The sequence below is a fragment of the Ranitomeya imitator genome, chromosome 10, assembly GCF_032444005.1.
Source record: "Ranitomeya imitator isolate aRanImi1 chromosome 10, aRanImi1.pri, whole genome shotgun sequence".
Taxonomy (NCBI): Eukaryota; Metazoa; Chordata; class Amphibia; order Anura; family Dendrobatidae; genus Ranitomeya; species Ranitomeya imitator.
In genome coordinates this window covers 133,551,784-133,623,872 of record NC_091291.1, presented here as the reverse complement: position 1 = coordinate 133,623,872, position 72,089 = coordinate 133,551,784, and the positions used below count along the sequence as shown (strand labels likewise).

Below are 72,089 nucleotides of genomic sequence, written 5' to 3'. Positions count from 1 at the left end.
GATGCATAAAAAAAGTGTGGTTGGAATCAATAGGTAAATATTAAATGCAATATATATACTCCATTTTTTGGAAGCATTCTATTTTTTTTAAATTTACATTCTTTTTTCAATTTCTATTTATGTCCTCTTTGTAATGATGTTCTCCCACAGACTTTCATTTATTTTTTTACTGAACAAAACTCTTCTTACTGTAGCAGAAGTTTTTGGTGGAATTTTCTTGTGTTTTTGACAGTAGAACTCATGATTCTAAGACTACGCGCCCACAATGAGTTTTTGATGGTGATTGATTTTCAGCACCATTTCTGCACCCTTTTAGTAAAAAATAGGTTGCTTGTATTTTTTTAAAAAAATATGCAGCGTGCAAAACTCAACGAAAACTCACCACTATTCCATCCGGTTTGCGTTTAGTTGGACCATCATTTATTTTTCAACAGGACAATGACCCCAAACACACCTCCAGGCTGTGTAAGGACTATTTGACCAAGAAGGAGAGTGATGGGGTGCTACACCAGATGACCTGGCCTCCACAGTCACCAGACCTGAACCCAATCCAGATGGTTTGGGGTGAGCTGGACCACAGAGTGAAGGCAAAAGGGCAACAAGTGCTAAGCATCTCTGGGAACTCCTTCAAGATTGTTGGAAGACCATTCCCGGTGACTACCTCTTGAAGCTCATCAAGAGAATGCCAAGAGTGTGCAAAGCAGTCATCAAAGCAAAAGGTGGCTACTTTGAAGAACCTACAATATAAGACATATTTTCAGTTGTTTCACACTTTTTTGTTAAGTATATAATTCCACATGTGTTAATTCATAGTTTTGATGCCTTCAGTGTGAATGTACAATTTTCATAGTCATGAAAATACAGAAAAATCTTTAAATGAGAAGGTGTGTCCAAACTTTTGGTCTGTACTATAAATCAGATCAAAATAATCCGCCCGTTTTTATCGGCAGTGGAAAATACTGACAGGTGAATGAGGCGTTACTCACGCCACTTAATTTTTTGGGCACCATTTTTTACAATTATTTCTGTGATGCAAATCTTGAAACTCAGAAGTGATTTCTTGCTATAATTTATGCCTTTTTTCTGGCATAAAATGCAGTAAATTTGTTGGTCCACGGGTGACCACTACCCCCCTCATGTAGTCTCCACCCACTTAGAAGAACAATGCCATCAGTAGCAAAAAAAAAAATGGAAAATTAATTTGAGAATTCTTACACTAAAAAGCTGACATGGAGGCAAAGATAAATTCATATCTTACCGGGGTGTGTGTGTGTGTTTTTTTTACAGTGTTTTTACTCTTTTTTCAAAATGTTTTTTTTTTTTTTACCATAGTTTGTATACAGGGCTCAAAACTACGGCTATTTTGAGCCCTATAGAGACCTGGCGTCTATGAGATCTTTTTCTGTGGATACATCGTAGTTTTTAGGGCATTACTTTTTGGGCACAAATTATAAGGTAAAAACAATATTGCTATTTTTTCACTTTTTTACTACTTTGAGATTTTTGCCTTTTTTTAATGATTTCTTATAACTATAGTGTTAATCTTGCAGTACAACATTACTTTACTACCTGTCTGTATACAATCGACGTATATTGCAGCAACCTGGATTTTCGGACACATCTGAGATTCATAGTTGTGCCCCATTTGCTGGTTTTTGATTGCCGACCCTAGAAAATAAAAAGCGCACTTCAAAGTCTGCTACCGAAAATGGCAATAAAAGAGTTAAAGGTAGTCTCTCAAGGCAAAAATGATGTCCAAGGTAAGTACATCCCCATGTAGGGAAGGTTTGGCTAAGAATATTCATGCCCTTAGGGATTTAGATGTCCAGAAAACTTGTAGGCAAATTAGGCGCTTGTTGGATCATGGGTGGGGCTTCCTACTGCTCCCTCCCCCCAAGTCCTTGATTGACAGTGCTGTCTGTATATGCGCCAAAACTATGCGGAAGTTCACGTGCTCAAGATTCCATGCAAAGCACCAGTGGACTGAATGAAATCAAGTACAATGAGAATGGATCTGTCCAACCTGACTGACCCTGCGGGACGGTGCTCTGGGTTGCAGATGTGCATACATCTTTAAAAAAGTTTCCCTGGACATCCAGACCGCAAATTTGGAAATAAAGGGTAAGAATATTCTCATGGCAAGCTGCCCTACATGGAAACATCCCGATGTGAGGACATCATTTTGCCCTGATAGTCTCCCTTTAAGAGACCCAACCCTTGCCACGAGACAGTGGCTGCTTACGTCTCCCACGGCTGTGCTTATTGGCACAAATTCTCTTTGGGTGTTTGCTTTTTCTCCTCGGGGGCCAGCCAATCTAAACATGGCCACGCCCACAGAGAAGTTCTGTGGGACACGCCCAGTTGGACGGAGGAAAAACTTTCTCCACTATTTCCGTTGGGCATAACTTTGGAACAGAGGGGCGCAAAAGAAAAAGAAAACCTGTTCCAGAATCAGTGGTGCGGTGTCAATTTGAGGACAGGTCCTCCTATGAAATAAAAAAAAAATCTATTGAAAGGTTCTGTTTAAATTTCCCTTAGTCAGTAGACTTCTTGGCTCGCTCTTTGAAGTTGGGTTTCTCAGCCTCGTCGATCAAAAGTTTTAGCGTGTTCTAAAAGTTTGTAAAAGCTTAGTTACCCTTTAAGGATGACACTATGGTTCATTCTCCCGAATCTTAGAGATGGATAACGAGTTCACGCTTACTGACAGAAAACAGACCGACGGTGGCGGGCTTACATGACTCATATATGGCTTTACATGAGTCTCCTTTTATCTGTGGCTGGTTTAAAGACGCGCTGACAAAAATAAACATAGGGACCATTGTGTATTCACTGCGGAAAGTTCAGAGTATACTGCGTCTGCCCGACCGGTGAATAGAGCTTGTATTCATGCCGTGTGACAAGGACATCTCATTTGCCTTTAGTTATTTGCATGGCACTTCCCAGATGCCAAATGGCTTGACATGGTATCATATTTTGGGAGAATGCTGTTGAATAATAAGCTGAAGATAATGGCGTTCTGTGGAATTGTGGGTTATTATAAGCTAGGACGCTTCACCGGTATTATACCGTGCCGAATATTCCAAAAGCGTCTCTTAACCCTTGTATTTTTGGAACTTCAGCAGTTTTCATTATGATCTGGTTTAGGCCTCATTCATCTTTAACGTACCTGTTTTTCGCAGATAGAGCACATACCTATTATACAGGGGTGTGACTGCCACTGTCGGAGAGGTCGCCACCACCACAACCGGGCCTGGCTGGTGAGGAGCCGCAGATGCCACCAAATACTTCAGCTGGATGTGCACATCAGGTCCGTGCGCGGCAATACATACTGCCGGCCAATCATAGGCCAGCAGCCGATGTCAACGTGCATGTGACTGGGGGGCGCATGGCAGTGACCTCATGCGCTCCTGTCGCTTGCATACTGAAGTCAGCTGCCGGCTTCAGGCGAGGAAGGAAAGGGGAGTGGTTTATTTTTTTATACATTATAGAGCAGTGGCAGAATGGAGGACATATGCCAGGATGGGGGACATATATACCAGGATGAGAGACATATATATACCAGGATGGGGGATATATATACCAGGATGAGAGACATATACAGTCATGGCCAAAAGTATTGACACCTCTGCAATTCTGTCAGATAATACTCATTTTCTTCCTGAAAATGATTGCAAACACAAATTCTTTGGTATTACTATCTTCTTTTAATTTGTCATAAATGAAAAAACACAAAAGAGAATGAAGCAAAAAGCAAAACATTGATCATTTCACGCAAAACTCCAAAAATGGGCCAGACAAAAGTATTGGCACCCTCAGCCTAATACTTGGTTGCACAACCTTTAGCCAAAATAACTGCGACCAACCGCTTCCGGTAACCATCAATGAGTTTCTTACAATGCTCTGCTGGAATTTTAGACCATTCTTCTTTGGCAAACTGCTCCAGGTCCCTGATATTTGAACGGTGCCTTCTCCAAACTGCCATTTTTAGATCTCTCCACAGGTGTTCTATGGGATTCAGGTCTGGACTCATTGCTGGCCACCTTAGAAGTCTCCAGTACTATCTCTCAAACCATTTCTAGTGCTTTTTGAAGTGTGTTTTGGGTCATTGTCCTGCTGGAAGACCCATGACCTCTGAGGAAGACCCAGCTTTCTCACACTGGGCCCTACATTATGCTGCCAAATTTGTTGGTAGTCTTCAGACTTCATAATGCCATGCACACGGTCAAGCAGTCCAGTGCCAGAGGCAGCAAAGCAACCCCAAAACATCAGGGAACCTCCGCCATGTTTGACTGTAGGGACCGTGTTCTTTTCTTTGAATGCCTCTTTTTTTTCTCCTGTAAACTCTATGTTGATGCCTTTGCCCCAAAAGCTCTACTTTTGTCTCATCTGACCAGAGAACAGTCATCCAAAACGTTTTAGGCTTTTTCAGGTAAGTTTTGGCAAACTCCAGCCTGGCTTTTTTATGTCTCTGGGTAAGAAGTGGGGTCTTCCTGGGTCTCCTACCATACAGTCCCTTTTCATTCAGACGCCGACGGATAGTACGGGGTGACACTGTTGTACCCTCGGACTGCAGGGCAGCTTGAACTTGTTTGGATGTTAGTCGAGCTTCTTAATCCACCATCCGCACAATCTTGCGTTGAAATCTCTTGTCAGTTTTTCTTTTCCGTCCACATCTAGGGAGGTTAGCCACAGTGCCATGGGCTGTAAACTTCTTGATGACACTGCACACGGTAGACACAGGAACATTCAGGTCTTTGGAGATGGACTTGTAGCCTTGATATTGCTCATGCTTCCTCACAATTTGGTTTCTCAAGTCCTCAGACAGTTCTTTGGTCTTCTTTCTTTTCTCCATGCTCAATGTGGTGCACACAAGGACACAGGACAGAGGTTGAGTCAACTTTAATCCATGTCAACTGGCTGCAAGTGTGATTTAGTTATTGCCAACACCTGTTAGGTGCCACAGGTAAGTTACAGGTGTTGTTAATTACACAAATTAGAGAAGCATTACATGATTTTTCGAAAGGTGCCAATACTTTTGTCCACCCTTTTTTATGTTTGGTGTGGAATTATATCCAATTTGACTTTAGGACAATTCTTTTTGTGTTTTTTCATTTAAGACAAATTAAATGAAGATAATAATAACAAAGAATTTGTGTTTGCAATAATTTTCAGGAAGAAACTGAGAATTATCTGACAGAATTGCAGGGGTGTCAATACTTTTGGCCATGACTGTATATACCAGGATGGGGGATATATATACCAGGATGGGGGATATATATAACATAATTGGGGATATATATAACAGGATGGGGGGCATGCATACTAGGATGGGGGATATACAGTATATATAGCAGGATGAGGGACATATCCTAGGATGGGGGACATATACAGGATGGGGGCTATATATACCAGGATGGGGGACATATATACCAGGATGGGGGACATATACAGGATGGAGGATATATATACCAGGATGGAGGATATGTATACCAGGATGAGGTCCAGGATAAGGGACATATATACAAGGATGGGGGAAATATATACCAGGATGAGGGACATATATATACCAGGATGGGGGACATGTACCAGGATGGGGATATATATACCAGGATGAGGGACATATATACCAGGATGAGGGACATATATACTAGGATGAGGGACATATACAGTGGGGCAAAAAAGTATTTAGTCAGTCAGCAATAGTGCAAGTTCCACCACTTAAAAAGATGAGAGGCGTCTGTAATTTACATCATAGGTAGACCTCAACTATAGGAGACAAACTGAGAAAAAAAAATCCAGAAAATCACATTGTCTTTTTTTTATCATTTTTTTTTGCATTTTATGGTGGAAAATAAGTATTTGGTCAGAAACAAACAATCAAGATTTCTGGCTCTCACAGACCTGTAACTTCTTCTTTAAGAGTCTCCTCTTTCCTCCACTCATTACCTGTAGTAATGGCACCTGTTTAAACTTGTTATCAGTATAAAAAGACACCTGTGCACACCCTCAAACAGTCTGACTCCAAACTCCACTATGGTGAAGACTAAAGAGCTGTCAAAGGACACCAGAAACAAAATTGTAGCCCTGCACCAGGCTGGGAAGACTGAATCTGCAATAGCCAACCAGCTTGGAGTGAAGAAATCAACAGTGGGAGCAATAATTAGAAAATGGAAGACATACAAGACCACTGATAATCTCCCTCGATCTGGGGCTCCACGCAAAATCCCACCCCGTGGGGTCAGAATGATCACAAGAACGGTGAGCAAAAATCCCAGAACCATGCGGGGGGACCTAGTGAATGAACTGCAGAGAGCTGGGACCAATGTAACAAAGCCTACCATAAGTAACACACTACGCCACCATGGACTCAGATCCTGCAGTGCCAGACATGTCCCACTGCTTAAGCCAGTACATGTCCGGGCCTGTCTGAAGTTTGCTAGAGAGCATTTGGATGATCCAGAGGAGTGTTGGGAGAATGTCCTATGGTCTGATGAAACCAAACTGGAACTGTTTGGTAGAAACACAACTTGTCGTGTTTGGAGGAAAAAGAATACTGAGTTGCATCCATCAAACACCATACCTACTGTAAAGCATGGTGGTGGAAACATCATGCTTTGGGGCTGTTTCTCTGCAAAGGGGCCAGGACGACTGATCCGGGTACATGAAAGAATGAATGGGGCCATGTATCGTGAGATTTTGAGTGCAAACCTCCTTCCATCAGCAAGGGCATTGAAGATGAAACGTGGCTGGATCTTTCAACATGACAATGATCCAAAGCACACCGCCAGGGCAACGAAGGAGTGGCTTCGTAAGAAGCATTTCAAGGTCCTGGAGTGGCCTAGCCAGTCTCCAGATCTCAACCCTATAGAAAATCTTTGGAGGGAGTTGAAAGTCCGTGTTGCCAAGCGAAAAGCCAAAAACATCACTGCTCTAGAGGAGATCTGCATGGAGGAATGGGCCAACATACCAACAACAGTGTGTGGCAACCCTGTGAAGACTTACAGAAAACGTTTGACCTCTGTCATTGCCAACAAAGGATATATTACAAAGTTTTGAGATGAAATTTTGTTTCTGACCAAATACTTATTTTCCACCATAATATGCAAATAAAATGTTAAAAAAAACAGACAATGTGATTTTCTGGATTTTTTTTTCTCAGTTTGTCTCCCATAGTTGAGGTCTACCTATGATGTAAATTACAGACGCCTCTCATCTTTTTAAGTGGTGGAACTTGCACTATTGCTGACTGACTAAATACTTTTTTGCCCCACTGTATACTAGGATGAGGGACATATATACTAGGATGAGGGACATATATATACGAGAAAGAAGGATATATATACCAAGATGAGGGACATATACCAGGATGGGACACATATATACGTACTATGCTATTTTTAGGCTGGGGGTAATATCTATGGCCCGTTACCAGCCTGAGAATACTGGCCCCCAGCTATTTGCTTTAGCTTGGCTGGTTGTCAAAAATGAGGGGGACCCCACACAGTTTTTTAAATTATTCAAATAATTAAAAAATATGTTGTGGGGTCACATCTATTCTTGATAACCAACCTTGCTGAAGCTTATGGCTGGGGGTTGCAGCCCGCAGCTGTCATTTTTGCCTGACTGGTTATAGAAAATACAGGGGAACTCCATGTCATTTAAAAAAAAATTATTATTTATAGCACAGGTGGTGGCTGATAAATGCTTCCATAAGCTGCCAACTGCTCTTGCTGTTATCAGTTGAATACAACTCTCAGCATTGTCCCCTCCTAGCACTGATCACAGTGAGAGCAGGGGACAGTGATGTGAGCTGTCTTTAGCACCCGGCGCAGGGGAACAGCGCTAACAGTACCACTGATTCCCAGGTGCCAGTGCGTGTCATACTGATCACACACGGATGACATTTGTGTGTCGTCAGTGTGCCCATGTGTGGGATGTTTTGCAGGCAGTGCTGCGGTAAAAAGACATGTCAGCGTGTTTTGCCAACAGACACGGTTCGTGGAAACACACTGACATGCACAGAGAATGGGTCTACGCGTGTAAGTGTGAAAACTGTCACCACATGTACAAGAGATACAGACGTGTGAAAGAGGCCTTAGTGAGCACTTTTCCTTTGCCAACACAGTTTGTTTATTGCACAGGATTGCCTTAGGATGGCCACAATAAAAGGCCACTCTAGGTTTTACAGTATTGGTGGTCCGGGGAGGTCAGAAAACCAGTCAGTATCTGGTGTGACTACCATTTGCCTCACGCAGCAGCAGAGCAACACATCTCCTCTGTGTAGAGTTGATCAGTTGCTGAATGTGACCTTTGTTGGTCCATTCCTTCTGTCGTATACGCCGATCCAGAGCATCCCAAACATGCTCAATGGGTGATACGGCACCGGACATATGCTGCCACACAAGAACTGGGATGTTTTCAGCTTCCAGGAATTCTGTACAGATCCTTGCAACATGGTGCTGTGTATTATCATGCTGCAACAGGGGGCTGTGCATTATCCTGCTGCAACATGGGGTTGTGCACTATCCTGCTGCAACAAGGGGCCGTGCATTATCATACTACAACATAGGGCTGTACGTTATCCTGCTACAACATGGGGCTGTGCATTATCATACTACAACATAGGGCTGTACGTTATCCTGCTACAACATGGGGCTGTGCACTATCCTGCTGCAACATGCGGCTGTGCATTATCCTGCTACAGCATGGCACTGTGCTTTATCTTGCTACAACATGGGTGTTACGTGTTACGGAACCACTCAGCACCCAGAATATGTTGTGCAGTTATATGTATGTATAATAGGTTCCATGTGAGATGCATGCCCCTAATCCATCAGCCCTCAGGCTGCGACCCTGGGCAGAGGGGACACAATATTCCCCTTTTGTCCGCCCCCCACCTTTGAAATTCCCACAGTAAATATCGGCAGGCTCCGGCCACCTACGGCTATTGTAATGTATCTGTATCTGTGTGATATATTCTGTGTCCTGTGAGTAAAGTTTTGTCAGACTGGAAATACGTGGAGAAGCAGTGATCTTTTATATGCGCCCATGTAACCAAGCAATTCCAGCCAGCCTCCAGCCAAAGCAGAGTGGACCTCCTGAAACACGGGGTGGTACTGAAAGAGGTACCCCAGCTTGGTAGACCCCGTTACAATGGGGCCATGTGTTATTCTGCTGCAACATGGGGCTGTGCACTATCCTGCTGCAACATGAGGCCGTGCATTATTCTGCTACAACATGGCGCTGTGCATTATCCTGCTGCAAAGTGGGGCTGTGCACTATCCAGCTGCAACATGGGGCCGTGCATTATCATACTACAACATTGGGCTGTACGTTATCCTGCTACAACATGGGGCTGTGCACTATCTTGCTGCAACATGGGGCCCTGCATTATCATGCTGCAACATGAGGCCGTGCATTATCCTGCTACAACATGGCGCTGTTCATATTCCTGCTGCAAAGTGGGGCTGTGCACTATCCAGCTGCAACATGGGGCTGTGCATTATCATACTACAACATAGGGCTGTACGTTATCCTGCTACAACATGGGGCTGTGCACTATCCTTCTGCAACATGGGGCCCTGCATTATGCTGTAACATGAGGCCGTGCATTATCCTGCTACAACATGGGGCCCTGCATTATCATGCTGCAACATGGGGCCCTGCATTATCATGCTGCAACATGAGGCTGTGCATTTTCCTGCTGCAATGTGGGTCTGTGCACTATCCTGCTGCAACATGGGGCTGTGCATTATCCTGCTACAACATGGGGCTGTGCACTATCCTGCTGCAACATGGGGCTGTGCATTATCCTGCTACAACATGGGGCTGTGCTTTGTCTTGCTACAACATGTTGCCATGCGTTATTCTGCTACAACGTGGGGCTGTGCACTATCCTGCTGCAACATGGGGTCATGCATTATCCTGCTGCAACATTGGGCCGCGCATTATCATGCTTGAACAGGAGGCGATGTCTGTGGATGAATGGCACAACAGTGGCTTCAGGAACCCATAATGGTAACTCTGCGCATTCACAATGGCATCAATAAAATGCCCCTGTGTTCGTTGTTCATGACACGCACCTGCCCATACTGTAACCCCACCGCCACCATAGGCCTTTCGATTCACAACGTTAACATCATCAAACCGCTCACCCACATGACGCCATACACACACTCTGCCATCTTCCCTGTACAGGGAAAACCGTTATTCATCCATGAAGAGAACGCCTCTGCAATGTGTCAGACGCCATCGAATGTGAGTATTTGCCCACTCAAGTTGGTTACGATGACAAACTGCAGTCAGGTGGAGACCCCGATGAGGATCACGAGCTACAGATGAGCGTCTCTGAGACAGTTTGTGCAGAATTTTTTTGGTTATGTAAACCAATTGTTGCAACAGCTGTCTGGGCGGGTGGTCTTAAACGATCTTGGAGGTGAGGATGCTGGATGTTGAGGTCCTGGGCTGGTGTGGTCACACGTGGTCTGCAGTTGTGAGGCGAGTTGGACATACTGCCAAATTCTCTGAAACGCCTGTGGTAGAGAAATGAACATTATAGAGCGGCCTTTAATTAGGGAATAATCCCGCTGTTTAATCAGCTCCTGGATATGCCATACCTGTCAGGTGGATGGATGATCTCGGCAGAGAAGAGCTCACCGATACAGATCTAGACACTAGAATAGAGCGAAACGGGTCGGCCAGATTCAGAAGTCACCGACTTTTGGCAAAGTCGGGTTTCATGAAACCCGACCCGACCCCTGTGTGGGGTCGGCCATGAGGTCGGCGATCTTCTGATCTGGAATCGGAATTCCGATACCGATTCCCGATATGTTTAAGATATCGGGAATCGGTATCGGAATTCATATTTAAGTGTAAAATAAAGAATAAAAATAAAAAGATATTGCTATACTCACCCTCGGACGCGCCCTGGTTCTCACCGGCAGCCTTCCTTCCTAAGAATGAGTGCCTGAAGGGCCTTCGATGACGTCGCGGCTTGTGATTGGTCGCGTGCGCGGTCACATGGGCGGTCATGCGGCCAATCACAAGCCACGACGTCATCTAAGGTCCTTCAGGCGCTAATTCTTAGGAAGGAAGCGTCCGAGGGCGCGTCCGAGGGTGAGTATATTCCTAATAGGTATATACTCACCCTCGGACGCGCCCTGGTTCTAACCCGCAGCCTTCCTTCCTAAGAATCAGCGCCTGAAGGACCTTAGATGACGTCGCGGCTTGTGATTGGTCGCGTGACGCCCATGTGACCGCTCACGCGACCAATCACAAGCCGCAACGTCATCGAAGGTCCTTCAGGCGCTCATTCTTAGGAAGGAATGCTGCCGGTAAGAACCAGGGCGCGTCCGAGGGTGAGTATAGCAATATTTTTTATTTTGATTCTTTATTTTACACTTAAATATGGATCCCAGGGCCTGAAAGAGCGTTTCCTCTCCTTCAGACTCTGGGAACCATTAGAAACCCATTGCACTGCATTGGGTTTTGTGTTTCGGCCGACCCCGACTTTTCTATAGGATCGGCCGATTTCACTCGACCCGACTTTTGAAAAAGTCGGGTTTCGTGAAATCCGACCCGATCCTATAAAAAGAAAAGTCGCTCAACCCTACTAGACACATTTGTGAACAATATCGGAGAGAACAAAGGCCTCGGTGTCCATAGAAAATGTCTTAGATCTTGAGCTTAGCTCATGAAAAATGGGAGCAAAAACAAAAGTGTTGTGTTTGTGTTTTTGGTCCATATATTACTAACATTTTTTTCTGTTCTTGCTTTTTTTTCTTTCATAATTGTAACACATTCTATGAATACTGTTCTTTAATCCACTTTGAGGCTTTTTCTCCCATGCTCCAGTATCACTTTTATTTCTTTGTGAAAAAAACCACACAAGTTCATTTGTATTGCATTTTTGGTAACTTTATTATTGCTTTTCTTTTACATTACAAATTATAAAACACTAAAAAAAATATCTAAAAAGATATAGATTAAAAGATTAGGGGAAATTTATCAAGCTAATGGACCAGCCACTGCCGACGATATGCTGATTGACTGCTTACTCCCTGCAGTTAGGTAGCGGGGAGCCGGCTGTCAATCAGCATGATGTCGGCAGTTATGGCCCCTAAACACAATAGAGCCAACGAGAAGAAGCTTCTTGGTTGACATGACCGGAAGCCACAGAATCGCTGTCAGGAGTGGTCTGTGACCGCTCAGAGCTGGCAGAGATTAATGCCAGGCACAACAAGCAGCTAGCCAGCTACTCCCTGACTATAAGTGCTTAGTCCCATATGCACAAATAATAAAAGTCCCTATAAATAGCACACAAAAGGGCATAAAATAGGAAAACAAAACAGATATATATTGTCTCCATAGAATCAAATAATTTATTGTGATATATAAAATATAGGTACATGGTATGGCAGATTCCTATCCAGCATATTCGGAGCAGTATAGACACCACAAAATCAAATCATTAGGGTTAATGCATTAGGTAAAATTTTCCAAATAAAGTGCAGATGAAATGTAACACAACATAAATAAACCACTATGGTGCTTACATTTTCTGTTGCTGGTGGCCATATGTCCCTCAGCCACATCCCTGCTTCACCATCAGATCCCTGCTCCACCATCGGATCCCTGCTCCACCATCAGATACTTGCTCCACCATCAGATCCCTGCTCCACCACCAGATCCTTGCTCCACCACCACAGATCCCTGCTCCACCATCGGATCCCTGCCCCACCATCGGATCCCTGCTCCACCAACAGATACCTGCTCCACGACCAGATCCCTGCTCCACCATCGGATCCCTGCTCCACCATCAGATACCTGCTCCACCACCAGATCCCTGCTCCACCACCAGATCCCTGCTCCACCATCGGATCCCTGCTCCACCATCAGATACCTGCTCCACCATCAGATCCCTGCTCCACCACCAGATCCCTGCTCCACCATCGGATCCCTGCTCCACCACTTATTCTCACCAGCTGCATTAGGCCTGCAGCATCTAGAGGTGGAGATCACGCAGGGGATGTCATGAAATGTGATGATATCACTACAGATCACTGCCTGTGTAGGGCCGCAGAAAGACACAGAGGTTGGGGTAGGGGTAAATATACCATTGGTGAAGCTGCACAGTGGCCCAAGAGGTAAGGGGGCCACTACCACTTCTGAAGCAGCCATTAATGGGATGCATCACAATGAGCTATTGGACTGGAAAGGCCCACATGTTTTATTTGCACAGAGATCTTCTTTCTCTGTCCGCCCCTGTTTGGGGGGGGGGGAGAATGTCTTAAACTGTATTGAGGTACAATGGTGGAGGCATAAAGGGGGGGTCAAGAAAAATGTGTGGGGTCACAAAGAAGTCAATACTGTGTAGGGTCAAAAAAGGTCAATATCACTGTGTAGAGGCACAGACCGGATTCTATTACTGTGTGAAGGCAAAGAGGTGATACTATTATTGTAGAGTTACAAAGGGGTCAGTATTATTGTGTAGGGTCATAAAGGGATCAATATTACTGTGTAGAGGCACGGATGGGGAACTATTACTAGTTGGAGGCACAGAGGGGCACTATTATGTGGAAGTACAGAGGGGGCACTATTACTATGTGGAGGCACAGAGGGGGCACCGTTACTATGTGGAGGCACAGATGGGGCACTATTACTAGTTGGAGGCACAGAGGGGCATTATTACTATATGGAAGCACAGAGATGGCAGTATTACTATGTGGAGGCACAGAGGGGGCACTATTACTATGTGGAGGCACAGAGGGGGAACTATTACTATATGGAGGCACAGAGGGGGCACTATTACTATGTGGAGGCACAGAGGGGGCACTATTACTATGTGGAGGCACAGAGGGGGCACTATTACTATGTGGAGGCACAGAGGGGGCACTATTACTATGTGGAGGCACAGAGGGGGCACTAATACTATGTGGAGGCACAGAGGGGGCACTATTACTATGTGGAGGCACAGAGGGGCACTATTACTATGTGGAGGCACAGAGGGTACTATTATGTGGAAGCACAGAGGGGACACCGTTACTATGTGGAGGCACAGAGGTGGCAGTATTACTATGTGGAGGCACAGAGGGGCACTATTACTATGTGGAGACACAGATGAGCACTATTACTATGTGGAGACACAGAGGGGCACTATTACTATGTGGAGGCTCATAGGGGCATTATTACTACGTGGAGACACAGAGGGGCACTATTACTACGTGGAGGCACAGAGGGGCACTATTACTGTGTGGAGACACAGAGGGGCACTATTACTATGTGGAGGCAGAGAGGGGCATTATTACTACGTGGAGACACAGAGGGGCACTATTACTACGTGGAGGCACAGAGGGGCACTATTACTGTGTGGAGACACAGAGGTGGCACTATTACTATGTGGAGGCACAGAGGGGCACTATTACTGTGTGGAGACACAGATGAGCACTATTACTATGTGGAGACACAGAGGGGCACTATTACTATGTGGAGGCACAGAGGGGCATTATTACTACGTGGAGACACAGAGGGGCAATATTACTACGTGGAGGCACAGAGGGGCACTATTACTGTGTGGAGACACAGAGGGGCACTATTACTATGTGGAGGCAGAGAGGGGCATTATTACTACGTGGAGACACAGAGGGGCACTATTACTACGTGGAGGCACAGAGGGGCACTATTACTGTGTGGAGACACAGAGGGGCACTATTACTATGTGGAGGCACAGAGGGGCATTATTACTATGTGGAGGCACAGAGGGGGAACTATTACTATGGGGAGGCACAGAGGGGGCACTGTTACTATGTAACATAGAACAGTTACAAAGAAAGGATTCCTCTAGGAGGAAAAGCAAACAGATGTGCTGCGGATGCAGCTGAAGGAAATCTGTCCCTATAGAGCAAGAAGACAGGTCAGCACGGTCACTACACACAAGATGTGGCAGATCTTTGCCTGGGCGGCAGTACTAAGAATCGGGGCAAAACGGTATAGGACTCCCCCATGTGAGGCAAGAATTCCGGATGGAATCGATTCTGCGGGACTGACAGAAGCGGTCCAACCTGGGGCTGAATGCAAAGAAGGAAAGGACACAGCAGGGACAGAGACGAATGTGTTGTATGCGTTACCCGAAGTGCCTGTAATTGATCAAGCTGTGTTAAATAAAGAAGTTATCGTCCCCATAGCGGGCAAGTTCAGATGATGCAGAAAGCCAGCACAGAGGTGACGAATGGGAAGAATTGTGAACTTGTATGGAGAAGGGACCAGGGAGTCATACAAGGATTACTGTTGGCCTTGGCTATCACACTAGCACCCCCTGGCACTGTTACTATGTGGTGGCACAGAGGGGCACTATTACATTCTGCAGAGAAGAGTCCTAGATAAAAGAAGTGGTCATGGTGGTCTGGGCCTAACAGAGATGAACGCAGAGCGTATTTGCAGAAATGGCACCATATGGTCACTGTACTGTGGTAATATTGGTCTCAGCACAGCGGTTTTTGTTAGTGATCAGTATGTTGGCAATATTCAGTCACTACAGTATATACTGGTAAAAAATAGCCAACTACTGGTGTAAAAAACCTCCATATACAGTGCATTGCGAAAGTATTCGACCCCCTGGAACTTTTCAAACTTTTCCCACATATCATGCTTCATACATAAAGATATCAAATGTAAATTTTTGGTGAAGAATCAACAACAAGTGGAACACAATTGTGAAGTTGAACGAAATTTATTGGTTAGTTTAAATTTTTGTGGAAATTGAAAACCTGAAAAGTGGGGCGTGCAATATTATTCGGCCCCTTTACTTTCAGTGCAGAAACTCACTCCAGAAGTTCATTGTGGATCTCTGAATGATCCAATGTTGTCCTAAATGCCTAATGATGATAAATATAATCCACCTGTGTGTAATCAAGTCTCCGTATAAATGCACCTGCTCTGTGATAGTCTCAGGGTTCTGTGTGAAGCACAGAGAGCATCATGAAGACCAAGGAACACAACAGGCAGGTCCGTGATACTGTTGTGGAGAAGTTTAAAGCCAGATTTGGATACAAAATGATTTCCAAAACTCTAAACATCCCAAGGAGCACTGTGCAAGCGATCATATTGAAATGGAAGGAGAATAATACCACTGCAAATCTACCAAGACCCGGCCGTCCCTCTAAACTTCCATCTCAAACAAGGAGAAGACTGATCAGAGATGCAGCCAAGAGGCCCATGATCACTCTGGATGAACTGCAGAGATCTACAGCTGAGGTGGGACAGTCTGTCCATAGGACAACAGTCAGTTGTACACTGCACAAATCTGGCCTTTATGGAAGAGGGGCAAGAAGAAAACCATTTCTCAAAGATATCCATAAAAAGTGTAATTTAAAGTTTGCAACAAGCCCCTGGGAGACACCAAATATGTGGAACAAGGTGCTCTGGTCAGATGAATCGAAAATCAAACTTTTTGGCAACAATGCCAAACGATATGTTTGGTGTAAAGGCAGCACAGCTCATCACCCTGAACACACCATCCCCACTGTCAAACATGGTGGTGGCAGCATCATGGTTTGGGCCTGCTTTTCTTCAACAGGGCCAGGGAAGATGGTTAAAATTGATGGGAAGATGGATGGAGCCAAATACAGAAAACCTGTTGGAGTCTGCAAAAGACCTGAGAATGGGACGGAGATTTGTCTTCCAACAAGACAATGATCCCAAAGATAAAGCAAAATCTACAATGGAATGGTTCACAAATAAACGTATCCGGGTGATAGAATGGCCAAGTCACAGTCCAGACCTCAATCCAATCGAGAATCTGTGGAAAGAGCTGAAAACTGCTATTCACAAACGATCTCCATCAAACCTCACTGAGCTCGAGCTGTTTGCCAAGGAAGAATGGGCAAGAATTTCAGTCTCTCGATGTACAAAATTGATAGACACATACCCCAAGCGACTTGTAATCGCAGCAAAAGGTGGCGCAACAAAGTATTACGTTAAAGGGGCCATATAATATTGCATGCCCCACTTTTCAGTTTTTGCCCTGTACAGCTGCAGGAACCTTTCCTTCCAATCAGAAAAAATGTAAAACCTGTCCATTTATAATGACCACGGACAAGATAAAGATCCCCAATTCACATTAGGACGACAAGATACCAGGAACTTTCAGCTGCGTCACTTCTAATGTGGTGTACCTAATTATTTGTACTAAATGTCCAACTGGGGGTCTGTATGTAGGGGAGACAGGGCAAAAGCTTAGAACAAGAATTCTCATTGCCACACAATAAGAGAAAAAAGAATGGATCTACCTGTGGCAATACATTTCTGTCTCCCAAATCATAACATTATGGACATGAAATTACTTGTGTTAAAAGGTAACTTCAAATCTAAGAGAGACAGAAGAGTCTGGGAATATAAACTGATGACGACCTTTGACAGTCTTAGTGCAGGAATGAATGTGTCGCATGGATTTGTCTTTTTACATCAACTAAGGAACTTGCCCCTCAGACTATGAGGGGTCATCGCAACAGAACCAGACCCCAATCAGAGGACAATAAAACAATCCTTATCTAAGAACTGGCGCAAGATATATATATTTCCTGAATTTCCACAAAAATGTAAAATAACCAATAAATTTCGTTCAACTTCACAATTTGTGTTTCACTTGTTGTTGATTCTTCACCAAAAATTTACATTTGGTATCTTTATGTTTGAAGCCTGATGTGTGGGAAAAAGTTGAAAAGTTCCAGGGGGCCGAATACTTTCGGAAGGCACTGTAGTGCGAGTAATGCTGCGGGACACAAGGGTCCTCATTTTAGAGTCCACTGTGATACCCTGAAAGCCAGAATTCTCTCCGTGGCTTCACCCTAAGAGCCACGCGGCAGATGGTAATGATTTCAAACAAGCGCTGCACTCTGCAGAATTTGGAGCAAAGTGTTCGCATATGAATATTTAGCGCTCATCATACAGACTCCACAAGAGATTTCCTATATTAGAATCTACTTTACATTAAAAAACTTTAAAAAAAAATGGAAGAAAAAAGAAAAGGTAAAGATATTTAGCAAATAATTAAGCACTGAAATTGATTGATTCTAATAAAGTGATTGTTTATAGCACCAGGACCCCCACGAGGTGTCGTATTTGGGGTTTCTTCATTATCGCAGAAGCTACAGTTTTGCATCTTCTCCCTTGTGGGAATGATCCCCACTATTGCCCTATACATTAGCTGAATATAGAAAAACTAAATGCATGTTGTAGACCACAGCGCATTGTATCTTTTATTCTACTTACTGAGATATTACATTCTTATTGTTATTATCTATAGATATATTATACTTTAGTCTTCACTGGGTTCTAAGGATTACATTTAGTGCAGTGTAGGAGCGCCCTCTAGTGTTGAAACTGGTAATTGCATGATGGGGGCTTTATGAAATAAAAGTTTCTCTTCATATGATAAAACATGATTTTATTACTTTCATATGATATTCTAATATACTTTCTGTAACAATTTAGCACAGTTTTTGCTTGTAGTTATTTAATAGGAGCCTAAATCAGTTACGTCCAATAGATAAAATCGGTCACACGGAAGGACATGCTCATTACGAGACAGACCGGAGCTTTAATCCAAATGATCTGGACAGATTTTTTTTTTTTAAATCTGATAGAATTAAAAATTTAAGGTTATTATTTTATGACAGCAAGCAAAGTTCTGGAAAATTGCGGGAAATGATATAGAAAGAATATTGGAAAACAGATACTTTTTTTCGGTTTACAACATTTAACCTTTACCTGCTAAAATAATAATAATATCCCTTTAATCAAGGCGAGTTGTAGTTTGACGTGGGACCTTGGACGAACAGGTAACAGTTCACACAAGCTTCTTGCATCTTCCCAGTGGACCATGACGTGTTGCCATTTTTTCTTTACCTTTTTTTTTATACTTTTTTGTGATTTTTGACTACAGGTGGCATATGCATATTTGGCAAAAAAAAAAAAAAAGTTTTGAAAATGAGTTACAAACCTTAAAAAAGTCGAAACAGCGAATTTGCTATTTAACCCTTGCAGTGCTGTGATGTATGGGTGCCGAGCTCGGACTGAAATTTTGCTTGGTCTTCCAGACCTTATCTTGACCTCTACTGTTCCTGGTTTCTGCCATTTTTTTAAGTTAGATTTCAAACTGAGGAAACGACAACTTGAAATCGCTTTTCTCTCTTCTTCTAGCCTTCTCCTGCTTTGCGGGCCTCCACCATTTTCATTTTCAGAACCCACGAATGCTGGTTTTCGGCACAAGGATAGAGGAGGCTGGGTTTTTATAAAGCCGGTGAAATTAGCCTTTCCTAACGATGATAGTGAACAAGCCACGATTTAAAAAAAATAAAAGCTACATTTCAAAATTGCTTGCTTTTATTAAATTTACCCCTTTAAAAAAGTTGAGTCAACCCCTTTAAGGATTTTCTAGTTCATTACCCGATTTAAGTAATTTTTCTTTCTGAGTCCGTTTTCTCTTTTCGTCTGTATGCATTAATGCTAAGGCAATAATTGTGAGATTTTTTTTTTCTTTTTACAAAAGTTTTTTTTTTTTTCGTTTCAGGAAGGATTCCGCATGTCGGACATTTTAATATTATCTACAATGTAATGAATTATGAATAATACATATAGAACCTGAAATTATGCTGCAGTAATAAATGAAGGCCACTTACCTTCGCGCACTTTCTGGATGAACCAGTAGAATTACCGCTCATGTTTTGCATCACTGTCAGTTTTATGATTTTCTGCACTTTTTTGTTTTTTTTGCTTTTTTTTTGTTTTTATTTTTACTTGCCAAAATAGCAGAAAGATCGATAGAAGAAAAAAAAAAAAAAGTTTAGTAGCGCGAGGAGGCAATGATAAATTCATGGAATGCAGGGGAGCGTCTTATACGCTGCGCGGAGTATCTCATCACAGATGATTTACACTAGAGATGGATTTTAGATAAAGTCCGATATTCAAATAAAAGACGAGTTTATGGTTGACAGACTCGTAATTCAGCAATTCCTTGGAAAGCAGAATGCCGTCTTGCAAGTCTCATTCCAGAAGGAAGAAAAATTGGGTAAACGTGGATTTACTCTGCGCTGATGAATAAGTGAAGGTCCGCACGTATATCATACAAAATGTGGCTTTATTCACCGCGTTTCAAAGTTCTCAGACTTCTTCATCAGGAAAATACCACAAATGTCATTTGTTGTATTTTCCTGATGAAGAAGTCTGAGAACTGAGAGTCTTTTCTCATGAACAAGCCGTGAGTCAGGGTAGTCAAGGAGTCCGAGGTCAAGACCCAGGAGGGTACGTCATACAGAGAGGGAAGAGACAAAGGCATGGTCAAGTAATGGTCCGAGGTCAGAATACCAGGAGGATAGCGGATCAGAGAAAAGGGGCTAGGCGAATGGATGGTCAGAACGAAGTCCAAGGTCTGGCAACAAAACAATCCACAAGCAAATCACAAGGCACAGAGACACAAACCGCCCAGAGCTGAATCTACGTCTGGCAGAGGTTTCGGACCGACAGTCCAGTTAAGTAGCTGGGCAATCACCTTGGACAGGGAACACCTGAAGGCAGCCAAGAACCTCCCAGTCTCAGATTAGATGGCTGAGCTGTCAATTAAAACACTTAACAGCTTCAGCACACCCCTGCACCAGACTGGACGACTGAGCTGTCAGTAACTGCATCCCAGGGTTGGAATCGTGAGTGACCCACACTTTATATACTATTTATAAATAAATGAATATAGAATGCGCACAGGCCCCGTGAGCTTTCCCTGTGCAGCCGTCCACCTCGGCAGGGAACCGCAGTCACGTACATGGAGCCACAGGTGACTGTGAATGTCCCCATGCAAAGGAAACACAACTGCTGCAGTGGGGGTCCCAGAGTTCAGACCCCCCCGAGATCATTACATAATGGCATCTCCTCCCAATATGCCATCCCTTGTGTATTCTATATGTGGGAGAGTGGAGTAAGTCGGTGCCAGACCCCCTTGTAGTAATTTATTTGGAGTGAGAACAAAAAACACTAGTCATTTAATTTTAGGGGGAAAAAAAAAGTACAAAAATGAATAAAAAAAATAAAGGGTTAAATATATTTTATCTGAAACACCGCAGCGCTTCACGGAATAGGCTGCAATAATGGAGCTGGCGTCTTCAGTCATTCCCAGGCTGCAGGAATCTTCTATCGATTCCCCTATAACATTTATACCAAGTGATGAGTCTGGATATAAAATGCTGCGGCATAAAAGAAATGCAACAACGTAACACAAAGCAGAAACCATTATTCCCCCGTTTGTTACATTCAATGTTTATTTATTCCGTTTACTATTTGTTACATCATTTATTTATTCCATTTACTATTTGTTACATTCATCATTTCTTACAGTATTCACCAGATAAGACGATCCTTTCTTGGGGCAGTGTCTCCAAGCGACGGTTCTCCAGCTGTTAGGACACTACAACTCCCAGGATGCCCTGACGGCTGAGGAGACCACATATATATATATATACACTTGGGTGAATTGCAATGAAGTTATTTTTTGCTTTGGGCATTTGATGAAACCCGGAGGCAGTGAGCAATCTCATCCAAGTTCTACCTCTCGTTCATAGTCGTAGATGTCTTCCATGTCCTCCACCAGGATCATATGTAATTCCGACAGAATCACTTCCAGAGCCTGAAAAACACAAGTGGGACATAGAATGCGGGAAACCGAAATCTACGAGGAGTCCAAGCGTGTCGGTGAGAGAGGACGCCAGATACCAGGACACCGTCACATCACCCGCTACAGTCTGACACCAGTGTGAATTTACAGCAGCAGAAAACTGAGGCTGATTCTGCCCGGTCCGCGCTGGGATTAGACATTGTCTTCTACCATTCTGGATCATATTCAAAGGGAAAAAATCCCCAAAATACGGCAGAGGCTCATGTTATTCTTAGCTTTAAAAGACGGTTAGGGCTTATACTCAGGGGATGTCTTATTATCCCATGAAACAAGATCCACATTTATTCTAGAGCAAAAAGTCAACAAATACAATCGTATCATCACACACACTACACATACACATGTATATACACACTACACATACACATGTATATACACACTACACATACACATATATATATACACACTGACCATACACATGTATATACACACTACACATACACATGTATATACACACTGCACATACACATGTATACACACTACACATACACATGTATATACACACTACACATACACATATATACACACTACACATACACATGTATATACACACTACACATACACATGTATATACACACTACACATACACATGTATATACACACTACACATACACATGTATACACACACTGACCATACACATGTATATACACACTACACATACACATGTATATACACACTGCACATACACATGTATATACACACTACACATACACATATATATATACACACTGCACATACACATGTATATACACACTGACCATACACATGTACAGGTCCTTCTCAAAAAATTAGCATATAGTGTTAAATTTCATTATTTACCATAATGTAATGATTACAATTAAACTTTCATATATTATAGATTCATTATCCACCAACTGAAATTTGTCAGGTCTTTTATTGTTTTAATACTGATGATTTTGGCATACAACTCCTGATAACCCAAAAAACCTGTCTCAATAAATTAGCATATCAAGAAAAGGTTCTCTAAACGACCTATTACCCTAATCTTCTGAATCAACTAATTAACTCTAAACACATGCAAAAGATACCTGAGGCTTTTATAAACTCCCTGCCTGGTTCATTACTCAAAACCCCCATCATGGGTAAGACTAGCGACCTGACAGATGTCAAGAAGGCCATCATTGACACCCTCAAGCAAGAGGGTAAGACCCAGAAAGAAATTTCTCACCAAATAGGCTGTTCCCAGAGTGCTGTATTAAGGCACCTCAATGGTAAGTCTGTTGGAAGGAAACAATGTGGCAGAAAACGCTGTACAACGAGAAGAGGAGACCGGACCCTGAGGAAGATTGTGGAGAAGGACCGATTCCAGACCTTGGGGAACCTGAGGAAGCAGTGGACTGAGTCTGGTGTGGAAACATCCAGAGCCACCGTGCACAGACGTGTGCAGGAAATGGGCTACAGGTGCCGCATTCCCCAGGTAAAGCCACTTTTGAGCTACAGAGAAGCAGCACTGGACTGTTGCTAAGTGGTCCCCAGTACTTTTTTCTGATGAAAGCAAATTTTGCATGTCATTCGGAAATCAAGGTGCCAGAGTCTGGAGGAAGACTGGGGAGAAGGAAATGCGAAAATGCCTGAAGTCCAGTGTCAAGTACCCACAGTCAGTGATGGTGTGGGGTGCCATGTCAGCTGCTGGTGTTGGTCCACTGTGTTTCATCAAGGGCAGGGTCAATGCAGCTAGCTATCAGGAGATTTTGGAGCACTTCATGGTTCCATCGGCTGAAATGCTTTATGGAGATGAAGATTTCATTTTTCAGCACGACCTGGCACCTGCTCACAGTGCCAAAACCACTGGTAAATGGTTTACTGACCATGGTATTACTGTGCTCAATTGGCCTGCCAACTCTCCTGACCTGAACCCCATAGAGAATCTGTGGGATATTGTGAAGAGAAAGTTGAGAGCCGCAAGACCCAACACTCTGGATGAGCTTAAGGCCGCTATTGAAGCATCCTGGGCCTCCATAACATCTCAGCAGTGTCACAGGCTGATTGCCTCCATGCCACGCCGCATTGAAGCAGTCATTTCTGCCAAAGGATTCCCGACCAAGTATTGAGTGCATAACTGAACATTATTATTTGTTGGTTTTTTTGTTTGTTATTAAAAAACACTTTTATTTGATTGGATGGGTGAAATATGCTAATTTATTGAGACAGGTTTTTTGGGTTATCAGGAGTTGTATGCCAAAATCATCAGTATTAAAACAATAAAAGACCTGACAAATTTCAGTTGGTGGATAATGAATCTATAATATATGAAAGTTTAATTGTAATCATTACATTATGGTAAATAATGAAATTTAACACTATATGCTAATTTTTTGAGAAGGACCTGTATATACACACTACACATACACATATATATATACACACTACACATACACATGTATATACACACTGACCATACACATGTATATACACACTACACATACACATGTATATACACACTGACCATACACATGTATATACACACTACACATACACATGTATATACACACTACACATACACATGTATATACACACTACACATACACATGTATATACACACTACACATACACATGTATATACACACTACACATACACATGTATACACACACTGACCATACACATGTATATACACACTACACATACACATGTATATACACACTGCACATACACATGTATATACACACTACACATACACATATATATATACACACTGCACATACACATGTATATACACACTACACATACACATATATACACACTACACATACACATGTATATACACACTACACATACACATGTATATACACACTACACATACACATGTATATACACACTACACATACACATGTATATACACACTACACATACACATGTATATACACACTACACATACACATGTATATACACACTACACATACACATGTATATACACACTGACCATACACATGTATATACACACTACACATACACATGTATATACACACTACACATACACATATATATATATACACACTGACCATACACATTTATATACACACTACACATACACATGTATATACACACTACACATACACATATATATATATACACTGACCATACACATGTATATACACACTACACATACACATGTATATACACACTACACATACACATGTATATACACACTACACATACACATATATATATATACACACTGACCATACACATGTATATACACACTACACATACACATATATATATATACACACTGACCATACACGTATATACACACTACACATACACATGTATATACACACTACACATACACATGTATACACACTACACATACACATGTATATACACACTACACATACACATGTATATACACACTACACATATACATGTATACACACTACACTTACACATGTATATACACACTACACATACACATGTATACACACTACACATACACATGTATATACACACTACGCATACACATGTATATACACACTACGCATACACATGTATATACACTGACCATACACATGTATATACACACACTGCACATACACATGTATACACACTGACCATACACATGTATATACACACACTGCACATACACATGTATACACACTACACATACACATGTATATATACACTACACATACACATGTATACACACTGACCATACACATGTATACACACTGACCATACACATGTATATACACACTACACATACACATGTATACACACTACACATACACATGTATATACACACTACGCATACACATGTATATACACACTACGCATACACATGTATATACACTGACCATACACATGTATATACACACACTGCACATACACATGTATACACACTGACCATACACATGTATATACACACACTGCACATACACATGTATACACACTACGCATACACATGTATATATACACTACACATACACATGTATACACACTGACCATACACATGTATACACACTGACCATACACATGTATATACACTACACATACACATGTATATACACTGACCATACACATGTATACACACTGACCATACACATGTATATACACACACTGACCATACACATGTATATACACTACACATACACATGTATACACACTGACCATACACATGTATACACACTGACCATACACATGTATATACACACACTGACCATACACATGTATATACACTACACATACACATGTATATACACACTACACATACACATGTATATACACACACTGACCATACACATGTATATACACTACACATACACATGAATACACACTACACATACACATGTATATACACACTACACATACACATGTATATACACACACTGACCATACACATGTATATACACTACACATACACATGTATATACACACTACACATACACATGTATATACACACACTGACCATACACATGTATATACACTACACATACACATGTATATACACACTACACATACACATGTATATATACACTACACATACACATGTATACACACTACACATAAACATGTATATACACACTACACATACACATGTATACACACTGCACATACACATGTATATACACACTACACATACACATGTATACACACTACACATACACATGTATATACACACTACACATACACATGTATACACACTACACATACACATGTATATACACACTACACATACACATGTATACACACTACACATACACATGTATACACACTACACATACACATGTACATACACACTACACATACACATGTATATACACACTACACATACACATGTATACACACTACACATACACATGTATATACACACTACACATACACATGTATATACACACTGCACATACACATGTATACACACACTGACCTTACACATGTATATACACACACTACACATACACATGTATATACACTGCACATACACATGTATATACACACTACACATACATATGTATACACACTGCACATACACATGTATACACACACTGACCATACACATGTATACACACTACACATACACATGTATACACACACTGACCATACACATGTATACACACTACACATACACATGTATATACACACTACACATACACATGTATATACACACTACACATACACATGTATATACACACACTACACATACACATGTATACACACTGCACATACACATGTATATACACACTACACATACACATGTATACACACTGCACATACACATGTATACACACTACACATACACATGTATATACACTACACATACACATGTATATACACACTACACATACACATGTATATACACACTACACATACACATGTATACACACTACACATACACATGTATATACACACTACACATACACATGTATACACACTGCACATACACATGTATACACACACTGACCATACACATGTATACACACTACACATACACATGTATACACACTACACATAAACATGTATATACACACTACACATACACATGTATACACACTGCACATACACATGTATATACACACTACACATACACATGTATACACACTACACATACACATGTATATACACACTACACATACACATGTATACACACTACACATACACATGTATATACACACTACACATACACATGTATACACACTACACATACACATGTATATACACACTACACATACACATGTATACACACTACACATACACATGTACATACACACTACACATACACATGTATATACACACTACACATACACATGTATACACACTACACATACACATGTATATACACACTGACCATACACATGTATATACACACACTACACATACACATGTATATACACTGCACATACACATGTATATACACACTACACATTCACATGTATATACACTGCACATACACATGTATATACACACTACACATACACATGTATACACACACTGACCATACACATGTATACACACTGCACATACACATGTATACACACACTGACCATACACAGGTATATACACACACTACACATACACATCTATATACACACTGACCATACACATGTATACACACTACACATACACATGTATATACACACTACACATAGACATGTATATACACACACTACACATACACATGTATACACACTGCACATACACATGTATATACACACTACACATACACATGTATACACACTGCACATACACATGTATACACACTACACATACACATGTATATACACTACACATACACATGTATATACACACTACACATACACATGTATACACACTACACATACACATGTATATACACTACACATACACATGTATACACACTACACATACACATGTGTATACACTACACATACACATGTATATACACACACTGTCCATACACATGTATATACACACACTGACCATACACATGAATATACACTACACATACACATGTATATACACACTACACATACACATGTATACACACTACACATACACATGTATATACACTACACATACACATGTATACACACTACACATACACATGTATATACACACTACGCATACACATGTATATACACACTACGCATACACATGTATTCACACTGACCATACACATGTATACACACTGACCATACACATGTATATACACACAATGACCATACACATGTATATACACTACACATACACATGTATATACACACTACACATACAAATGTATATACACACACTGACCATACACATGTATATACACTACACATACACATGTATATACACACTACACATACACATGTATATATACACTACACATACACATGTATACACACTACACATAAACATGTATATACACACTACACATACACATGTATACACACTGCACATACACATGTATATACACACTACACATACACATGTATATACACACTACAGATACACATGTATATACACACTACAGATACACATGTATACACACTACACATACACATGTATATACACACTGACCATACACATGTATATACACACACTACACATACACATGTATATACACTGCACATACACATGTATACACACACTGACCATACACATGTATACACACTGCACATACACATGTATACACACTACACATACGCATGTATATACACACTACACATACACATGTATATACACACTACACATACACATGTATATACACACTACACATACACATGTATATACACACTACACATACACATGTATACACACTACACATACACATGTATATACACACTACACATACACGTGTATACACACTACACATACACATGTATATACACACTACACATACACATGTATATACACACTACGCATACACATGTATATATACACTACACATACACATGTATACACACTGACCATACACATGTATACACACTGACCATACACATGTATATACACACACTGACCATACACATGTATATACACACTACACATACACATATATATATATACACACTGACCATACACATTTATATACACACTACACATACACATGTATATACACACTACACATACACATATATATATATATACACTGACCATACACATGTATATACACACTACACATACACATGTATATACACACTACACATACACATGTATATACACACTACACATACACATATATATATACACACTGACCATACACATGTATATACACACTACACATACACATATATATATACACACTGACCATACACGTATATACACACTACACATACACATGTATATACACACTACACATACACATGTATACACACTACACATACACATGTATATACACACTACACATACACATGTATATACACACTACACATATACATGTATACACACTACACTTACACATGTATATACACACTACACATACACATGTATACACACTACACATACACATGTATATACACACTACGCATACACATGTATATACACACTACGCATACACATGTATATACACTGACCATACACATGTATATACACACACTGCACATACACATGTATACACACTGACCATACACATGTATATACACACACTGCACATACACATGTATACACACTACACATACACATGTATACACACTACACATACACATGTATATACACACTACGCATACACATGTATATATACACTACACATACACATGTATACACACTGACCATACACATGTATACACACTGACCATACACATGTATATACACACACTGACCATACACATGTATACACACTGCACATACACATGTATACACACTACACATACACATGTATATACACACTACGCATACACATGTATATATACACTACACATACACATGTATACACACTGACCATACACATGTATACACACTGACCATACACATGTATATACACACACTGACCATACACATGTATATACACTACACATACACATGTATATACACACTACACATACACATGTATATACACACACTGACCATACACATGTATATACACTACACATACACATGAATACACACTACACATACACATGTATATACACACTACACATACACATGTATATACACACACTGACCATACACATGTATATACACTACACATACACATGTATATACACACTACACATACACATGTATATACACACACTGACCATACACATGTATATACACTACACATACACATGTATATACACACTACACATACACATGTATATATACACTACACATACACATGTATACACACTACACATAAACATGTATATACACACTACACATACACATGTATACACACTGCACATACACATGTACATACACACTACACATACACATGTACATACACACTACACATACACATGTATATACACACTACACATGCACATGTATACACACTACACATACACATGTATATACACACTACACATACACATGTATATACACACTGCACATACACATGTATACACACACTGACCTTACACATGTATATACACACACTACACATACACATGTATATACACTGCACATACACATGTATATACACACTACACATACATATGTATACACACTGCACATACACATGTATACACACACTGACCATACACATGTATACACACTACACATACACATGTATACACACACTGACCATACACATGTATACACACTACACATACACATGTATATACACACTACACATACACATGTATATACACACTACACATACACATGTATATACACACACTACACATACACATGTATACACACTGCACATACACATGTATATACACACTACACATACACATGTATACACACTGCACATACACATGTATACACACTACACATACACATGTATATACACTACACATACACATGTATATACACACTACACATACACATGTATATACACACTACACATACACATGTATACACACTACACATACACATGTATATACACACTACACATACACATGTATACACACTGCACATACACATGTATACACACACTGACCATACACATGTATACACACTACACATACACATGTATACACACTACACATAAACATGTATATACACACTACACATACACATGTATACACACTGCACATACACATGTATATACACACTACACATACACATGTATACACACTACACATACACATGTATATACACACTACACATACACATGTATACACACTACACATACACATGTATATACACACTACACATACACATGTATACACACTACACATACACATGTATATACACACTACACATACACATGTATACACACTACACATACACATGTACATACACACTACACATACACATGTATATACACACTACACATACACATGTATACACACTACACATACACATGTATATACACACTGACCATACACATGTATATACACACACTACACATACACATGTATATACACTGCACATACACATGTATATACACACTACACATTCACATGTATATACACTGCACATACACATGTATATACACACTACACATACACATGTATACACACACTGACCATACACATGTATACACACTGCACATACACATGTATACACACACTGACCATACACAGGTATATACACACACTACACATACACATCTATATACACACTGACCATACACATGTATACACACTACACATACACATGTATATACACACTACACATAGACATGTATATACACACACTACACATACACATGTATACACACTGCACATACACATGTATATACACACTACACATACACATGTATACACACTGCACATACACATGTATACACACTACACATACACATGTATATACACTACACATACACATGTATATACACACTACACATACACATGTATACACACTACACATACACATGTATATACACTACACATACACATGTATACACACTACACATACACATGTGTATACACTACACATACACATGTATATACACACACTGTCCATACACATGTATATACACACACTGACCATACACATGAATATACACTACACATACACATGTATATACACACTACACATACACATGTATACACACTACACATACACATGTATATACACTACACATACACATGTATACACACTACACATACACATGTATATACACACTACGCATACACATGTATATACACACTACGCATACACATGTATTCACACTGACCATACACATGTATACACACTGACCATACACATGTATATACACACAATGACCATACACATGTATATACACTACACATACACATGTATATACACACTACACATACAAATGTATATACACACACTGACCATACACATGTATATACACTACACATACACATGTATATACACACTACACATACACATGTATATATACACTACACATACACATGTATACACACTACACATAAACATGTATATACACACTACACATACACATGTATACACACTGCACATACACATGTATATACACACTACACATACACATGTATATACACACTACAGATACACATGTATATACACACTACAGATACACATGTATACACACTACACATACACATGTATATACACACTGACCATACACATGTATATACACACACTACACATACACATGTATATACACTGCACATACACATGTATACACACACTGACCATACACATGTATACACACTGCACATACACATGTATACACACTACACATACGCATGTATATACACACTACACATACACATGTATATACACACTACACATACACATGTATATACACACTACACATACACATGTATATACACACTACACATACACATGTATACACACTACACATACACATGTATATACACACTACACATACACGTGTATACACACTACACATACACATGTATATACACACTACACATACACATGTATATACACACTACGCATACACATGTATATATACACTACACATACACATGTATACACACTGACCATACACATGTATACACACTGACCATACACATGTATATACACACACTGACCATACACATGTATATACACACTACACATACACATATATATATATACACACTGACCATACACATTTATATACACACTACACATACACATGTATATACACACTACACATACACATATATATATATATACACTGACCATACACATGTATATACACACTACACATACACATGTATATACACACTACACATACACATGTATATACACACTACACATACACATATATATATACACACTGACCATACACATGTATATACACACTACACATACACATATATATATACACACTGACCATACACGTATATACACACTACACATACACATGTATATACACACTACACATACACATGTATACACACTACACATACACATGTATATACACACTACACATACACATGTATATACACACTACACATATACATGTATACACACTACACTTACACATGTATATACACACTACACATACACATGTATACACACTACACATACACATGTATATACACACTACGCATACACATGTATATACACACTACGCATACACATGTATATACACTGACCATACACATGTATATACACACACTGCACATACACATGTATACACACTGACCATACACATGTATATACACACACTGCACATACACATGTATACACACTACACATACACATGTATACACACTACACATACACATGTATATACACACTACGCATACACATGTATATATACACTACACATACACATGTATACACACTGACCATACACATGTATACACACTGACCATACACATGTATATACACACACTGACCATACACATGTATACACACTGCACATACACATGTATACACACTACACATACACATGTATATACACACTACGCATACACATGTATATATACACTACACATACACATGTATACACACTGACCATACACATGTATACACACTGACCATACACATGTATATACACACACTGACCATACACATGTATATACACTACACATACACATGTATATACACACTACACATACACATGTATATACACACACTGACCATACACATGTATATACACTACACATACACATGAATACACACTACACATACACATGTATATACACACTACACATACACATGTATATACACACACTGACCATACACATGTATATACACTACACATACACATGTATATACACACTACACATACACATGTATATACACACACTGACCATACACATGTATATACACTACACATACACATGTATATACACACTACACATACACATGTATATATACACTACACATACACATGTATACACACTACACATAAACATGTATATACACACTACACATACACATGTATACACACTGCACATACACATGTATATACACACTACACATACACATGTATACACACTACACATACACATGTATATACACACTACACATACACATGTATACACACTACACATACACATGTATATACACACTACACATACACATGTATACACACTACACATACACATGTATATACACACTACACATACACATGTATACACACTACACATACACATGTATACACACTACACATACACATGTACATACACACTACACATACACATGTATATACACACTACACATACACATGTATACACACTACACATACACATGTATATACACACTACACATACACATGTATATACACACTGCACATACACATGTATACACACACTGACCTTACACATGTATATACACACACTACACATACACATGTATATACACTGCACATACACATGTATATACACACTACACATACATATGTATATACACTGCACATACACATGTATACACACACTGACCATACACATGTATACACACTACACATACACATGTATACACACACTGACCATACACATGTATACACACTACACATACACATGTATATACACACTACACATACACATGTATATACACACACTACACATACACATGTATACACACTGCACATACACATGTATATACACACTACACATACACATGTATACACACTGCACATACACATGTATACACACTACACATACACATGTATATACACTACACATACACATGTATATACACACTACACATACACATGTATATACACACTACACATACACATGTATATACACACTACACATACACATGTATACACACTACACATACACATGTATATACACACTACACATACACATGTATACACACTGCACATACACATGTATACACACACTGACCATACACATGTATACACACTACACATACACATGTATACACACTACACATAAACATGTATATACACACTACACATACACATGTATACACACTGCACATACACATGTATATACACACTACACATACACATGTATACACACTACACATACACATGTATATACACACTACACATACACATGTATACACACTACACATACACATGTATATACACACTACACATACACATGTATACACACTACACATACACATGTATATACACACTACACATACACATGTATACACACTACACATACACATGTACATACACACTACACATACACATGTATATACACACTACACATACACATGTATACACACTACACATACACATGTATATACACACTGACCATACACATGTATATACACACACTACACATACACATGTATATACACTGCACATACACATGAATATACACACTACACATTCACATGTATATACACTGCACATACACATGTATATACACACTACACATACACATGTATACACACACTGACCATACACATGTATACACACTGCACATACACATGTATACACACACTGACCATACACAGGTATATACACACACTACACATACACATGTATATACACACTGACCATACACATGTATACACACTACACATACACATGTATATACACACTACACATAGACATGTATATACACACACTACACATACACATGTATACACACTGCACATACACATGTATATACACACTACACATACACATGTATACACACTGCACATACACATGTATACACACTACACATACACATGTATATACACTACACATACACATGTATATACACACTACACATACACATGTATACACACTACACATACACATGTATATACACTACACATACACATGTATACACACTACACATACACATGTGTATACACTACACATACACATGTATATACACACACTGTCCATACACATGTATATACACACACTGACCATACACATGAATATACACTACACATACACATGTATATACACACTACACATACACATGTATACACACTACACATACACATGTATATACACTACACATACACATGTATACACACTACACATACACATGTATATACACACTACGCATACACATGTATATACACACTACGCATACACATGTATTCACACTGACCATACACATGTATACACACTGACCATACACATGTATATACACACACTGACCATACACATGTATATACACTACACATACACATGTATATACACACTACACATACAAATGTATATACACACACTGACCATACACATGTATATACACTACACATACACATGTATATACACACTACACATACACATGTATATATACACTACACATACACATGTATACACACTACACATAAACATGTATATACTCACTACACATACACATGTATACACACTGCACATACACATGTATATACACACTACACATACACATGTATATACACACTACAGATACACATGTATACACACTACACATACACATGTATATACACACTGACCATACACATGTATACACACTGCACATACACATGTATACACACTACACATACGCATGTATATACACACTACACATACACATGTATATACACACTACACATACACATGTATATACACACTACACATACACATGTATATACACACTACACATACACATGTATACACACTACACATACACATGTATATACACACTACACATACACATGTATATACACACTACGCATACACATGTATATATACACTACACATACACATGTATACACACTGACCATACACATGTATACACACTGACCATACACATGTATATACACACACTGACCATACACATGTATATACACTACACATACACATGTATATACACACTACACATACACATGTATACACACTACACATACACATGTATACACACTACACATACACATGTATACACACTACACATACACATGTATATACACACTACACATACACATGTATATACACACACTGACCATACACATGTATATACACTACACATAAACATGTATATACACACTACACATACACATGTATATACACACACTGACCATACACATGTATATACACTACACATACACATGTATATACACACTACACATACACATGTATATATACACTACACATACACATGTATACACACTACACATAAACATGTATATACACACTACACATACACATGTATACACACTGCACATACACATGTATACACACTACACATACACATGTATATACACACTACACATACACATGTATACACAGTACACATACACATGTATATACACACTACACATACACATGTATACACACTACACATACACATGTATATACACACTACACATACACATGTATACACACTACACATACACATGTATACACACTACACATACACATGTACATACACACTACACATACACATGTACATACACACTACACATACACATGTACATACACACTACACATACACATGTATATACACACTACACATGCACATGTATACACACTACACATACACATGTATATACACACTACACATACACATGTATATACACACTGCACATACACATGTATACACACACTGACCTTACACATGTATATACACACACTACACATACACATGTATATACACTGCACATACACATGTATATACACACTACACATACATATGTATATACACTGCACATACACATGTATACACACACTGACCATACACATGTATATACACACACTACACATACACATGTATACACACACTGACCATACACATGTATACACACTACACATACACATGTATATACACACTACACATACACATGTATATACACACACACTACACATACACATGTATACACACTGCACATACACATGTATATACACACTACATATACACATGTATACACACTACACATACACATGTATATACACTACACATACACATGTATATACACACTACACATGTATATACACACTACACATACACATGTATACACACTACACATACACATGTATATACACACTACACATACACATGTATACACACTGCACATACACATGTATACACACACTGACCATACACATGTATACACACTACACATACACATGTATACACACTACACATAAACATGTATATACACACTACACATACACATGTATACACACTGCACATACACATGTATATACACACTACACATACACATGTATACACACTACACATACACATGTATATACACACACTACACATACACATGTATACACACTACACATACACATGTACATACACACTACACATACACATGTATATACACACTACACATACACATGTATACACACTACACATACACATGTATATACACACTACACATACACATGTATATACACACTGCACATACACATGTATACACACACTGACCATACACATGTATATACACACACTACACATACACATGTATATACACTGCACATACACATGTATATACACACTACACATTCACATGTATATACACTGCACATACACATGTATATACACACTACACATACACATGTATACACACACTGACCATACACATGTATACACACTGCACATACACATGTATACACACACTGACCATACACAGGTATATACACACACTACACATACACATGTATACACACTGCACATACACATGTATATACACACTACACATACACATGTATACACACACTGACCATACACATGTATACACACTACACATACACATGTATATACACACTACACATACACATGTATATACACACACTACACATACACATGTATACACACTGCACATACACATGTATATACACACTACACATACACATGTATACACACTGCACATACACATGTATACACACTACACATGTATATACACTACACATACACATGTATATACACTACACATACACATGTATATACACACTACACATACACATGTATACACACTACACATACACATGTATATACACATACACATACACATGTATACACACTACACATACACATGTGTATACACTACACATACACATGTATATACACACACTGTCCATACACATGTATATACACACACTGACCATACACATGAATATACACTACACATACACATGTATATACACACTACACATACACATGTATACACACTACACATACACATGTATATACACTACACATACACATGTATACACACACTACACATACACATGTATATACACACTGCACATACACATGTATACACACTACACATACACATGTATACACACTACACATACACATGTATATACACTACACATACACATGTATATACACTACACATACACATGTATACACACTACACATACACATGTGTATACACTACACATACACATGTATACACACTACACATACACATGTATATACACACTACACATACACATGTATATACACACACTGACCATACACATGTATACACACACTACACATACACATGTATATACACACACTGACCATACACTTGTATATACACTACACATACACATGTATATACACACTGCACATACACATGTATGTACACTACACATACACATGTATACACACTACACATACACATGTATACACACTACACATACACATGTATATACACACTACACATACACATGTGTATATACACACTGCACATACACATGTATATACACTACACATACACATGTATATACACACTGCACATACACATGTATATACACACACTACACATACACATGTATATACACACACTACACATACACATGTATATACACTGCACATACAGTTATAGGAAAAAGTTTGGGCACCCCTATTAATCTTAAGCTTAATGTTTTATAAAAATTGTTTTTTTTGCAACAGCTATTTCAGTTTCATATATCTAATAACTGTTGGACACAGTAATGTTTCTGCCTTGAAATGAGGTTTATTGTACTAACAGAAAATGTGCAATCTGCATTCAAACAAAATTTGACAGGTGCATAAGTATGGGCACCCTTATCATTTTCTTGTTTTAAATACTCCTACCTACTTTTTACGGACTGTCTAAAGCACTTTTTGGGGTTTTCTAACCTCATTGAGCTTTGAACTTCATAGCCAGGTGTATGCAATCATGAGAAAAGCTACTTAAAGTGGCCACTTGCAAGTTATTCTCCTGTTTGAATCTCCTCTGTAGAGTGGCAGCATGGGCTCCTCAAAACAACTGTCTAATGATCTGAAAACAAAGATTATCCAACATAGTTGTTCAGGGGAGGGATACAAAAAGCTGTCTCAGAGATTTAACCTGTCAATTTCCACTGTGGGGAACATAGTAAGGAAATGGAAGAACACAGGTACAGTTCTTGTTAAGGCCAGAAGTGGCAGGCCAAGAAAAACATCAGAAAGGCAGAGAAGAAGAATGGTGAGATCAGTCAAGGACAATCCTCAGACCACCTCCAGAGAGCTGCAGCATCAACTTGCTGCAGATGGTGTCACTGTGCATCGGTCAACTATACAACGCACTTTGCACAAGGAGAAGCTGTATAGGAGAGTGATGCGAAAGAAGCCGTTTCTGCAAGCACGCCACAAACAGAGTCGGCTAAGTTATGCAAAAACACATTTGGAGAAGCCAATTTCTTTTTGGAAGAAGGTCCTGTGGACTGATGAAACCAAGATTGAGTTGTTTGGTCATACAAAAAGGCGTTATGCATGGCGGCCAAAAAACACAGCATTCCAAGAAAAACACTTGCTACCCACAGTAAAATTTGGTGGAGGTTCCATCATGCTTTGGGGCTGTGTGGCCAATGCCGGCACCGGGAATCTTGTTAAAGTTGAGGGACGCATGGATTCCTCTCAGTATTAGCAGATTCTTGACAATAATGTTCATGAATCAGTGACAAAGTTGAAGTTACGCAGGGGATGGATCTTTCAGCAAGACAATGATCCAAAACACCGCTCCAAATCTACTCAGGTATTCATGCAGAGGAACAATTACACTGTTCTGGAATGGCCATCCCAGTCCCCAGACCTGAATATCATTGAACATCTATGGGATCATTTGAAGAGGGCTGTCCATGCTCGGCGACCATCAAACTTAACTGAACTGGAATTGTTTTGTAAAGAGGAATGGTCAAAAATACCTTCATCCAGGATCCAGGAACTCATTAAAAGCTACAGGAAGCGACTCGAGGCTGATATTTTTGCAAAAGGAGGATCTTCTAAATATTAATGTCACTTTTCTGGTGGGGTGCCCATACTTATGCTCGTGTCAAATTTTGTTTCAATGCAGATTGCACATTTTCTGTTAGTACAATAAACCTCATTTCAAGGCAGAAACATTACTGTGTCCAACAGTTATTAGATATATGAAACCTAAATAGCTGTTGCAAAAAAAACTATTTTTATAAAACATTAAGCTTAAGATTAATAGGGGTGCCCAAACTTTTTCATATAACTGTATATACACACACTGCACATACACATGTATATACACACACTACAATTATTATTATTATCTAACCTTCAAAAAGAACCTGAAGACCCACCTCTTCCGACAAGCCTACAACCTGCAGTAACCACCGATCGACCAAACCGCTGCATGACCAGCTCTACCCTACCTATTGTATCCTCACCCATCCCTTATAGATTGTGAGCCCTCGCGGGCAGGGTCCTCTCTCCTCCTGTACCAGTTGTGACTTGTATTGTTTGTACTTGTTTTTATTATATATACCCCTCCTCACATGTAAAGCGCCATGGAAAAAATGGCGCTATAATAATAAATAATAATAATACACACACTGCACATACACATGTATATACACACTGCACATACACATGTATATACACACTGCACATACACATGTATATACACACACTTCACATACACATGTATACACACATTGCACATACACATGTATATACACACACTGACCATACACCTATATATATACATGCAGCGCCCCAGAGTCCTGGTTGTTGCAGTAATGTCGCTCTGCCACTAAGGGGAGTGATGTTATGTCTGATTGCACTAAAGGAGTTCACCTGACCAGGTATCACAGTCACACATTACACTTCACACTCCGGCCACCAGGGGGAGCAAAAGGCACTATGTATTAGGCCACTCCTCACACTGGTAAAACTGGGGGTTGGACAGGAAGTCAGGGAGGACGCAGCCTGGGAGAGCTCCAGGGAGGACCTGTCAGGGGTGGGTTCCTGGCAGGTACCTAGCAGAAAGGACAGAATGTACGGAGCCGCGCCTGCACTACCTTGCGGCGGCATCTCAAGGAAGGACACGAAGCGAAGTATATTGTGGAGAAGTGAGAAGCGGGATCATAGTACGAAGGAGATAGAGCCAGTAGGAGTCGTGCCCCGAGAACTGCAACATCCTTCTGAGGCGCGTAGCCGGTGGCCGGAGCACCGAGGAAGTAACAGACTCCAAGCATTACTTCAAACAGCGGCAGGACAGTTAATTACAGGTTGGCTGTCTGACTTAGATCACCTAAACGGACATGGGAGGCAATCGTGGGAGAGGGGCGTCTCTAGGGTCCCAGAATAACTCCTGGCCTACATGTCATACAGGTGCGTCCTAGCCATATTATCTGGGGGACAGAGAGAGAGAAAGAACAGATACAACAGTTGTGAGGACTATCCCGTTTTGCTCAGCAGGGAAGGACTACAACACACTGGCGCTAGAAGGTAGACACTGATCCCCACCTTCAAAGGGGAACTCTGGATGTGCCTTCGGACCGGCCGGTCTCAGCCAGCCCTGTTAGCAGTGCTCTGGACTGCGGACCCCGAAGCCTTCAGTAAAAAGGTAAAGAGACTGCAACCCTGCGTCCTCGTTATTCCTCGCACCTTGCACCACGCACCATCACCTTTCATTGGACGCCCCTTAGCAGGGTCATGGACCGGGTCTAGCCACCGTCATAACCCTGGACCGAGTACCCCGCGGCCCTGCGTCTGGGGGCGCTCCATACACACTGCACATACACAAGTCAATTTTCGGCATAATAAATTTTCCAAGCTCAAATTGGAAATATTAAAGAGAACACACCACTTTGCTAACTGTATCCTGGTGAAAAAGCATTGCTGGATAGTTTTCAAAGGTGTCTTGTTGCACTTGGTGATTATTGATTTGCTCCCTGAGAAGAACCTCTAGCACCAGACCTGGAAGAGAAGACACTGTCAGCACCATCTATGTGCAGAGTGAACTGAATTTTAACATGCAGGACACTCAGATGTCCCAGACCAGTGTCTCTAAGAAGCAACTCAGTAGACCTTTGGGTCAAAATACAGAATTTTATGGCATTTATTTAATTGATCGACTGATTGAAGATGTCAAAGAGTACAAGATGTGGAACAGCTCCATACTTTGTGTAGTGGCCATGAGTGGTACTGCATGCTCTTACCAAATCACTTTTATGGGAGACGGCATCCATTACCATAAATCGCAGATCTTCTTTAGAGATGATGTGATTTGTGTCCCATATTAAATGGATTTAGTTTCCTCTGGTGCTGAAGAGGTTAATGACCCTTTCTATGCTGGTTAGAAACATGCAGCTCCATTTCAGCTGCTTCTGATCTGGTCATTACCTCTTCCTATAAAAGTTGGTCATACCATCTTGCTCTTGCCAGTGAAAGATTTGTCTTCCTGTGCTGTGTGCTAAAGCTATTTGTTTGGAGTAGAGTTGTTATAGTAGTGTTCTGTGGTTTGCTGCAGTACGTGTGTGTTTATCTCCTGGTCCCTGTTCCCATCTAGTTTATTCCTCCCTGTCCCTATTCTCCTCCTTATTGTTGGTTAGTGTACTTGTATGATAGAGGTTTTCTGTTATCCCTGTTTTGTGTTTGTGCCTTGTTCACCTTACATTTCTGTCCCATACATCATGGGGTGGAGGAGGGGACAGATTAGGGTTTAACAGGAGCACATTAAGGTCGGAGACTTGGGCCTATCTACCTTCAAGAGTACCCCTGGGACAGGGAGCGTCCCAGTTCCAGGGACAGTTTTAGGCCCCCCTAACTTACTGAAGACCATCACAGTGTGACAGAGACAGCGTGCAGTAGCATTCATGGCCGCTACACAATGTATGGAGCTGTGCCACTTCCATTGCTGATCAGTGGGGGCACCAGGAGTTAGATCACCACCTACCTGATATTGATGACCCTTCCTAAGGATACTATTATGAAACACTCGATATCTGAGGGTAAGCCAATGAAATATGAAAGAAATGTATTTGTGGAATCTAAAAATATCCAAAGCAATATTGACGTTTCGATGCAACATCCGGACGTTCATCAGAATGCCAGAAGGTCATGCTCCCTGCTGTAATGTGCTGCTGCAGTGCAGTATAGAGCAACCTCCACCAGGGGGTGCTGGTTAAGGAAAGGAGGTTGTACACACAGCGCAGCAACACTGAACAACAACACAGGTGTCACAGGTAAAGAAAGAGACGTAAGACAAGCCAAGGTCATACACGTAGATAGCAGTGCGGTACAGAAGGGGCGAGCAGAGAATAGTCGGGGACAAGCAAGACGTCAGAGCCTACCAGGAACGTGGTAACCAAAACGTGAGACGTAAGACGGAGTCAGGGTACAGGCCAAAGGTCGGAACAAGTCATAAACGGGTGCAGGCAGTCAGAGGCAAAGAGGAACACTAGTACAGGGATCCAGGTCAGGTGCTCAAACCGTGCAGAATGAACTATAGCTGACACTGGCCCACAGGCTGCAGCGGACTTAAATAGCTCAGCCAGCTTCAAAGTGAGGCAGAGAGGATTAACTCCCACATGACCAGTCCAGAGACAAGACAGCTGAACACAAACTCAGAACTGGATCATGACACCTGCTATTTCATCTTCATGCCTGCGTGCACTGAGTCTTTCATATTATTGTAGTCATGGATTGGAACCCTCCAACCCTAAACGGAGTGACGTATATAATTTGCTGTTTTCCTAAGGATAAGTCATCAATATTAAAGAAAACCCCTTTAACAATAACAGCAAAAAAGGACAATAATAAAACCCTTAATAAATAATATACATCGGTCTGGGACAAGAAAACATTTGAGAGATGAAGATGATGTATACGGCCGTCATCCTTCCGTAGGGTTCCGCCTCGGAGCACTTACTGTCCAGAAGACTCTGCATCGGATCCGTCCCAAACATCATGGGTTCGTACGTCCCGATCATGCCCAGCAAATGCTCCAGAAGGAACAGGTCCACCACATGTTTGTTTGCCGTCACTGTAATCTGACAATAATGCAGCATTTATGTATAATAACATTCTGTTATAGAACTTATTCAGAAGAATTCCAAGAATGATGTTTATTCACTAAATACGCTAAATAACAAGTGCTTTAGATGTGAGAAAACGTGAAATATTATTATATTCTACTTCTCCATTTGCTTAATCTCAGACGAAAGCTTCTCCCCTTTCCTTACCTGATTTTTGTGCAGTTCAGAGAGTTCGTCGTCACATTCGGTGAGGACAGAGATGACGGCGTCTTTCACTTCTTTATCAATTACCCCCTGGATGAGATTATTCAGGAATCTGTCTTGTTCAGTTTCCGCATTTAATTCATCTACCTGTAAAATAAGTGCACCAGGGGTGTACATGAGGAACAAGACGATTTCTGACCATTATATGACCCGTATCCAGTTTTCTCCTCTACGGGCTCTATGTCTAATTTTCAGTTGTCTCTGAGCTAGTGGGTGTAGACTAGCCGCTATGATGTCTCCTATGCACAGCACACAGACATGAGTTGTCTCTGAGCTAGTGGGTGTAGACTAGCTGCTATGATGTCTCCTATGCACACGCACACAGACATGAGTTGTCTCTGAGCTAGTGGGTGTAGACTAGCTGCTATGATGTCTCCTATGCAAACGCACACAGATATGAGTTGTCTCTGAGCTAGTGGGTGTAGACTAGCCGCTATGATGTCTCCTATGCACACGCACACAGACATGAGTTGTCTCTGAGCTAGTGGGTGTAGACTAGCCGCTATAATGTCTCCTATGCACACGCACACAGATATGAGTTGTCTCTGAGCTAGTGGGTGTAGACTAGCCGCTATGATGTCTCCTATGCACATGCACACAGACATGAGTTGTCTCTGAGCTAGTGGGTGTAGACTAGCCACTATGATGTCTCCTATGCACACGCACACAGACATGAGTTGTCTCTGAGCTAGTGGGTGTATAATAGCCGCTATGATGTCTCCTATGCACAGCGCACACAGACATGAGTTGTCTCTGAGCTAGTGGGTGTAGACTAGCCGCTATGATGTCTCCTATGCACACGCACACAGACATGAGTTGTCTCTGAGCTAGTGGGTGTAGACTAGCCGCTATGATTTCTCATATGCACAGCGCACACAGACATGAGGGATTCCTGCTCTCCTGCTGTGTAGAACATGTTCCAAAGCAGCAGCCGTATGGGAGATATTGTACAATTGTATTGAGCAGTGTAGATGTGATTCCAGCACTGAGGTGCAGTGAAACACTTACTAGAAAGCTGCAGCATGATTCTGTTGCCTACCAGGATAAGTGTATGGTCAGCAGATATGGAGCACCTGCATAGGACACATGTATAATACCTCCTGGCCATGCATGCATCCTGGTGGGCTCCTCTTGGCACTCTCTCCACTTACGGGGCTATGAAAATGGCTGTGCTCGGCATGTATTAAGAAGAACTCAAGTAGAAGCCTCTGCACAAACACCAAATATTAAGCCATTTTTTGCCTCTAATCCCGCTCCTCCCCGACCGGTGATTAGTAATAAGTGCAGTTATTATATCCGTCCGTCACATAAACCATCGTCTTATTCAGCATTAAAAGCTTCCAGTTTTACACTTTATTTCCTTGTTTCATTTCACCTCTGTAACATTTTGTGTTATGGATCGATCATGTATTTCCATGAATTACATCCATAAAGTTTAGTTTTGATTCACGATCTCTGACCTTCCACTGTTTCCGCTGCACTCGTTTCTATCACCTCATTAATAATGGATTAAAAATATCCGATACGCAGCTCTTTTTTTTTTTTTTACATACTTTTAGTTTGTCTTTCATTGTATTGTACTATATTTCTTAAAAGGGCTGTCCAGGGTTTTGGTATCAGATCGGAGGGGGTACAACGCTTGGCCCCTCCATTAACCATCAATGTACAGGGCAGAACAGCTCCATACACCATGCAGTGGCCGTTCTCAGTACTGCAGCTCAGATCACGTTCATTTCAATTAGGGCTGAGCTGCAGTACTCAGAATGGCCACTATGCACTTAGTGGCGCTGTGGTTGAAGCAGTAGCTGATTAGTGGGGGTGCTGGGTGTCGGACCCCTACCAATCTAGAAGTGAATGGAGAATAGATTGAAAATATGGACTTCTACTCTAATGACCGTTCATAAACCATGTAAGTAAATGCAGTGGTGGCTCCACTGCTCCTTTCACACAGGAATCACGGGAATCACAGGACTTCGATTCTCATTTCTCATTGGTCGGACCCCCATGATCACACATTTTTAACCACCTCTGAGGATAATGGATAAATAAGGATTAAGGCGCTATTAACCCCTTAACATCCCTCATATTCCCTTCGCTTACTCACCATTGACGATAGCTCTGTTTGGATGATACTGGTGAGAATTTCATCTATACAATCGTGCAGCGCCGTCCGTATTAGATGGTCGTCCACAAAATCTCTCACCATCCTCCTGAGCACATGAGCCGACAGATCTCTCAAGATTTCAATTAACAGTTCATCGAGAAAAGTCGGCGAGTACGACCCGTCCGATCCTCCGCGATTACTAATGGGGGTGACAAAAAAATGGACACGGTCAACATACTCTCTGCTCGGTTTGAGTTTCCTATAATGAATGCTAAAAAAAATGCAGAAAATATTGTGAGATGCAGAATAACAATGTATTAATGCATTATACGTATGTGTAATAAATACATTATATATACATGCTATATATATATATATAGTATGCTACATTTTACAATATTTTTTGCAAGGTCTTATTTTGCAGCATTTATGTATAGCTCTTGCAATTCTCGTTCCATTCACAATGATCTTTTTCACACGCTTATTAGATGCTTCAATACGAAAGATCTATTCATTGCTGCTAACGTTCATGTGCATTTCCTGAAACAACAGGAAGTTAGAGTCTAAAAAAGCCCCGGTGGCCGATGTGAGAACTACAAGGTTTATCACTTGTATTTTTAATAAAGATTATGCTATGGGATAAAGAAAAACGTTGCTAACCTTTTTTTTAAATAATGCATTTAACACAAAAACTTGATTTAGGTCATTTTCTGATGAGACATTACTGAAAATTGAGGATGCACAATATGACAAATTTACCGAAGTCCTGGTGTATTTGTATCTTTATAAAAATGGTGCCTGCCATGAATGTCATGTGCATGTAGTGTCCTGCTGACACTTTTCTCGGACCCCTGCAGCCATATTTAGGCTACACCCGCAGACTGGACAGGTTCTGCCACCCACCATGACCTGGCGCTCAATGAACCTAAGTTCCCCCCTGATTAATTATAAGAAACGTTACTCGTTATATTTGGGCTCTGATTTCCAGTTTCTTGCTGTTTTCTTTCTCTTCTTTGGCATCTATGGGTTAAAAAAAATAAAAAAATCATTGTAAATCACAGTCATGTTTGGAACCCTTTAAACTTTAACCCTTTCTTACTGTCCAAAAGCCCAAATCACTAAGGGTACACTAAGCCCCCTATTCGGAAATCATAGACTATTGTTCTAGTGGATTAGCGGATCGTTCGTATACAATCAAACACTTTTGAAACTTACTGCTAATTAATATTTGTAACCGTTTTTGAGCTATTAACACTTTTTGTTTGTTTGCAGCTTGTTGCCTAGGAGACCGACCGCTGCTGCTGTCTAGCTTGAGCAAACTGTACTGAAGCTGGCCGGTATTATTAGGCAACAGCGTGCTCCAACGATCCTGACCAACTTCAAAACAGCGCTTACAAGCTCGATAGAAAAGCACTTGTGAGCACTGCACATATTCTGCAGCGGTGGTCGGTCTCCGAGGCAACGAGCTGTAAACCAAAGAAAAGTGATAATATCTGAAGAACGGATTAAAATTTTAACAAGCAGTAAATTGCAAAATTCCTCGTACTTACAAGCTCTACCGACAGAAGTCATTTTTGAGGATGAGATTAGCTATTTATAGGGACCCAGTTTCCTTGGAAAATACTATTTCTCCGCAGATAAGGATTGCCCCTACCGATCTAATATAGATTACTGATCGACAGGCCATCAAGAACCGGATGAACCCATTAAATCTACTAATCTATGGAACAAAGCAGAATATTTGAATCTCTCTATCAGAAATATCACAGGACCACAAAAAACAACCTGATTTAAAGGGGTTGTTGAGGACTTTGATATTGATGGCCTATCCTTTGGATAGCTCTAGCTATTAAGTAATCAATATCAGATCAATTGGGATCTGACACCCCACAACCCCACTGATCTGCTGTGTGTAGGTTCCGCGGAGGCGGTGAATACACAGGGTACAAGGCTGGAACAGCACAGCGCCAAACACTGTGTAGTGGCCATTCTCGGTACTGCAGCTCAGATCCCTTTCACTTAGGAACTGCAGTACCCGAGAATGGCCACTAGAGAGGATATGGAGCTTTGTACAATGTGACCTACTGATCTCTGGGGTGAATGGTGGAAGAAAAGCCCCTGTATTATTTTTTGCCCATATTATCCCGATTATTGAAACCCGATGATAATGACAATGCTCTTACCTGTGAGCTATTTGTTAACGCCTCTATAAGAACATCCGGCACAATCTCATCAACCAAAATCTCAGATATAAAGGAGTCAACAAAGTCCCGGGCAAAATGCTTATTTTCTGCGAAGTATCTATGTGAGCTGTGCTCCTAGAAAAAAAAGAGGAAAACAGGTGAAAATGACACGAATTTACAATGCAGCGAAGGACCGGACATTATTTATTAATCGAGCCATTTCCTAAGCTTTAATATTTCATGCTCATTGACCTGGAAAGGTCGCCGGCTCGCGAGGACGTGATCTTGTAAATGCTGAGGCTTAGTAGGTCGCGTCGCTCTTTAGTGCTTTATAACACTGATCTTTTAATAAAGACTAATCAGGAATTCTATCATCCAGCCGGATACAATATTATATCGCAAGTTAACAAAGTGACCATCGATTTAATTTTATTTCACAGATCAATAGTACACATGAAAATAAGCAGCGTCGTAATACAGTATATCTTATCAGAGGAATCTGCTTCTTTGTCCTCCCGGACTGATGATTCCCTCCCGATTCATGGGTAACATCTGTATTTAGAGAGGACAGATTTCTCCATTACTGAGATAGGAGATGACGGTTGGTGCTTTATAAATTCAATGGAGACAGGAGGCCGACACGGACATTCTGCTGCAAGGTCTCGTGAAACGACAGTTACAGATCTCCATAGAGCTTTATAAGCACCAACTGTCATCTCCTATCTCAGTGATGGGAAGGTCTGAGCTCACTGAGTACAGATATTACCCATCAATTGAGGATTTTCGAGAGTGAAATATCAGTCCAGAAGAAGCTGATTTTTGGGAATTTCTGGGAGACAGGGATCTAAGGGATAATGTTTTTCCAGGCCTGGTTTGTCGCTCGTCACAAGAAGATCCCAGTCCTAAGCCTCTCTCCTAGCCAAATCAAATCTCATGCTTTGCACTGAGGAGAGGTAACACCCCGAAACAGGTGTCGCTCTCGATAAGAAGATCCCAGTTCTAAGCCTCTCAACTTTGACAAATAACATCTCATGGTTTGCACTGAGGAGGAGCAACAGCCCAAAACACGTGTCTATAAATGATTTTTGAGTGTGAAATATCAGTCCAGTAGGAGAAAGAAGATCCTGGGAGCTTAAGACTGGGATCTAAGGGGTGTCGTTTTTCCAGGCCTGGCTTGTCACTCTTCACAAGAAGATCCCAGTCTTAAGCCTCTCTCCTAGCCAAATCAGATCTTATGCTTTGCACTGAGGAGAGGTAACACCCCGAAACAGGTGTCGCTCTCGATAAGAAGATCCCAGTCCTAAGCCTCTCAACTTTGAAAAATAGCATCTCATGGTTTGCACTGAGGAGGAGCAACAGCCCAAAACACGTGTCTATAAATGATTTTTGAGTGTGAAATATCAGTCCAGGAGGAGAAAGAAGATCCTGGGAGCTTAAGACTGGGATCTAAGGGGTGTCGTTTTTCCAGGCCTGGCTCGTCACTCTTCACAAGAAGATCCCACTCTTAAGCCTCTCTCCTAGCCAAATCAGATCTCATGCTTTGCACTGAGGAGAGGTAGCACCCCGAAACAGTTGTCGCTCTCGACAAGAAGATCCCAGTGCTAAGCCTCTGAACTTTGACAAATAACATCTCACGGTTTGCACTGAGGTGGGGCAACAGCCCAAAACACGTGTCTATAAATGATTTTTGAGTGTGAAATATCAGTCCAGGAGGAGAAAGAAGATCCTGGGAGCTTAAGACAGGGATCTAAGGGGTGTCGTTTTTCCAGGCCTGGCTCGTCACTCTTCACAAGAAGATCCCAGTCTTAAGCTTCTCTCCTAGCCAAATCAGATCTCATGCTTTGCACTGAGGAGAGGTAGCACCCCGAAACAGTTGTCGCTCTCGACAAGAAGATCCCAGTCCTAAGCCTCTCAACTTTGACAAATAGCATCTCATGGTTTGCACTGAGGAGGGGCAACAGCTCAAAACACGTGTCTATAAATGATTTTTGAGTGTGAAATATCAGTCCAGGAGGAGAAAGAAGATCCTGGGAGCTTCAGACTGGGAGCTAAGGGGTGTCGTTTTTCCAGGCCTGGCTCATCGCTCTTCACAAGAAGATCCCACTCTTAAGCCTCTCTCCTAGCCAAATCAGATCTCATGCTTTGCACTGAGGAGAGGTAGCACCCCGAAACAGTTGTCGCTCTCGACAAGAAGGTCCCAGTCCTAAGCCTCTCAACTTTGACAAATAGCATCTCATGGTTTGCACTGAGGAGGGGCAACAGCTCAAAACACGTGTCTATAAATGATTTTTGAGTGTGAAATATCAGTCCAGGAGGAGAAAGAAGATCCTGGGAGCTTCAGACTGGGATCTAAGGGGTGTCGTTTTTCCAGGCCTGGCTCATCGCTCTTCACAAGAAGATCCCACTCTTAAGCCTCTCTCCTAGCCAAATCAGATCTCATGCTTTGCACTGAGGAGAGGTAGCACCCCGAAACAGTTGTCGCTCTCGACAAGAAGATCCCAGTGCTAAGCCTCTGAACTTTGACAAATAACATCTCATGGTTTGCACTGAGGTGGGGCAACAGCCCAAAACACGTGTCTATAAATGATTTTTGAATGTGACATATCAGTCCAGGAGGAGAAAGAAGATCCTGGGAGCTTAAGAATGGGATCTGAGGGGTAGCGTTTTTCCAGGCCTGGCTCGTCACTCTTCACAAGAAGATCCCACTCTTAAGCCTCTCTCCTAGCCAAATCAGATCTCATGCTTTGCACTGAGGAGCGGTAACACCCCGAAACAGGTGTCTACAAACTGAGATGCTGGTTTGGTTTTTATCCTAAGCCATGTAGCAAGGTTCGATGACTTTTAGGATTGCTACTTTTAGTAAGTGGCAGTTGAGGTCAAGTCCTTTTCCTTTCTAAAGAGGCTATTTGCATATTTCATTTCCCAAAGGAGAATTGTATGGTGTATAAGCCTCCTCACACTGGCAAGTCATTCTCCACAAGGAGAAACGTTACCCCTTATATCCCCAAATAAGGAAGGAATCAGAACTCAACCTCACTGGTCCCGACAGGTCCTGGTTTGATACTTACCCGTTTCTACCCGTCTCTTAGTCCTTCCTGGTCTTCTCTTGACACACGTACAAGAACATCCAATCACTGGCAAAAACGTGTCATTATCGTGGCCAGTGAATGAACGAGAGGGCCTCTCTGACTATTTCTTTCTCAACACAGAGGGCTAAGAAGCAGAGACTGGTGAGAACGGGCAAGAGACGGGATCGGTGAGGATTAGTATCACTTTATATTTGTACCAGTCTCCACCAGTTTTTAATAGATACGAACAGCATCTATAACTTGTTTAGGTAATCTGCTATTACCTATTTTTCGCCCGCGAAGCCAACTAATTGCCAAAGCTATAAAGTCGTTAAAAAAATGAGGGCACCCAAAGGTGTCACCCGGAGTCCTGGTCATCTGTCTCACTGGGTACCAAATTCAAGTTGCATCAATAATGGCCATACAGTTACAATGTTCATGTGGATTCTCCCCAAAAAGCTACGTAAATTCGGTCCGTGAAAAAAAAACTGACCAATGTTATTAAAAAGATGAGCGAATTTGCCAATTAAAAAAATATTGTTGCATTCATTAGTCTCTTCCATATGTCGGATGAAACTCGCGCGAAAATCTAATATCCCACATGGAACATTCGTGTAGATTCTGATACATTGCAATTCTATAACATAGGAAACTATCTGGTCTTGTCAATCTTAAAACCGCTCGTGTATAAAAACAGATGACAAAACGGATGCAAAAATGGCCATTTTTTTCTGCCTGAAAAATGATAGATTTTTTTATATGCTTGTGTGAACTCAGTCAAATCCGATCACAGGCATGACGCCACGGCTGTAGTGTAGCACCATGCTTATTATTGCCACAGATTCTACATGGAAAAACAGGTGATTTGCACACTTCTATGATAATGTGGCGAATCCTAATCTACGGCACAAGGGTCGGACCCCTGGAAATAGATTGCTGATAGGTTTCCTTTCTGTGAAGTAATATGACTGCGGGGGATGGGACGATGACATCCACTTACTGCGGTCGGCTTCCCTCGGTCGCACTCAGTGCTCCTCACTAATATCGATTTAGGAAAGAACGGATCATATTTAGAACTTCTCCTCCTAGAATGGAAAATATGCAGAAATTAGAAACTACAGGTAATGTCACATACAGCTGCTTCTCACAACATTAGAATATCATCAAAAAGTGAATTTATTTCAGTTCTTCAATGTAAAAAGTGAATCTCCTATATTCTATAGAGTCATTACACACAGAGTGATCTATTTCACGTGATTATTTCTGTTAATGTTGATGATTATGGCTTATAGCCAATGAAAACCCAAAAGTCATTATCTCAGTAAATTAGAATAAATAATAAAAAACACCTGCAAAGGCTTCTTAAAAGTTTAGGAAGGTCCCTTAGTCCTTTTCAGTAGCTCCACAATCATGGGGAAGACTGCTGACAAGACAGATGTCCAGAAGGCAGTCACTGACACACTCCACACGGAGGGTAAGCCACAAAAGGTCATTGCTTCTTCTACGTTCATTGTCTATGGAACTGTTGGAGAACGTTAAGCTCAATGTTTCTCCATTTCTGATAGTCCATGGAACAGAGGATGAGCATGATAACCTTCATTACAGTCCCCATTCTTGGGACTGTTGAGGGTCCCACTTGGTCCCCTAGCAATCAGATAATGATAAATTGGATTTTGATAAAATCCCTTTAAGGCAACGCGTGCAGTTGGACTCTTTACCTTAATTTTTCAGCGCTACTCCAAGAATGTAAGAAAGTCAGGTAGGACCGAGTTAAATCCCGACACTGCAGGTCTTGATTAGATGCACCTTGCTAGCTTTGACTAAGAACAAGGACATGTGTTCACCTTTTTTCTCTCAGTAAGCTGGGGAAGTTGACCAGAGTGGGTTGTATTGGAGCTGTGGAGAGACAAACCCGAGTCTCTGAAAGGTTTCTGCACAGGCCGTGTGCACCAAACTGCAAGTATCAGTTGTTGATGTGGACAATAGTCGTTTTGTTTGACCGAACTGGGACTAGCTCAGCCTTGTGTGAGTAGCCAAGGTCTATTCTGTTTAGTAAGAACCTGGACAAGGCTATGGATTTTGTGTTTATGGTTTGGTTTTTCCGTGCTGTGACATAAAAATCACACTGTTTTGACACAAGAATCCAGTGCCTGTGTGAACGCTGCTTACTGCTGAGCGTGAATCCCTACAATAAATATATTGAATTTTTTTTTTAATATTCCATCAAAGCTCTTTACGAAAGAGACCACATTATGTGTTCTTCTGCAGAAATGCTACAAGCCCCCGCTTCATCCTTCCCATGCAGCACTATGTAGCAGCTAATGGTTCTTTGCTGCTCCACTAGGCTTTCCGGCATCTTGTCGGAGCAGATGTTGGAGCGGCTTATCCCGATCTCAGAATTATGCAGTATTATGTATGCGTTTGGCTCCTCGCTCTAAACAAAAGATGTTACATTGCATTTGGAGACGGTGCCCTGGGTTGACTCCATTTTCTGAAATTGCAATGCCTGTAATCAGTTCAAGAGGCATGAGATGTGCTTCTATTACAGTACATATTGCAGAGAAGTAATACAGGGAAGGTGCTGCGAGGCTCCGGCGCTGAATACGAGGAGGCGATAGCTGCCGGATCAGACTCGGCTCTAATCGCGAGACGTAATATCAAGACCACGTCCCAAGGCATCTTCTCCCATCACTGGCAGGTCCATTGGATCAAACACCTTTTCTGCATATCCTAAAACCCGAGATGGAGGATAACCAATCATACCATCTAAATACTAACCCGCTTATAATGCTAGTGTCAAGACTTACCCCTCGTGCTGCTTTTGTGGCTTCGTGTCAACGTAGTCCAAGTCTACGTTCCCAAGATCCCAAGTAGATTTGGATGTGAGGCTGGAACGTAAAATGACGAAAAGGGATCATCCACAAATTCATATGTGACGCAAAGCAATTCTGCAATGTTACAATAGATTGTCCCATTATTCTAACTCTGCACAGAAGTTACGGTATTTTCTTGAGCATGGGCAGAGATCAGCTCCACCCCTACAAGTTTTTGCAAGCCAGATATTCATCTTACAAGGTGCACTGACGGTTCGCTCTGTTGCCAGCTCCTTGCTTCTGATCGGAGCCAGCGAGAGAGCGCACTGTCATTGTGGGACTAACCATTCCTCTGAAATGTAGGTCACTGATGACGCTTTATTTCGGGGGGGGGGGGGGGGGGCAGAGTCTGCAGAAATTACCGGAGTCTCTGCCCAATGATGACGCTTTGTTTGAGTATCCCAGCATGCCCTGGGATTCTGTAACAGTGCATCATCAAAAAGAAAGCAGTGAAAAACTAGATAGTGTAGTTAGGGAAGGATGAGGAATTTTTAATGCAAAGTATTTTAGAAAATAGTTTAGTTGAAAGTGTTTCTGGCTTGTTACTACTGATCTGAGCCGGTGAAAGAGTGAACTGTCACTGTGCATATCACACAGTGCACATTATGCAGGGACTAGCCCATCCCCTGAAATGAAGGTCACTGATGATCATGTAATTAGGGAAAGATAGCGATTTTTTAATAAAAGTATGTTAGAAAATAGTTTAGATTATGGTATTAAATAGACAGGGATTTACGATGAAAATTACTTTGTATTTCAGACCAACCATTTCCCTCAATTTTCAAGGTTTTTGCAAACTTCTTCACTTAGAGAATGATTGTAAATGAGCATGTCTAGCCGGCAATACTTCTGGAAATAAGTAATCTGTAACAAGAGCTTGTAGGAAGGATTCACTGTACATGCGCACACATGAGAGGGATCAGTCTGCCAATATTGCTGTTATTATTACCCCGCTGATATAGTTACTATGCAAGTGCACTTGGTTTATTGTATGCTTCTTTCATGCTTTTTGTGTTGTGATATAATTTCAGCAAAATAAATACGGTTTCCCGAGAAGTTAACAAAGACAGAACAAGAAGTCGCTGTGTAAAAGAATTACACAATATGAAAGACCCTATAATGAAAATGTCAGACAAAGGAGGGAGTGCGCCTCTCCGCAGATGTCAGTGTGCAGACAAGACGTACTCAGACGGCTTAGCAATACAAATAAAATACATTTTCTCTTCAAAGTTCACTACGGTATATAAAAAAACAGCAGGGGGAAACTTTGCAAAATATCAAACCTAGATACAGATTTAAAGGATAGATTCAGCCTCAGACCAACGCGCGCGCTCCATCCTGACTCTGTGATAAATGTTTAAAGGGTCTGACATCAAAAAGTGAGCAAAACGGAATAATAGGATATAGTGAACTATATTAGTCCAATGGGATTTAACTCTTCAATTGCTTATTTTTTTTAAATTTCTGCATAGGAGATAGGAAGCCGACTGCACCACCTTCACATCTAAGCTAAAAGTGCCATTCGGAGCCTAGAATTGCATATTGTACACTGTCTAGAGATGTGAGATCTTACTCAGCTTCTGAAACATGGAGAGATTGGTTTTGGTTACATGTCTTTGTCCGATTGCATGTAATAATATTGTTGCTTTGTGCTTTGATGATACTGTTGCTGTACTTTTGCTGTAAGTGTTGCTGTACTGTTACTGTAGGTGTTGCTGTACTGTTGCTGTACAGTTGCTGTACTTTTGCTGTAAGTGTTGCTGTACAGTTGCTGTAGGTGTTTCTGTAGGTGTTGCTGGGCTGTTGATGTACTGTTGCTGTAGGTGTTGCTGTAGGTGTTTCTGTAAGTGTTGCTGTACTGTTGCTGTACTTTTGCTGTAAGTGTTGATGTACAGTTGCTGTAGGTGTTACTGTAGGTGTTGCTGTGCTGTTGCTGTACTCTTGCTGTAGGTGTTGCTGTACTTTTGCTGTAGATGTTTCTGTAGGTGTTGTTGTACTGTTGCTTTAGGTGTTGCTGTAGGTGTTGCTGTACTGTTGCTGTACTGTTGCTGTAGGTGTTGCTCTACTGTTACTGTAGGTGCTGCTGTACTGTTGCTGTAGGTGTTGCTGTAGGTGTTGCTGTACTGTTGCTGTACTGTTGCTGTAGGTGTTGCTGTACTGTTACTGTAGGTGTTGCTGTACTGTTGCTGTAGGTGTTGCTGTAGGTGTTGCTGTACTGTTGCTGTAGGTGTTTTTGTAGGTGTTGCTGTACTGTTGCTGTAGGTGTTGCTGCACTGTTGCTGTAGGTGTTACTGTACTGTTGCTGTAGGTGTTTCTGTAGGTGTTGCTGTACTGTTGCTGTAGGTGTTGCTGCACTGTTGCTGTAGGTGTTGCTGTACAGTTGCTGTAGGTGTTACTGTATGTGTTGCTGTGCTGTTGCTTTATTGTTGCTGTAGGTGTTTCTGTAGGTGTTCCTGGGCTGTTGCTGTACTGTAGCTGTAGGTGTTGCTGTAGGTGTCTCTGTAAGTGTTGCTGTACTGTTGCTGTGGATGTTTCTGTAGGTGTTGCTGTAGTTGTTGCTGTACTGTTGCTGTACTGTTACTGTAGGTGCTGCTGTACTGTTGCTGTAGGTGTTGCTGTAGGTGTTGCTGTACTGTTGCTGTAGGTGTTGCTGTAGGTGTTGCTGTACTGTTGCTGTAGGTGTTTTTGTAGGTGTTGCTGTACTGTTGCTGTAGGTGTTGCTGCACTATTGCTGTAGGTGTTACTGTACTGTTGCTGTAGGTGTTTCTGTAGGTGTTGCTGTACTGTTGCTGTAGGTGTTGCTGCACTGTTGCTGTAGGTGTTGCTGTACAGTTGCTGTAGGTGTTACTGTATGTGTTGCTGTGCTGTTGCTGTATTGTTGCTGTAGGTGTTTCTGTAGGTGTTCCTGGGCTGTTGCTGTACTGTAGCTGTAGGTGTTGCTGTAGGTGTCTCTGTAAGTGTTGCTGTACTGTTGCTGTGGATGTTTCTGTAGGTGTTGCTGTAGTTGTTGCTGTACTGTTGCTGTACTGTTTCTGTAGGTGTTGCTGTACTGTTTCTGTAGGTGTTGCTGTACTGTTACTGTAGGTGTTGCTGTACTGTTGCTGTAGGTGTTTTTGTAGGTATTGCTGTACTGTTGCTGTAGGTGTTTCTGTAGCTGTTGCTGTACTGTTACTGTAGGTGTTGCTGTATAATTGCTGTAGGTGTTGCTGTGGGTGTTACTGTACTGTTGCTGTAGGTGTTGCTGTAGGTGTTGCTGTGGGTGTTGCTGTGGGTGTTGCTGTACTGTTGCTGTTGGTGTTGTACTGTTGCTGTAGGTGTTTCTATAGGTGTTGCTGTACTGTTGCTGTAGGTGTTGCTGTAGGTGTTTCTGTACTGTTGCTGTAGGTGTTGCTGTGGGTGTTGCTGTACTGTTGCTGTAGGTGTTGCTGTACTGTTGCTGTAGGTGTTTCTGTAGGTGTTTCTGTACTGTTGCTGTAGGTGTTGCTGTACTGTTGCTGTAGGAGTTGCTGTAGGTGTTTCTGTAGGTGTTGCTGGGCTTTTGCTGTACTGTAGCTGTAGGTGTTGCTGTAGGTGTTTCTGTAAGTGTTGCTGTACTGTTGCTGTACTTTTGCTGTAAGTGTTGCTGCACTGTTGCTGTACTGTTTCTGTAGGTGTTGCTGTACTGATGATGTAGGTGTTGCTGTAGTTGTTGCTGTGCTGTTACTGTAGGTGTTGCTGTACTGTTGCTGTAGGTGTTTCTGTACTGTTGCTGTAGGTGTTTTTGTAGGTGTTGCTATACTATTGCTGTAGGTGTTTCTGTAGATGTTGCTGTACTGCTGCTGTAGGTGTTGCTGTACTATTGCTGTAGGTGTTGCTGTGGGTGTTTCTGTACTGTTGCTGTAGGTGTTTCTGTACATGTTGCTGTACTGTTGCTGTAGGTGTTTCTGTACATGTTGCTGTACTGTTGCTGTAGGTGTTTCTGTAGGTGTTGCTGTACTGTTGTTGTAGGTGTTGCTGTACTGTTGCTGTAGGTGTTGCTGTACTGTTGCTGTAGGTGTTGCTGTACGTGTTTCTGTAGGTGTTGCTGTACTGTTGCTGTAGGTGTTTCTGTAGGTGTTGCTGTACTGTTGCTTTAGGTGTTGCTGTTCTTTTGCTGTAGGTGTTGCTGTACTGTTGCTGTGCTGTTGCTGTACTTTTGCTGTACGTGTTGCTGTACTGTTACTGTAGGTGTTGCTGTACTGTTGCTGTAGGTGTTTCTGTAGGTGTTGCTGGGCTGTTGCTGTACTGTTGCTGTAGGTGTTGCTGTAGGTGTTTCTGTAAGTGTTGCTGTACTGTTGCTGTACTTTTACTGTAGATGTTTCTGTAGGTGTTGCTGTACTGTTGCTGTACTGTTGCTGTAGGTGTTGCTGTAGGTGTTTCTGTAGGTGTTTCTGTAGGTGTTGCTGTACTTTTACTGTAGATGTTTCTGTAGGTGTTGCTGTACTGTTGCTGTACTGTTGCTGTACTGTTGCTGTAGGTGTTGCTGTAGGTGTTTCTGTAGGTGTTGCTGTACTGTTGCTGTTCTTTTGCTGTAGGTGTTGCTGTACTGTTGCTGTACTTTTACTGTAGGTGTTGCTGTACTGTTGCTGTAGGTGTTTCTGTAGGCGTTTGTTGCTCTGTTACTGTAGGTGTTGCTGTAGCTGTTGCTGTAATGTTGCTGTACTATTGCTGTAGGTGTTTCTGTAGGTGTTGCTGTAATGTTGCTGTACTATTGCTGTAGGTGTTGCTGTACTGTTGCTGCAGGTGTTGCTGTAGGTGTTGCTGTACTGTTGCTGTACTGTTGCTGTAGGTGTTGCTGTAGGTGTTGCTGTAGGTGTTGCTGTAATGTTGCTGTACTATTGCTGTAGGTGTTGCTGTACTGCTGCATGTGCTAATTGTATAGCTTGGCTCTTTGCAATTGTAGTCATGCCAAGAAATACATTGTTATTAATGCAACACAAATAAACTTCATAGCTTAATAGAGCCATAACAAAGGGGCGACTTTCAGTTCCAGGGAGGCAAACACTTGGACAATAGCAAGAGCTAAGTATGCTGGGGAGTGAAAACAAAAAGTGATAGGAGGTTCCAGAACCTATCGTGTTGACAGAATGCTATTGAATATAAAATTCTCACAAAAAAAAGAAAGGATGCTGAGTTACAGAGCCTGACAGATGCTGGCCACCTTAGACTGGTACAGGTACTAAAATCAGTTTTAAATTAAGTTGCCGGGGGTGAAGACAGCAAGACTATGAGGGTCTACAGGTGTTGTGTGGAAGGACAGGTATCCTCTAAGTGTTAATAAGACTGAGCTGTTCCTCAAGTAAAATGCAAAATGTTTACACAAATGAGATGAATTTTTTTGTAATGTAAGAAATGTTTTCGCTGGTGAATCATTCATCTGTGTGAACAGAACCATAATCCCAATGAAGGACGCATATTAGTAATTTAGCCCTACCTCGGCAGGAACGGCCTCGGCAGACTCTTGTTTTTCTGTTTCGCCGACATGGCTTTTTCATACGAGGTCACGGCGATGAGGTCATCCCATTCTGCTCGCGGTAAAAGGCCGTATTGTTGTCGTACACGGCTCAAGCTGCAAAATACAAAAAGGACTTTGTGTGTATTTATTACTTCTAGGTAAGAAGAGAGTAACAGATGCCATCCTGGGAAAAGGGCGTCTCTGAGTGAGGGAAGTATTAGGAAGGTTGTTTAAAAACAATGAATAATAATAATATTCATCATCCTCATAATAATCATGATCATCCTCATAATCATAATCCTCCTTATCATCCTCATCCTCCTCCTTTTCCTCCTCCTCATCATAATCCTCCTCATAATCCTCCTCATCCTAATCATCCTCCTCCTCATACTCATTATCTTTATCCTACTCCTCATCATTCTCATCCTCCTCATCATCATCCATCATCCTCATCATCCTCATGATTATAATCCTCATAAATATCCTCATCATCATCCTCATCCTCATAATTCTCCTTATAATCCTCCTCCTTATCATCTTCCTCATCATCATAATCCTCCTCATAATCCTCTTCATCCTAATCCTCCTCATCATCATTCTCCTCCTCCTCATCATCATCCTCCTTATCCTCATCAGCCTCATAATCATCATCCTCCTACTCATCCTCCTCATCATAATCCTCCTCGGAATCCTCCTCATCCTAATCATCCTCCTCATCATCATCCTCTTCCTCCTCATCATCATCATCCTCCTCACTATCCTGCTCATCTTCCTCCTCATTCTCAACATCATCCTCATCATCATCTTCCTCCTCCCCATCATCATCCTCCTCACTATCCTGCTCATCCTCCTCCTTATTCTCATCATCATCTTCCTTCTCCCCACCTTCCTCCTCATCCTCCTCCTCCTCCTCCTCCTCATCATCATCATCCTCATCCATTCCACATCAGGAGAAGCTGAAAATCTAACATGTAACTGCAGAACGCTCTGTTGTTGATGAGTCTGTTGGAAAGACAGAAATGGCCGCACTACAGGGGACAGAAATCACTCAGCTTCTCTCTAACTTTTGCTATCCCATGTGATTAAAGGCTAAGACTTAATGAAGTTGTCCACTACTTGGACAGCTCCTTGTCATACCCCTCGCTTGTGCTTTGTGCACACAAAATCTTGTTGCAGAGTTTTCGGAGCAGAAACTGAGCGGAACTTCTACGTTTTTGAAAAGTTTTGAATTTTTGAATGGGATTTGGAAAGTTTCTGCTCAGTTTCTTCCTTGAAGTCTTCTCTGCGTGCACAAACCCTTGAAAGACTCTTTCTGTTCATTTCTATTGTAAAACCACTTTGTTCATATGTTTAGTCTTTTGATGTTTTTTCTTCCACTTCAGGTTCGAAAAAACACATTGTTTGAGAATAGAAATGCCTCCTTCTTAAAAATGACTCAAATTAGGCACCGTATAATCAGAAGGCTGCACAAACGTTTCAGGATTAAAAAAATAACTCTGCAAAAAATGCTTCAGGAAAAGAAAAAGCTTTAAAAAAAAAAAACTCACCAAAAATGAGAATTTCCTGGAGCAGATTCCATTGGAAAACTCATCATAGTTTTTTTTTAGGGGTTCAAAAACCATGTGTTTTTCAAGTAGAACCCATTTCAGCAAACTTCTGTTTTCTGGAAGTCTTTGGAGGAGTTTTTATTCATCTTAGGCTACGTTCCCATTTGCGTTGCTGTGTGTTGCGTCGGCGACGCAACGCACAACGCATGCAAAACGCATGCAAAAACGCATGTTTTTGTGATGCATGCGTCCATTTTTGGCTTGCTTTTGGACGCAAAAAAAAATGCAACTTGCTGCGTCCTCTGCGCCCTGATGCTTGCGCCAAAAAAGACGCATGCGTCACAAAACGCAAGACAACGCATGTCCATGCGCCCCCATGTTAAATATAGGGGCGCATGACGCATGCGTCGCCGCGGCTGCGCCCGACGCACCACTAATGTGAACGTAGCTTTAAATGGTTTTTGGAATAGTTTTTTTTTCCTGAAGCGTTTTTTTGCAGCCATTTCATGTTTTTCTTTTCCATCAAGCATTTATCAAAAGATCGTCAAGAAAAATAAAGCTTAAAAACTTCTATGAAAAGAAAAGTGGATTTCCCATAGAAATGAATTGGAAGAGTTTTTGAAGAAGTTTTTGAAGAGTATTGTATATTGGAGAGGATCCACTCAAAAAAAAAAAACTCCTAAAAAAAGAAAGAATTCCAGCATATATAGATGTAGCAATACAGTAATTTATGTACTGGAGAAAATATGATGCCTCATGCACACAATGGACTCACTGTGGTTTCATACTATGGAAGTGTAAGGAGGTGGCGGAGACCCTCAATTGCCTTCTCTCTCCTGAATAAGGCCTCTTTCACATTTCCGTCTTTTGCTGTCCGTTGCAATGCGTCATTCTGTGCAAAAAAATGCATCCTGCAAAGTTGCCCGCAGGATGCGTTTTTTGCACATAGACTTGTATTACCGACGCATCCCGACGTATGGACACACGTTCCATACGTCGTGCACTAGATGCGTCGGTATTTGGCAGACCGTCGTAGCGAAAAAACGTTCAAGGGAATGTTTTTTTGTACGTCGGTTCCTGCAATTTCTAACGCGCATGCGCGGCCTGAACTCCGCCCCCTCCTCCCCGGGACTTTAGAATGGGCAGCGAATGCATTGAAAAACTGCATCCGCTGCCCACATTGTGCCGAATTTTCACAACGTCCGTCGGTACGTCGCACCGACGCTTAGAGACGGCCGCGTACCGACGCAAATGTGAAAGAAGCCTAACAAACACATGTGCAACGTGCGGCTTCCTAATGTTTTATTGATGTAATGTGCGGTTTTACAATGTTCTTGTATGTGATGTTTAATACTGTAATATAAAATGTATTCTTTAGCTTAGGGATAGAATACTAAGGGTTAAACCGTTGGGAGGAGTTAAAAGGGGTACAGGGCAAAGCCTCAGGGATATAGGGAGAGGATTTCCGGCTTTTCGGGCAGAGCCTGGGCAGGCTTGCCCAGGACGAGACATGCTCCATAGTGAGGACTGAGGATTCTCCGGTCATGGGGATAAAAGTTGATCTAGACAGGCAGCGTGGACGGACACTAACTCTGTGAGATCGCCCCCAGGAGAAATACGAGGTTCGGGACCAGGATGGGAGCTGGTGGTGTGCAACATACAGAGGCTGTAGGGAAAGCACAGGAAACATTGCCTTGTTTGCACCGTATTCAGTAAAGTTGTTACCGTTGGAACAGAACTGTGTCTTGTGGCGTTTCCTGAGATCTTGTCCCCTGCAACCAAAGTGAACGTGTGCTGAAGGTAACTGACTGTGCCGCAGGACTGGGACTTCACTTGTTTTTACATGTGCAAGGTGCCGGGGTGCTCACTGACTGAGGCTCAGTGAACTCGCTCACAACTACCACCTCGTGCCACCTTGTTACTGAGACATAAGTCCTTTATGTTCTCCCATATGGTGCTTCCATGTAGTAGCGTAATACTGACGTGTTTTCTTTTAGAAACATGAGACAAAATCTACATATAACAGAATCCCATAGAATAAAGAGCAATATGGATTTCAGATGTATCCTACAGAAATTATTCCATATGCACAGAGGCAAAAAAAAACCTGTAGGACCCAAAACACTTCCATGGACGCATTATTATGGGTTTCTACAACTTGTAGATACTACTTGGCCATAATACCGCCTTATGGTTGAGGCTTAACTCATGATACAGTAACTAAGCAAAGCTCTTATGAAAAGTTCCCTATCCATGATAAGATTGGATGAAGGACGGAGGATAAACATCAATGCACTCAGAAATGATTATACTGACACTTTTCTTACTTTTACGAGGTAGAAAAAAAGTGAAAAATGGAATAAATCGTGTGTGCGCGGCAGTATTATATCCACATGTTATCATCCGTTACCTTTCTTGGATGTCCGCCCAAGTTCTGCCGGATTTCATTGACGCCATCATCTGATTTCTGCAATAATAAGAAGAACATTGGCACAATTTTTTCTAATGAAAAATCAAATAGGAAGCGACAATCTAAAGTACGTTTCCAATTAGTTTCCCCTTAGGCTAATGTGCACATGTTGCGGATTTTGCAGCGGATCCGCAGCGGATCTGCAGCTATGGGTCCCCAGCAGCTTTCCATGTGTTTACAGTACAATGTAAACCTATGGAAAACGCAATCCGCAGTGCACATACTGCGGGAAAAAAAAATGCGCGGAAACGGTGCGGGTTACATTCCGCAGCATGTCAATTCTTTGTGCGGATTCCGCTGCGGCTTACACCTGCTCTATAATAGTAATCTGCAGGTCTAAAACCGCAGGTGTCTCCTGAGTATCCTCCGTCCATTTTCCTCCTTCTGTGCCAATCTATCCGTCCTGGTATCTCCTGCCTCCGCTTCCTGTTTTTCCCGCCTGCCTCTCGTGTTTCTCCTACGTCCTGTCCCCGGGTATCAGTGTCTGCTGCAATAGTCTCCTTTGGGCCTGCCCCTGACACTCCCTGTATAGGGGTGGTCTACCAGGCCAGCTCACCCTTGGGAGGTTCGTTGTCGTGGTCTACCGGGTTCACCCTAGGAGTTCCACAAACCCTACAATCTGGACTTCAGTAAATGGTAAAGTAACTTTCCCTGTCTCCTGCCTTATTACTCTGTACCATCTACTTCCATCACTATCCCTAGGGGGCCAGGCCTAGTTGGAGGGGGTTAAACACCTGCACTGCCATCATCACCTACCCCTCAGGGATCATCTGAAGTGTCGGCAATCTTACAGCCGAACACTCCAACTGGTATCACAAATTCTTTTTCTAATTTTTGTTTTCCTTTTCCTTTTTAATCCCTATTTCACTGTCCCCAGAGCACAGGGCACGACCGCCATCCCCGTGACCCCGAGAATCCAACGCTGCCCGGCGACCTGAATACCCCGCTCTGGGCAATACACACCAATAAGCAGTAGTACATAGACCCAAAAGATACAAAGTATCATAACACACCACTCAGAAGACAATATAAAAAGATAACAAATTTTATTAAAGTACATTAATGCTACAAGATGTAACAACAGACAATAAGCAGTAAGAGGAAGGATTATTAATACCCGAGTAAAGTGCACAAAAATTGAGATTGAGGTAGAGAGTAACCCAGGCTCTGGGATGAGGTAAGTATATATAATATAATAGCTTCATAGTAGCATGCATAAGAAATTAACCATCCTTTACCAAGGTGCAAAGTGCAAGTGCACAAGAGGTTAATATAAATACCGACACATACCCATAAGATCCGCCTGTCCTCAGTCTCAGAAAAAGCCCCGACGCGCGTTTCGCGTTCTTGCTTTGTCAAGGGGAAAAGAAATTGTGCGTGTCTGGGTAATTCACACCAATAAGCAGTAGTACATAGTAGTTGTAATATATGCAATAATAAACATTATTCCAACAGGTTAGCATTGTAGGTTTCCATTGTTCGGGTTATTGGTTCAAATCTAACCAAGGACAATCATTTTCCACCAGGTATAGACTGATGCTGAAATTCAGCCCTGGCATCACACAGGCCCATGTTGTCCCCGTCCCCATAAACCAGATGGGATATATTACCAATATTACCCTGGATGCTCCATCACAACTCTTAACAGTATGGATGTCTTGAGAACACCGATTCTGTTAACAACGTAGCAGACAAGGTGGCCCACGACCTGATAGGCCCTTCTGGCATTTGCCAGAATTGCCAGATGGCCAGTCCGGCCCTGGCTGCAACACATGCAGTCTGGTACATCATGTGCTATAATTATTGTATGCTATTGCTATGAATATAAATATTAGATTCTTGCATTAATGCATCTTATAACCTCCACAGATCACAATGCTTTTCTATTACGTTATGATCGGTCATCCACTTAAAAAGCAAGAAGAGACAGACATGCTCCAGCCCCGGTCCATGCGACGTGAAATCAGCATTACCGCTTCTGTCACATAGCCATCAGAAAAACAGTGGCTTCCATCAGCGTCTGTCAGAGGGAAAACCGTACACAACATAACCTCCGCAACTGTTATAAATATCAGGAAAAGCTACATTTCTCATTTTTGCTCGCTGACTGCTCTGTCTACGGGTGACAGAAAATAAAATAGCGATGGTATTTTAGAGGCATTGACAGGAGATTGTCGGTGAAATTATTCTTCACGTATGGACCAATCCAATATTTTAGGGGCATTTATATGAGATTGTCGGAGAAATTATTCTTTACGCATGGACCAATCCAAAAGGCTTTATGGGAATCCTGTAATTATCAGATTTTCTGCAAACTTCATGTATATTGTAGGCAAGAAAATTTCACTTAAAGAAGTTGGGATACGCGAACCCTGCGGAGAAGCGGAGGTCAACCGAGCATGTTAATGAGGCTCTAGATAAATTGTACAGGGTCAGGGAACCCAAATCTGTCAGACAGTAGTAAAAAAAACTGGATCTTCACATCTCATGTACATATTGTCAGGACTAGGACAACTCCTCAGGTGGACCCGCTGGACCGCGGCAGCGAACCTCCCTAGGGCGAGTAGACCTGGTGAACCACCCCCTATACAGGGAGCGTTAGGAGCAGGCCCAGGGGAGACTACCGCCATGGCAGCGGGTACCCAGGGGCAGACAACAAGAATTGCAGCGAGAGTCAGAAAGGACTGGCGGGCGGAATGACACTGCAGAGACACAGGGGCACAAGCAAGACGGAAACGACGTAGTTACTTGAGTACAAGAGGACACGAACAGACTGGAGAAACTGGCAGGCTGGTATGGCTTGAGACACGGGAACATGGGCAGGCAGGAGACACTGGTAGACTGGTACGGCAGAGACACAGGAAGGCAGGGATGAGACACTGGCAAGCAACCACTAGGAGAGAACAGAGAGGAGGGCGAAGGTAAGACCAAGAGGTTAAGTAGCGCAGGCTGTGCAGTGTGGTAGGCAGGGAGGAGAGAGAGACTACAGAGAAACGTAGGGCCAGAATCACTTGCAAAGTACAAATGACAGACAGGCACAGCCAGGAGGAAGAGGCGGCCTGATAAGCAGAGTGCACAGAGGAACTTCCGGGTCAGAGTCCTCCAGAGACATAGAGTGGGCTGGAAAGAGCGGCCAAAATCAAAGGGAGAAGTGTGCGCGTGCGCCGCAGAACTCAGTGCGTGCGCGCATGCGACGGGAGGCAGGAGCCGGCTGCGTGAGCAGAGGAGCAGAGGCCAGGAGACGAGCTGGAGCGCGCCGGGATGCCGAGGACCGGTAAGTGTAGCGGAACTCGGGGAGCGGCGACATGACACATGTACACATAGGAGATAAGTCCAACGACCCCCGATATTGGCAGCACCAGTTGACGGGGGTCTCCTAACCTAGTAGAGGATTATATTGCCTTTCTTTTTATTTCTTGAGAGATTTGCCACCACCAAAGGTTTCAAGCCGCGGCTTACTGCTATATGCCCATTAAGAACACATGCACACTCGCTATGGGTGTGCACGCATATGTATGGGAAAGAACATGGCTGGCTTTACTGTGGATCCACTGGCAGCAGATCAAGACCGCAGGATAGGTGATGACTTGGGTATGGTGGGGGTCCAATTGCTGGGACCGACTCCAATCCCAAAAAGTAGAATAGAGCCCTGTCCGAGCATGGGACTGATGGAGATAATAGAGTAGAGCGCTCGACTTAATCGACAGTTCAATAGACCATGAATGGAGGAGCCTGCTAGTGATTTAAGAACCCCATTCTTAGGATTAGTGTTGGTGGTGGTCTCAGCCTTCAGACCCCCATTGACTCATAAGTTAGCACCTACTAACTGTTGAGAATAACCCTTTAAATCTATGGCTGTTTGTATGTTTCTCCGGCACAAAACCATAAAACTGGCATTTACCATGAACGAATATTGCTCTTGCGCCCCACCCCAACATTTCCGGTAGCACTTTACTAGTCAGTGCCCCCCATTTACATAGCGGACACCCCAATATAAGATCTGAGGCATCTTCATGGATGGGGAGCTGGATGTTTGAGCTGGATGTTTTATATTTACATAAAACTTGTGAAATCTTCACCAGGGCGAAACGTCACCATTTAAAAGACCACAGCTGAAGCATGAACGCCGCATATCACCGTATAATAATATGTCGAAAAATCTATAAAAATCTATCAATAATCAAATTATCACAGGGAAATTAGATCCAAAATTGAATTCCTTTTCCCCACAGGAGCTGCCTAAAGCAGGCGTTCCCCACTCTGAGTACCTCGTTAGAGCAATTACCTGGAGCTGGGAGCGGGGTCTGTGCACAACCCATGTGGGGGGGCATCTGCTGCAGGATCATGTAATGGGGGGTCATTATACTGAGCGGTGCGCCGTGTGATGCAAGACTGGCAATATCTGTAAATGCAATGTACGGTGACTCGTGATCCTACTGTAAAGCTGCCGCAACGATGAGACGGGGATAATCATTGCTGGCAGCTCCCGCAGCCCACACATTGCAGCACCGGGGCTCGATGCCACGTACAGAAGCATGCAAGAACCGACGACGGCACAAATCATTAAAATGCGTTTACAGACCATTTGTCGTATCGGGGGCTGGAATAGCTCTTCGTGTTCACTGTGTGAAGACCATGGGAGTAGTAGTTATATAATGCAGGGAATAGCAGAGAGGAATCCAATAGATATAAGAGACACAGGCAGTGCTGCTTAGTAACACCCCACCCCACACAAGCGTACAGTCAGCGCTTCACATGAGTGACACCGGCAGCTAAATGCCAAGGGGAGGAGTGGTGTATAGACACAAAGAGACCGACATATACAGGCAACACACACCTACATAAAAACACACACATACATATACATAAAACACACATACATACAATCACACATACACATACATAAAATCACACATACACATACATAAAAACACACACCTAAATAAAAATACACACACATACATATACATAAAAACACACAAACATATGCATAAAAATACACATATATAAAAACACACATATACATAAAACACACACATATACATAAAAACACACACATACATATACGTAAAACACACCTACATACAATCACACATACACATACATAAAAACACACATCTGGAGGAGAGAAGGTTTTTCCACCAACATAGAAGAGGATTCTTTACTGTTAGGGCAGTGAGAATCTGGAATTGCTTGCCTGAGGAGGTGGTGATGGCGAACTCAGTCGAGGGGTTCAAGAGAGGCCTGGATGTCTTCCTGGAGCAGAACAATATTGTATCATACAATTATTAGGTTCTGTAGAAGGATGTAGATCTGGGGATTTATTATGATGGAATATAGGCTGAACTGGATGGACAAATGTCTTTTTTCGGCCTTACTAACTATGTTACTATGTTACTATGTTACTATGTTACACCTAAATAAAAATACACACACATACATATACATAAAAACACACAAACATATGCATAAAAATACACATACATAAAAACACACATATACATAAAACACACACATATACATAAAAACACACATATACATAAAAACACACACATACATACAAACACACACATACAGGAAAACACACATACATAAAACATACATATACATAAAAGCACACATATATAAAAACACACACACATACATGAAAACACACACATAAAAACACACATATACATAAAACACACACCTGCATAAAAACACACACATATACATAAAGCACACACATACCTATACATTAAACACACATACAAACATAAAAACACACACACAAACAATATATAAAAAGACACACATACACTTGCATAAAAACACTCACATACATTAAAAACACACATTTAAAAACACACATACATAAAAACAAACATAAAAACGCACATACATATACATAAAAACACACACACATACATGAAAGCACACACATAATAGACATAAAAACACACACATACATAAACACACACATACATATACATACACACACAATGCAGGTATACACATACACATACAAGCAAATGCACAAAAGCATAAACATACACTTACACACTATGCAGGTATACATATACACACAAACACATAAACATACATATACACGTATACACATAGATACACATAAAAATGCATACACGCACATATACAAGTACCTATTATTACAGACCCTCTCATCCCTTGGCATCACAGACTTGGCCTTATCCTGGATCTCTTCATACCTAACTGACCGGACATTCAGCGTCTCCCACTCACACACCACCTCCTCACCTCGCCCCCTATCTGTCGGAGTCCCGCAAGGTTCAGTCCTAGGGCCCCTGCTCTTCTCCATTTACACTTTTGGCCTGGGACAGCTC

General features: G+C 41.4%; 1 protein-coding gene across 2 annotated transcripts; it reads right to left on the bottom strand.

Annotated features, from left to right (window-relative positions):
- Positions 1-21,293: 21,293 nt before the first annotated feature.
- Positions 21,294-70,485, bottom strand: LOC138651123 (uncharacterized). 2 transcript variants are annotated; one of them, XM_069741121.1, is made up of 12 exons: positions 70,331-70,485; positions 65,689-65,745; positions 61,711-61,845; positions 56,193-56,273; positions 54,386-54,470; positions 50,318-50,452; positions 49,096-49,154; positions 48,135-48,333; positions 45,974-46,117; positions 45,661-45,781; positions 43,594-43,706; positions 21,294-21,670 (listed from the first exon to the last, which is right to left on the bottom strand). In XM_069741121.1, the coding sequence occupies exons 2-12, from the start codon at positions 65,736-65,738 to the stop codon at positions 21,578-21,580; spliced, it is 1,215 nt and encodes a 404-aa protein (XP_069597222.1). In that variant the 5' UTR covers positions 65,739-65,745; positions 70,331-70,485; the 3' UTR covers positions 21,294-21,577. The 2 variants fall into 2 exon arrangements, with proteins under 2 accessions (XP_069597222.1, XP_069597223.1); XM_069741122.1 differs by lacking the exon at positions 43,594-43,706 and having other exon boundaries at positions 70,331-70,481.
- Between the last annotated feature and the right edge of the window lie 1,604 nt (positions 70,486-72,089).

Bases quoted from the DNA above. Each gene is read 5' to 3' on its own strand.
- LOC138651123 (XM_069741121.1), bottom strand. From the start codon at position 65,738: ATGATGGCGTCAATGAAATCCGGCAGAACTTGGGCGGACATCCAAGAA. The intron at 61,846-65,688 runs GTAACGGATGAT...TGTATTTTGCAG, and splicing joins TGGGCGGACATCCAAGAAAG to CTTGAGCCGTGTACGACAAC. The intron at 43,707-45,660 runs GTAAGTGCTCCG...CTTCTCTTCCAG, and splicing joins GATGCAGAGTCTTCTGGACA to GTCTGGTGCTAGAGGTTCTT.